Source organism: Urtica dioica, chromosome 3 (assembly GCF_054948205.1).
Source record: "Urtica dioica subsp. dioica isolate 48M chromosome 3, U.dioica_male_clone48M_v1_H2, whole genome shotgun sequence".
Taxonomy (NCBI): domain Eukaryota; kingdom Viridiplantae; phylum Streptophyta; class Magnoliopsida; order Rosales; family Urticaceae; genus Urtica; species Urtica dioica.
The window spans coordinates 32,311,122-32,375,269 of NC_142758.1; the positions used below are offsets into that span (position 1 = coordinate 32,311,122).

At 40.1% G+C, this 64,148-nt stretch overlaps 1 protein-coding gene and 1 long non-coding RNA gene across 3 annotated transcripts; both read right to left on the minus strand.

The window, feature by feature from the left end:
• Positions 1-24,805: 24,805 nt before the first annotated feature.
• On the minus strand, positions 24,806-27,449 carry LOC149402590 (uncharacterized). 2 transcript variants are annotated; one of them, XR_016296151.1, is made up of 4 exons: positions 27,348-27,449; positions 26,676-26,775; positions 26,199-26,294; positions 24,806-25,119 (listed from the first exon to the last, which is right to left on the minus strand). It is a non-coding gene; the product is annotated as an uncharacterized LOC149402590 (long non-coding RNA). The 2 variants fall into 2 exon arrangements; XR_016296150.1 differs by lacking the exon at positions 27,348-27,449 and having other exon boundaries at positions 26,676-27,151.
• A 15,511-nt stretch (positions 27,450-42,960) lies between these two features.
• On the minus strand, positions 42,961-45,006 carry LOC149402591 (uncharacterized). The gene is made up of 2 exons (XM_089609742.1): positions 44,634-45,006; positions 42,961-44,032 (listed from the first exon to the last, which is right to left on the minus strand). The coding sequence occupies exons 1-2, from the start codon at positions 44,951-44,953 to the stop codon at positions 43,180-43,182; spliced, it is 1,173 nt and encodes a 390-aa protein (XP_089465868.1). The 5' UTR covers positions 44,954-45,006; the 3' UTR covers positions 42,961-43,179.
• Positions 45,007-64,148: the final 19,142 nt, after the last annotated feature.

The following is a 64,148-nucleotide window of genomic DNA, read 5'->3' on the forward strand; positions in this document are numbered from 1 at the left end:
TGTTTTGGGACCCTAAGGGGGTCCTTTGGCGTCCATGTGGGACTAGGAACGCGTACCTTTCCAAGGGGAGGCGCACAAAGGGGATGCGGCGCACAATGCGCGGCGCGCGACCCGCGGCGCGCAACCCGCGGCGCGCGGTGTGGCGGGCGCGGCGCGCGCTGGGCAGCGCCTTCGTGGGTTTTTCGCGACCGTCGTCCTTCCGGGCCCGTTAAGCTATTGTGGGCTTTGCATTTTGGGTTTGTGACATGAATGTAGTTATTTGACGGGTAGAACTCGAGTCGAGGCTCGACTCGAGGAGCGAAGCTCGACTTGAGGAGACCGACTCGAGGCTCGACTCGAGGAGACTGACTCAAGGCTCAACTCGAGGAGCGAGGCTCGACTCAAGGAGCCGATTCAAATCTCGACTCGAGGGGCTAGGCTTGACTCAAGGAGTCAAGAGTTTGGGCGAGGGCTTGAAGGCTTGCCACTCTTCAGGATCTCCGGCCTGACCATCGGCCCTTTGAGCGGCGGGCCTTCTTGGCGTCTCGGGTTTTCCGAAAATGACCGACAACAAGAATTGTTTGAACTGCACCATAAGGTCTTTTACGACCTTCAAATAGGCTTCCATTCGCTCGTCCCGTGTCTCGTATTCGTTGGAGTATTGATTTTCTATGAGCTGAGAGTCGCAAAAAGCTTGTACTTGCTTTGCTCCGACGGCTCTAACCAATCTTAGTCCAGCTATTAGCGCTTTGTACTCGGCCTCGTTGTTGGATGCAACGAAGTCGAGTCTGCATGATTGCTCGATGATTTCACCGTGGGGGATGTTAGGTGTACTCCTACTCCTGCCCCTTGTTTTGACGATGCACCGTCTACTTTGAGTGTCCAAGTGCTCTCGTCTTCGGTCATGGCGGGGTCTTCTCTTGGGAATTTGACAAGGAAGTCTGCTAAAACCTGGAATTTAGCGCACGCCCTAATTCGATATTCATGTCGTATTCGTTCAGTTCTACGGCCTATTTGGTCAATCTCCCTGACTGACGAGGGTTGTAAGAAACTTCTCAGCGATTGGGTCGTCATCACTATTATGGAGTGGGATTGGAAGTACGGCCGGAGCTTTTGCGCGGCGGAAACAACGGCTAAGGCCAATTTTTCCATAATAGGATATCGAGTTTCTGGATCGACTAATGACTTACTTACATAGAATATGGTTCGTTGGTCCCTTTGCTTTTTCCTGACGAGCACTCCACTAACCATCGCTTGGGAAACGGCGACGTATAGGTAGAGTGGCTCTCCTGCCACGGGCTTTTTTAGGATTGGGGATGTCGATAGATATTCTTTTAGTTCTTTAAATGCTTCTTCACATTTCGCGTCCTATTCGAGCTTCTTATTTCCTTTGAGGAGTCGGTAGAATGGGAGACATTTATCCCTGGATCGAGGGATGAAGCGATTGAGGGCGGCGATTCGACCTGTCAGTCTCTGCACCTCGCGTCTGTTACGAGGTGAGGGCATCTCTCGTAGGGCATGTAACTGATCCGGGTTGGCTTTAATTCCTCGTCGGGTGACTAAGTACCCGAGGAATTTCTCGGATGACACTCCAAATGAACACTTGGTGGGGTTCAGTTTCATTTGATACTTATTCAGTACCTCGAAACATTCCTCCAAATGTCCTACGTGGTCATTTTCCCTTAGGGACTTTACAAGCATATCATCGATATACACCTCGCTTAGGTGGCGCCAGCGTTTTTTAGTCCAAATAGCATGACCTTGTAGCATTATGTGTCTCGGTCTGTTATGAATGCCATTTTTTCTTGATCGTTTGGATGCATCAAGATTTGGTTATATGCTGAGAATGCGTCCATAAACGAGAGTATCTTATGTCCCGCGGTTGCCTCGACCAGTTGGTCAATATGCGGCAAGGGGAAGCTGTTTTTGGGGCATGCTTTGTTCAGGTCCGTGAAGTCAATGCATACTCTCCATTTTCCATTCTTTTTCTTTATGACGACGGTGTTTGCTAACCAATCCGGATATTTAACTTCGCGGATTGAATCAGCTTTGAGGAGTCTTTCAACTTCGTCGTTGACCACTGATGCTCTTTCGGGCAACTTAATGGTCCCTAGTGATGGAGTAATTGATCCATTGAAGCCTCTTAATTGGGTATGTTCCCTCTCAATTTTGGACTCTTCAATCCCCATCCTTGTGAGGGTGTCTTTGAAAATGAGATCTACAGAGCTTCCTCCATCGATCAGGACTCGGGCGACCTCGCAGTTAGACAAGTCGATCGTTATCACGAATGCGTCATCATGCGGGTATGTTGCCTTCTTTTTCGGAGAACGAGATTTGAACATCTTGTTCTGCTCCAATCTTGGTGGTCTTATTCATCAGCTTACGCTGATGAGCTTTAATCGAGTTGACGGAGCTGTTGCAAAATTTTGAACCGCCCATTATGAAGTCCACTCGATGTTTTGCGGTGGTCGGCGGGGAACCTGGTTCCCCTTCATCAGTGGGCCTAGATCTCTTAGGGAAGGGGTTACCCATCCCTCAGTTGTTGTTGAAGACCTTCTTTTTGTTGGAATCGATCTAGGGTTTAAGAAAAAGTTTAACGCTTCGTTAAGCGGCGGAATTTTAAAAATTTTCTTTTTAAGTAAAACTAGTTTTTACTAACCTAGACAAGAGCATATGCATGTAAATAAAAACTAATATGAGCTATAAAAGTTACTAACCTTTTTGATGCTTGAACGTTGATGAGCCTTTGGAAGGTTGGCAACGTTCGTCTCCCCTCGCAGCACGTCTCTCTTTTCTTTCCTCGGGAACTCGAGCAACCACGATAGTTTCTATCACTAAATCACTCGAAAAGAAGGAATTAGTGAGTGGGCACTTTTAAACACTACGACTTGAGAACGAGTCTCGAAGTCGCAGAGCTAAAGACTAGGTCGAGTGAGGACCTAGGTGCCAAGACAAGAGAAAACCGAAAATAAACTAGAGAGAGAGAGAGGAAGGGGCGGCCAAGTCTAGAGAGAGAAGCTCTCAATCTCTAAAACTTTGCATGAATCAATTGTGAGGAAATGAGGCTCCTATTTATAGGAGAGGTCTCACCTTCAATAAGGTAGTTTCCTCTTCTATAGAATATCACATATTCATGAGCAAAAATCCTTTATTTCCCATTCTATCTTGGGCGCCCAAGGCTGCCTCCTAGAGGCTTGGATTTGTTTCCTTTTTTGTTCCTTGGCTTGCCCTTTTCTCACTTGGCCGAAATTCCCCATGCATGTGTGGGAAATTTGTTTCCTCTTTTTCTTTTGGCAAGTATCTAAATACATTTATGCACAAAATAAACTCTCCTATTTCTCTATAGGGTAGGCGCCCATAATCTTCTAGAAAAGGCTTCTAGAATTTTCTTCACTTGTTCATGACAACATAAGAAAAGGCCCATTTAGAATTTTCAATAAAATTCTTATGAAATGAAATTAATTCACAAGGCCCAATGATCAAGTCATGGCCGAGTGAAACATGTCACAAAATGACCTTGTCAAAAAAATTTATTGACATTCATTTCATCCTTTGTCTCAAAAGACAAAAATACCCTTTTAACTATTTTCGTTCTTGTTTTGGCTTAGCTTCCAGTTTAACTATTCCTATCGATGTGATTCGTGACAGTGACCTCATGGACCCAAATGAACAAAGCTTTAGCTAAACACTTGGACTCAAAAGTTCACAAACCTTTTCCAAGTTTAGCTTAATGCCAACTGACTCCACTAAAGAGCTGACACTGAAAATCTCTCGGTTCAAATGAATTTATTTTCTACTCAAGAATTCGACCTAATTATGATGAGCGGATCCACTGAATATTATCTATGTTTACCCTTCATGAATGTCATCAGCTAGTCGGGATTTACTAAATTACCATTTTACCCTTCTAGCTGTTATTTCCTCAACTCCTTTGTCGCTTGTGAATAAGTTAGAAACAATGTATTGACGAGGAGCTAACAAGTCACATTGTTTCATCCAAAAGAGTCAAGACTCAATTTGGACACTGGCCAGTTCATTTATTCACACTCCAAGGAACAAAGCATGAGGTGACATACATTGCATTTCAGCAATCTTGTACATGAATTCCATATCTATGAGAACTTCACAAAGTTACTCATGACAGACTCACAACTTAGTACTTCACCAATAGGCCTTGTTCGGAATCACATAGTGAGTCCGAACTTTGACTTTCTCAAATGAGAATACTAAGGTGTGAAATGGCATGTCTCATTTCAGGATTAAGGTAAGCATGATGCAATTCATACATAGTGACTTCGAGACATAAGAGGTTAAATGGTTTGTTCTTATCTTGTCTCTAGAAGTGCACTGGTCAATTCAGTACCTTCGGAAGATACCTAGAAGAACTATAGAGTTCCTAACTCTCAATGCCTCATAACCAGACATCATAGATTCTTCTAACAATCATACTGAGGTCAATAGTCCTTTGACCCTAAGATTGCGAATATATCGTTTTAAGCAAACTACGAAGAGTTTGTTCATGCAAATCTACATTTGTCTCTTCGTAAGTTGTTAAGTTTGTTTATGGACTAAAAGATTATGGTTTTATCATAAAGCTTCAGACAAGGAAGATTGAATGAACGTTTCAACTTTATTAATGAATGAATAGGCAATTACAAGCAAGAGTCTTCATGAGACTTTATTACATCAAATGTTCAAAATAAAGACTACAACTCTTCTTGTGGGCACCATTGACAACAAACTCCCACTTGACTCAAAGAAGGTGTGTGTAGTCCTTCATGCCTAATCCCTCACGATGTTGGTCGAAGACCTTGTTCGCTAGGGCCTTGATGAATGGATCTGCGAGGTTGTCCACCGTTGAGATCTTCTTCACTTCCACGTCTCCGCGCTGCACGATCTCTCGAATCAAATGGTATTTCCTCTCAATATGCTTAGAGCGCTTATGGCTTCTAGGTTCCTTTGAGTTAGCGACAGCCCCACTATTATCACAATAAAGGGTCATGGGCTCGTCGACGTTTGGAACAACTTCCAAATACTTAAGGAACTTTCTAAGCCATACAGCCTCTTTGGATGCTTCACAAGCAGCCACATATTCTGCTTCCATTGTGGAGTCAGCAATGCAAGATTGCTTAATACTTCTCCACACAACAGCTCCACCATTAAGGATGAACACAGATCCCGAAGTGGATTTCCTGGAATCCTTATCCGCTTGAAAATCGGAGTCGGTATATCCCGTCATAGTCAGGTCAGTACCTGAGTATGTAAGCATCAAGTTCCTAGTTCTTCGAAGATACTTAAGAACATGCTTAACAGCAATCCAGTGCTCGGGTCCAGGGTTGGATTGGAAACGACTAACTACGCCAACGGCGAAACATATATCAGGTCGGGTGCAAAGCATAGCATACATGAGGCTTCCTACGGCAGAGGCGTAAGGAATTTTCCTCATGTCTTCAATCTCTTGTGCAGTCTTGGGAGACTGGTCCTTAGAGAGTGAAACTCCATGCCTAAAGGGTGTTTGACCCCTCTTGCAGTCTTGCATCGAGAAGCGATCCATCACCTTATCAATATAAGATGCTTGAGAGAGCGACAGGGTCCGGTTTTTCCTATCTCGAAAGATTTGGATTCCCAGAATGTACGCGGCTTCTCCTAGATCCTTCATATCGAATTGCTTTGCTAGCCAGACCTTAACCTCAGATAACTTACCCACGTCATTACCAATGAGTAGTATATCATCGACATATAGTACCAGAAACACAACTCTGCCTTCGTGTATTAACTTGTAAACACAAGGCTCATCTATTGACTGTTCAAAGCCGAAGCTCTTTACAGTTTCATCGAATCTAATATTCCATGACCTAGATGCTTGCTTTAGTCCATAAATGGATTTAAGCAACTCACAAACCTTGGTCTCTTGACCTTTATCCACGAAACCGTCTGGTTGAGCCATGTAAATGCGCTCGTCAAGATTGCCATTCAGAAAAGCTGTCTTGACATCCATTTGCCAGATCTCATAGTCGAGAGCTGCAGCTATGGATAGGAGTATGCGGATGGATTTAAGCATCGCGACTGGCGAGAAGGTTTCTTCATAGTCAATCCCTTCTTGTTGGGTATAACCCTTCGCCACAAGTCGTGCTTTGAACGTCTCAACGTTCCCATCAGGACCCCTTTTCTTCTTGTATATCCACTTACACCCTACGGGTTTAATCCCTTCAGGAAGGTCTACAAGTTTCCAGACTTTGTTGACATACATCGAGTGCATCTCAACTTTCATGGCGTCAAGCCAAAGGTTTGATTCAGAACAAGCCATTGCTTGGCTATAGGAAACAGGATCATCCATGTCAGAGACGGCTACAAGAGAGTCTCCATAAGACATGTACCTGTCAGGCTTTTGAGTAGCCCTCCCACTACGTCGAAGTACTACTTGACGAGATTCTGATGAGTTAGGTTGTGTTTCAGTTGGGGTAAGAACAGTTCTTACAGATGAGGTAGAAGCTTCCTCACCCAACTTTTCTTCAAGCACAATTTTGCTTCTAGGTTTCGCATCCTTCATAAAGTCCTCCTCAAGGAAACGAGCATTCGTGCTAACGAAAGTCTTATCGTCCTCGGGACTATAGAAAATGAAACCTTTGGTTTCCTTTGGATATCCTACAAACAGGCACAATTCTGACCTACTAGCCAACTTGCTAGTCTTTTGCCTTAGCACATGTGCAGGGCAACCCCAAATTCGGATGTGGCCCAAACTTACTTTACGGCCAGTCCATCTTTCATAAGGAGTACCAGGAACCGTTTTAGACGGAACTTGGTTCAGAATGTAAGCGGCTGTTTCGAGGGCATATCCCCAAAAGGAAAGCGGGAGTGATGAGTAACTCATCATCGATCTAACCATCTCCATAAGAGTTCGGTTTCTTCTCTCTGACACTCCGTTTTGTTGAGGTGTGCCAGGTGCGGTAAGCTGAGAAGCAATACCTTCTTCTTTAAGAAAGTCGTCGAACTCTCCAGACATATACTCACCACCTCGATCAGATCGAAGGGTTTTGATCACTTTGCCAGTTTGCTTTTCCACTAAAGCCCTAAAGACCTTAAATACGTTAAAGGTCTCGGATTTGTGTTTGAGCAAATAGACAAACCCATATCGTGAGTAATCATCAGTGAAGGTAACGAAGTATTCGTATCCTCCACGTGCCTGTTGGCTGAGCGGACCACATACATCAGAATGTATTAGTTCCAGCAACTCAGTGGCTCTTCGACCTTTATCAGAGAAAGGTCGCTTAGTCATTTTTCCTTCTATGCAGGATTCACAAGTAGGTAGTGAACCTATTGCAGAGGCTTGGAGTGGACCATCCCTCACAAGTCTCTTAATCCTTTCTAGACTGATATGACCAAGTCTTAAGTGCCATAGGTGTGTTGATTTTGTTAGATCGGAGGATTCAGAAAGTTTGATCCTCTTTGGCTCCCTAATAAGATCATTATCTATTTCGGTGTCTAAAAGAGAAGGTTGAGTGGGATAGATGTAGAAAAGAGCATTCTTCATACATGCGTCAGTGACAAAAGAATTATCAGGAAACGAAATACGAATTCCATTCTTAATGAACTTTAAACAATAATCTTGCTCACGAAGACGAGCAACGGATATTAAGTTCTTCCCAAAGGTAGGAACAAAATAAACATTATTCAAGTTTAAAGTGCGGTCTTCAAAAGACAGCGTCACGGATCCCACAGCCTTTGCAGACACCAGGCTCCCATCACCCCATTTGAAACAGAACTCGCCTTCCTCTAAGCTTTTGGTTTTCTTGAAACCATTCAAGGAACAGCAAATATGGTTAGTAGCAGCGGAGTCAAGAATCCACGTTGATACATTATCAGCTACTAAGCATGCTTCGGTAACTAGTACAATACTATGTTCCTTTGCTTTGAGATAGGCGGGACAGTTCTTTTTATCGGCCTTGTAAGGTCTCTTCACAGTTTCAGAGGCGGAGGCTTTTTGCTCAGTAGCATGTGCCTCTCCTTGATTCCTCTTTCTCTTAGTGAAACCTACAGCAGTGTGAAGTTCCTCCATAAGCTTGGTAGCAGTGTACTCTAGCTTGTTTATGGAGTAGTTCATCTTGGAGGTATCAAGAGACGCGGGGAGAGTTTCTAAGATCATATCTATGAGATTCTTCCCATCAGTCTCAGATCCTAGGATTTCCATTTTATTTAGAAAACTAATGATCAGTATCATAAAGTCTCTAACAGGAGTCCTAGCCTTCATATGACAGTTCATAAACTGTCGGACTGCTTTTTGCCTTGCTTGACGCCTTTGCCCTCCAAAACTCTCAAGGAGATTGTAGAGCATGTCAGCGGCAGTCTCGATGTCACGATGTTGCTTGTTCAGCATATTGTTCATAGATGCTAAGATATAGCACCTCACAATCTCATCGGATCGAAGCCAGGCTGCTAAGGCGTCATTGTCCTCTTGAGTTGAATCATCATTCGTCAGAGGAGGACACGGGGTGGTGAGTACCCATTTGTGCTTGTTAACGGTAGGTATTATGTCGAGGTTATGTTTCGAATCTATGTAGTTTTCGTTTTCGAGTTGGTTCGAGGAAAGAAAGATAGAGAGAGGGTTGAGAGACATATTGCCTATATAAGTTGAAACAAGTTTATGATTAGTCTTTGGTTTAGGATTTAAGTTTCATTAAGACTTTTGTAAAATCCAAAGGTGTTATGAACGAAATGACACTTTACTCCTTCGAGGGAAGGCCGCAACGAGTCTCCTTTCATAAGTAAATGACTCATCATTAATGCATAGCCAAGATGTCAATACATCAATTTTGACTAGCCACCTTGTAAATTGGTTTGATCACTCACATCCTTTCGCAGGGCCTCGAGGGAGGATTACTAGGGATTGAGTCTAAGTGTGTAACCAACCACTTAGTCCAAAAGATTGACTTTGAAAAACAATCCGCCGAGGGGAGGTCTTGTCATCATCGTCTCACTCTCGAACGTAGCTCATTGAGCAATGATCAGAGCAAAGCGCCCTTGAGTACTCTCATTTAAGAGAGGGCCACGAGGGTGACTCTTAGTCCGGCGACACTTGCACTTTTCATTAGTGTTGGGGATCGTGGGTTACAAACAACAAGTATAACCCTCCCACTTAGTTTTTGGAGTTGGTTCATCGACTCTTATAAGTTCGGAAACAAATTTCCTAGTTAGAGAGCGACAGAGCGGACAACTAGAAGAGAATCCTAGATCGACATGTTCAGAGCAGTATTAGTGCATAAAGGCACAAGGGACATACTCGATCTTTTCCTATTTTCTATTTCGGGAAAGTGCGTGAGGGAAGTGTGAACTTCAACTCACTCGAACACTTGAAAGTTTGAGATTACACATCTTTTTATTTTTCGGCTTTGTCTACAAAGAGACCTCCCACTCAAAATTTCAAGAGCATATAGATTTTGAACATATGTGATATAGATATAGTTTTGAAAACATTTTGAAAACTTATTTGATTTGGATGACAAAATATTTTCAAGTTTGAAAGTGAAAACGGTTTTTCAAAATTCAAACTAGTTTTGTAAAAATTCAATTTCAATTAATCTTTCAAAAATCAAAACTTTTAATCTTTACACATCATGTTTATAATCATATGAAAAACATTTTTGCTCAAGAAAATTTTCTCATTAGAGTTCTATAACTCATGGTAGTGGGGTTTGAAAATCCGGATTTCTAAAAAACTGGAGTTTCAGACAGCCGCGCACCTCGGAGTAAAATCGCCATATCTGGCGGCTCCGATGTCCTTTTCAGCCGAAACCGGTGGCATTGGACAGAGGACAGACAGAGCTTTAATTTGATTCAAGAATCATTAAATTTCGATTTCTGAGCAGAGAGTTATGCCGCTTTTAATGCGGGTTTACATTCCAGCTCGAAGAAAAAGAAACAAATTAAAGCTTTGTCTTTTTAGGTGCGAAAAAGAATCGAGTGTAACGGAACGTTTTATGAAGTTGTTTAAAGCTTTTATTTGTGTTTTATTAGCAGGGTAATAACATAAAAATAAAAGAAATAACAACATGCATAAAACGATTCAAGTAAATAAACGAAACTAGCAAGAAAATAAAACTAGTCACAAAATTTACTCGAAAATTCTCAAACCTTTAAAACACGTTTTTCAATATAAAAAATTAAAAACTTTTAGAACTGATTCTAATGTGTTTTAACATCATCCCAAACTCATAGAAAATCAACATGGTTTTTAATTTAAAGGCATGAGCAATAAATTAAAAAAAATCTAAGATTACAATTCTAACTTGTCACAAAATTAGTAAACTTTCGAAAACGATTTTCAAGCTCATAATTTAAAAACATGCACATGCATTCCTTTGACCATAGCTCTGATACAATTTGTTGGAATCGATCTAGGGTTTAAGAAAAAGTTTAACGCTTCGTTAAGCGGCGGAATTTTAAAAATTTTCTTTTTAAGTAAAACTAGTTTTTACTAACCTAGACAAGAGCATATGCATGTAAATAAAAACTAATATGAGCTATAAAAGTTACTAACCTTTTTGATGCTTGAACGTTGATGAGCCTTTGGAAGGTTGGCAACGTTCGTCTCCCCTCGCAGCACGTCTCTCTTTTCTTTCCTCGGGAACTCGAGCAACCACGATAGTTTCTATCACTAAATCACTCGAAAAGAAGGAATTAGTGAGTGGGCACTTTTAAACACTACGACTTGAGAACGAGTCTCGAAGTCGCAGAGCTAAAGACTAGGTCGAGTGAGGACCTAGGTGCCAAGACAAGAGAAAACCGAAAATAAACTAGAGAGAGAGAGAGGAAGGGGCGGCCAAGTCTAGAGAGAGAAGCTCTCAATCTCTAAAACTTTGCATGAATCAATTGTGAGGAAATGAGGCTCCTATTTATAGGAGAGGTCTCACCTTCAATAAGGTAGTTTCCTCTTCTATAGAATATCACATATTCATGAGCAAAAATCCTTTATTTCCCATTCTATCTTGGGCGCCCAAGGCTGCCTCCTAGAGGCTTGGATTTGTTTCCTTTTTTGTTCCTTGGCTTGCCCTTTTCTCACTTGGCCGAAATTCCCCATGCATGTGTGGGAAATTTGTTTCCTCTTTTTCTTTTGGCAAGTATCTAAATACATTTATGCACAAAATAAACTCTCCTATTTCTCTATAGGGTAGGCGCCCATAATCTTCTAGAAAAGGCTTCTAGAATTTTCTTCACTTGTTCATGACAACATAAGAAAAGGCCCATTTAGAATTTTCAATAAAATTCTTATGAAATGAAATTAATTCACAAGGCCCAATGATCAAGTCATGGCCGAGTGAAACATGTCACAAAATGACCTTGTCAAAAAATTTATTGACATTCATTTCATCCTTTGTCTCAAAAGACAAAAATACCCTTTTAACTATTTTCGTTCTTGTTTTGGCTTAGCTTCCAGTTTAACTATTCCTATCGATGTGATTCGTGACAGTGACCTCATGGACCCAAATGAACAAAGCTTTAGCTAAACACTTGGACTCAAAAGTTCACAAACCTTTTCCAAGTTTAGCTTAATGCCAACTGACTCCACTAAAGAGCTGACACTGAAAATCTCTCGGTTCAAATGAATTTATTTTCTACTCAAGAATTCGACCTAATTATGATGAGCGGATCCACTGAATATTATCTATGTTTACCCTTCATGAATGTCATCAGCTAGTCGGGATTTACTAAATTACCATTTTACCCTTCTAGCTGTTATTTCCTCAACTCCTTTGTCGCTTGTGAATAAGTTAGAAACAATGTATTGACGAGGAGCTAACAAGTCACATTGTTTCATCCAAAAGAGTCAAGACTCAATTTGGACACTGGCCAGTTCATTTATTCACACTCCAAGGAACAAAGCATGAGGTGACATACATTGCATTTCAGCAATCTTGTACATGAATTCCATATCTATGAGAACTTCACAAAGTTACTCATGACAGACTCACAACTTAGTACTTCACCAATAGGCCTTGTTCGGAATCACATAGTGAGTCCGAACTTTGACTTTCTCAAATGAGAATACTAAGGTGTGAAATGGCATGTCTCATTTCAGGATTAAGGTAAGCATGATGCAATTCATACATAGTGACTTCGAGACATAAGAGGTTAAATGGTTTGTTCTTATCTTGTCTCTAGAAGTGCACTGGTCAATTCAGTACCTTCGGAAGATACCTAGAAGAACTATAGAGTTCCTAACTCTCAATGCCTCATAACCAGACATCATAGATTCTTCTAACAATCATACTGAGGTCAATAGTCCTTTGACCCTAAGATTGCGAATATATCGTTTTAAGCAAACTACGAAGAGTTTGTTCATGCAAATCTACATTTGTCTCTTCGTAAGTTGTTAAGTTTGTTTATGGACTAAAAGACTATGGTTTTATCATAAAGCTTCAGACAAGGAAGATTGAATGAACGTTTCAACTTTATTAATGAATGAATAGGCAATTACAAGCAAGAGTCTTCATGAGACTTTATTACATCAAATGTTCAAAATAAAGACTACAACTCTTCTTGTGGGCACCATTGACAACACTTTTTGGGCGGAGGACCCAAATCGACATTTTTTAGTTCAGCATTTGCATATTTTTCGGCCAAGACTTTGCGCATAGTTTCGCAATTTATTGTGGCATGGCCGTTGGTCTGATGAAAATTGCAGAACGCGTTCGGGTCCCTAGTCCACTTTTTCTCTTGGGGATCTCCTTCCTTGCTTTCATCTCCTATGTTGAAATTAAAGCCCGGAGGGACGTGCTGCTTTCTGACTTGTTGCCCGGCTTCCTGGGGGTTTGGGCCTTCGGGGGTTGCCCCCAACTCTTACGAGCCGCCCCCATGTGTTCCCATATGACTTCTTTTCGACCGTACGCTGTTTCGCTAAAGAGGCGAATTCCTCCTCGGCCTTAGCATAGTGTACGGCCTTGTGGATTGCGTCTTCCAATGTAAGGGGGGCGGTTTATAGTCATCTCCAGTTTGAATCTCGATTCATGCCACAAACCGTTCCTTAGAGAGGTTATGGCAGATTCGGGATCAATGTTAGAGATTTTTGAGAGAACCTCCTTGTAACAGACCATGTAGTCCTTCAAGGACTCGTTCTCCTTCTGCTGGATCCCTCACTGATCTGCTATCGTGAGTTCCTCCTCTACGAACATTGAATAATGGTTTAGGAATACTGCGGATAGTTTGGCAAAACTATCGATAGAGTTAGGCTCAAGTTTGGAGAACCACTCCAAAGCAGCTCCAAACAGGCTTTCAGCGAACAGTTGGCAGTACCCCGCCTCTTTTTCTCTCTATGTCAGCATAGCGCGTCCCATTTCAATTTGGAAGGACATGATATAAGCCTTCGGATTCGACGTTCCATTGTACCAAGGAAGGCGGACCTTTCCTGCGTCACCGATGAACACGTCGGTGATGTTTATAGCGAAATGAGTCCTTCCCGTTTCTGCAACGAGTCGGTCTATTTCGGGGGCCGAGCTGGTCGCACTATGAAATTTTGAGTGGACTGCTCTCAGTTCGGCCATCACCGATTCCTTGAATCTTTTGAACTCGGTCATACTGGCTTCGCCCTCTTGAGAGGGGCGAAGTCCTTTGCGCACTGGGGTGACTGTAGTGACTTCGGTCTGATTGTACTGTGTCTGGTTCTGCCCGCCAAAGTATTGGTGGGTAAACATTCGAGAGGTCGTCGAAGGGCGAGGTTCGAAACTTGCTGGGAAGGATCCAGGGGGTGCTCCTGCTGGTGGGGGCGGGGGCAGTCCGGGTGGATCGATCGTAGCTTCAGTGACGACCTCTTCTATAGTCCCTCCGAGCTAGGAGCTCGGACCCAGTGACTGATCTATCCCTTGGGAGACCTAGATCCCGACAAAGTCCGGGCGGACTCCAGGAGGAAGAACCCGGCTCGTCTGCGCGGCTAACGCCGCGTTCAGAGTAGATTCTGAGGCGGTCATTTGGGCGGATCCCGCCTGGGGATCCGGAGTATTCTGAGGGGTCGAGAGGGAATCCTGTTGGAATTGATCTAGGGTTAAGAAAAAATTTTACGCTTCGCGCAAGCGGCGAAAATTAAAAATTTTCTTTAAAACAAGTAAAACAATTTTACTAACCTAGACAAAGAGCAAGTACATATAATTTAAAATTATAAACGAGCATTATAAGTTTACTATCCTTTGAGAAGCTTGAACGTTGAGAAGCCTTTGGATGGTTGAAACGTTCGTCTCCCCTCGCAGCACGTCTCTCTTCTTTCCTCGGGAACTCGAGCAACAACGAAAGTTTCTATCACTAAAATCACTCGAGAAAGAAAGGAATTAGTGTGTGGGCACTTTTAAACACGACGACTCAAGAACAAGTCTTAAAGTCGAAGAGCTAAAACACTAGGTCAAATGTGGACCTAGGTGCCAAACCAAAAACGAAAAGAAAACTAGAGAGAGAGAGAGGGAAGGGGGCGACCAAGCTAGAGAGATAAGCTCTCAATCTCTAAAACTTGGGATGAATGAAATGTGAAGAATGAGGGCTCTATTTATAGGGGAGGTTTTACCTTCAATAAGGTAGTTTTCTCTTCTATAGAATATCACATATTCATGAGCAAAATTTGCTCTCCTTCCCTTTATTCCACACGGCCAAGAGAGCTTCTAGAAGCCCTTGGATTTGTTTCTTTTTTTGTTCCTTCCCTTGCCTTGGCCGAATTTCCTCTTGCCTTATAGATGAAATTTGTTTCCTCTTTTTCTTTTGGCAAGTATCTTCATGCATTAATGCACAAAAACTCTCTCTTTTTCTCCTTGGGTTGGGCGGCCAAGAAGGCCTTCTAGAAGGTGTTTCTAGATTTTCTTCACTTGTTCATGACAACATAAGAAAAACCAATTAAGAATTTTCAAGTAAAATTCTAAGGAATGAAATTAATCCACAAGGCCCAATGAACTCATCATGGCTGAGTGATATAAGTAATCATATGACCATGTCAGAAAATTTATTGACATTCATTTCATCCTATGTCTAAAAAGACAACAATACCCTTTTGACAATTTTCGTAAAACTTGTCTCGTTCTTGTATTGACTTAGCTTCTAGTTTAACTATTCCTACTCGATATGATTTGTGACATTGACCTCATGGATCCAAATGAACAAAGCTTGAGCTAAAATACTTGGACTCAAAAGTTCACAAACCTTTTCCAAGTTTAGCTTAATGTCAACTGACTCCACTAAAGAGTTGACATTGAGAATCTCTCGGTTCAAATGAATTTATTTTCTACTCAAGAATTCATCTAATTGTGATGAGTGGATCCACTGAATATTATCTATGTTTACCCTTCATGAATATCATCAGCTAGTCGGGATTTACACAATTACCATTTTACCCTTCTAGCTATTATTTCCTCAACTCCTTTGTCGCTTGTGAATAATTTAGAAACAATGTATTGACGAGGAGCTAACAAGTCACATTGTTTCATCCAAAAGAGTCAAGACTCAATTTGGACACTGGCTAGTTCATTTATTCACATTCCAAGGAACAAAGCATGAGGTGATATACATTGCATTTCAGCAATCTTGTACATGAATTCCATATCTATGAGAACTTCACAAAGTTACTCATGACATCTTCACAACTTAGCACTTTACCAATAGGTCCTTTTCAGAATCACATAGTGAGTCCGAACTCCGACTTTCTCAAATGAGAATACGTAAGCTGTGAAATAGCATGTCTCATTTCAAGATTAAGTTAAGCATGATGCAATTCATACGTAGTGACTTCGAGACATAAGAGGTTAAATGGTTTGTTCTTATTTTGTCTCTAGAAGTGCACTGGTCAATTCAGTACCTTCAGAAGATACCTAGAAGAACTATAGAGTCTCCAACTCTCAATGTCCCATAACCAGACATCATAGATTCTCCTAACAATCGTACTGAGGTCAATAGTCCTTTGACCCTTAGATTGCGAATATATCGTTTTAAGCAAACCATGAAGAGTTTGTTCATGCAAATCTACATTTGTCTCTTCAAGTGTTGTTAGGTTTATTTATGGACTAAAGACTAAGGTTTTATCATAAAGCTTCACACAAGGAATAATGAATGAACGTTTCAACTTTTTATTAATGAATAAACAATTACAAGCAAGAGTCTTCGTGAGACTTTATTACATCAAATGTACAAAAGAAAAGACTACAACTCTTCTTGTGGGCACCATTGAGAATAAATCCAACCGAGCATTAAGAATCCGGTTGGTTTCTTTCTGACTTTCTATTTATTTTGTTCAGCATATCCAGGATTGTCCTGATCCTCGGAGGGATTTCCTCTCCTGATTCATAATGAGTCGGAGTGAAAGACATGGTGTTTCTCTTCTAGTGAACTTGCTTCTTTCGAGGTTGGTCTTTCTGAAGTTTTCCACAGATGGCACCAAATTGTTGATGTCGATTTCGGGATCGCCAACAATCACAAATTATAATACGATATAGATTTGATTTATTTAGATATGGGTCTCAGAAGACTTCATATAAGAAACAAAAGTGGTATAAAAAGAAATGAACGAAGACGAATAAAAGAATTTAATATCTTTATTGATGATCATTTGTGTTACAAAGAGGGGCGAAGTGTCGAACTCTAGCAGGCGAGCTCAACAATAAAAAATAACAGAGAAAATACCGAGAATAATTGCGTAGGCTTGTGTTTGAGAAAATCAGCATATCAGCTTCTATTTATAGCAGAAGAGAATTCGTCGAAGAGGACACGTGTTGATCAGCTCGGTTCCGCCACGTCGCTGGTCGAAGTCGTCTCAGATCCGGTCTTCGCGGTGAGGTCTTCTATCTGACGAAGACTGGTTCCTTCGACTAAGTCAACAGGGTCGACTTATCCTTCTTTGGCGATCTGGGTTGCTGACTGGGTATGGGCCGACCTTTAAGAGTCGATCTGGGCTGGTTGTTGGGCTTTGGTCGAACTAAAGCCCAATTAAAATGATTTTATTTTTAGAAAATTGATTTTTAACCCCACAAGGATAAACTAAATTCAAGCCCAATGAGGGTGGATTCGTATGTATAAAACGCACTCATCAAATACCCTTAAACTTGAACCATTGCTTGTCATTAAAAACAAGTGTCATTCACAAACTTGGCATCAGTGTCAAGTGTAGTCGAAAGCCTCAACCTAAGAAAATGAGTAAATTTCCGAACCGAGTCAATTTGCGTATGAGATACAAAAAAGTAAATTTTACTTAGCGACCATCGCAATACATTCCCAATCAAGATCCCCTGAGTGAGTGAAATATATCCCGAAATAGAGATGAGTTCATTCAAAAGTTATTTTACACCTTCTAATGTCAAATGCTCGAAGTAGTTGAGAAATGCCTGACTTCTCCACTAATGCAAGACACTTACCTGAGAACTCATTAGAGCTTTGTCGGCTTGTGATGTTCGGCTATGATCAATGATAAGATAAGGTAAACTTAATGGCTAAAGGTCCACCTAGCGACTCAAATCTCACCAACTCTCGCACGAAATTTTCACTCACCTATTTCCCATGTTCATGGCATAGAATTTCTCCTTTCGAGAACGTTTCCTCTTCCGAAGTTTTTTATTTCTCAAAAGAGGAAAAATGTGCCTGAGGGTCATGTGGTGCTATCTTCTTTGGTGGCGACGAAGAAGAAGACTGATGAGAAAAGGGAAATGGAAAGTGGAAGAGAATAAGAAGAAGTAAAAGAAAGAAAATGTGGGTTTGAATACGATGAAGTTCATGAAGAAGAAACCTGCGAAGAAGATTGTTGAAGAAGATCTTGCAGCATGCGAGGCAACATCTGGGAAGAAGAAGAAGAGGATGAGCTTTCTAGAAAGCTTCCAAAGTCTTGGAAGCATTCTATTGCAAGGTAGAAGCTTCCAAAGAAAATCCCTCCTGCTCCTCTTGACAATGTGTTTTTTCATGCTGAAGAAAATGTGGTGAAGAGGAAGTTTGTGTGCTACATGAGAATTGTCCCTGAAAGAGAGCTGTCTCAGAAGGCTCAGAAGATAAGTTAAGTCATGGATTTGCTAGGAGATGCCCAGTTGCTAAAGACAGTTGCTGGGATTGGACCAAACTATCCCAAACTTGTCAAGGAGTTCATTTGTAACCTGCCATCTAAACTCAATGATCCTGACAGTCCCGACTTCATGAGTTTGTGAGAGGTCATTGCTTCACTCTCTCACCGACCGTGATCAATGATTACCTAGGTCGTGGTAGGAATAAAACTAAGGATCGTTTGCCGCATGTGAAGATCATTGTGGATGAGCTTTCTGGTCGTGATGACAAGGAATGGCTGGATAAGGGATTGATTTCCCTCTGTGTACCTAAGTACTAAGTACTCACTCTTCTATAGGATTGGGATTGCCAATGGGACTCTTTTGTGTCATGGATGTGGTGTCACCCCTGCTCTCGCCAATAGGTACTTGCTCCTCTTTCGACTTTGGGGAATTTATTTTTAATCAGATGGTGAAGCATGCAGAGTCATATGTTGTGAAACTCCTTATTGGATTTCCCTCATTGATCACCAAAGTCCTTCTCTCCCAGAAGAAGGATGTTTTTACATTGGTTGGCATTTTGGTTCAGGCAACTCTATTATTCCTAGTGTTGTTTCTTGCATCGCATAGAACATCCTTCATCACTTTATGCTAGGATACGACGTGGCCTCCCTGACAGCTTTTTGTCTGTCCTCATCTTGATGTGTGCCATCTGTCCTAGTGTCTGATCATAGGACATTCTCGTCTCTTGTCTCTTATAAAAAAGAATGTCATACCCTAGGAAGGGCAATACACTTTACACGCCGAAATCATCTCTTCAAGAGAAAAAAGTGTGGATTTTTATTCTCTAGGATTTGATCCTTATCGGCGAAGACAAACCTAGCTTTTTACAGTTGTTGTTATTATTGTTATTTATATTCATTGATACACTGGGAGAGTGTAAGAGTGAAAAGTGAGGGGAGCTCAAATCTAGGGGGAGCCTAGGTTAGTGACTCCATATGATAGTTTGGAGTATGAATAGTGAAAGGTGATCATCCATTGTATTCCCGCATGTACTCATTCTATTGTCTAGTGGAGTTACTCTTTTTACTGGGATTCAAATCCCCCCAGAGTAGGCAGTTGAGTCCGAACTGGGTTACCACTCTTAGTGTCATTTACTTGCTTTTATTACTTGTGCTTTGTTGCTCTTTCAGTTGTTCCTAACAACATCTAAGAAGACAGGTTACACAGTAGATCTGGACTTTCAAGTGGTATCAGAGCAGGCACCCTAAGTTTATGGGTGAGATTTATACTGATCTTGCTGTTGTTGCTGGAAATGGACACATTTAGGGAAGGAGACTCTATTTCTCGAGCTCCTCCTCTCGATACGCCTACTGGAAGACTATGATGAGAGCTTTTATCAGGTCCATCGATCACAAAACATGGAAGTCCATTATTACAGGCTGGGAAGCTCCCAAGAAGGTGTTGAAGGATGATGTTACCCATGTGAAGAAGCTTGAGATCGAGTGGAGTCCCACAGAAGATGAAGCCGCTCTCTCTAACTCCAAAGCTCTTAATGCCATCTACAATGGTATTGACAGAAATGTGTTCAGGTTGATTAATACTTGTGAGAGTGCCAATGAGGCTTGGGATATCCTTGAAACAGCTTTTAAGGGGACTGATAAAGTAAAAAAAATTCTCAGTTACAACTTGTCACCACCAAGTTTGAGAACATGAGAATGCATGAGGATGAAACCACAAGCGAGTTCTATGTGAGAGTTAGAGATCTTTCTAATGAGTCTCACTCTCTCGGGGAACCCATGTCGGATGTCAAGCTCGTCAAGAAAATCTTGAGATCTCTTCCTTAGAGGTTCAAGATCAAAGTGACCACCATTGATGAAGTGCATGACACATCTGCAATGAAGGTGGATGAACTCATTGGGTCCTTACTCACCTACAAGATGTCATTCTTACGGTCCTCGGAGAAGAAATCAAGGGCTCTTGCTCTCAAGTCCTCTGCCCCCGACTCTTCGTCTCCTCAAGCTGAGACATCATCAGAATCTTACGAGGAGTCTCTGGCCTTGATGGTCAAGAACTATGGGAAACTTATGAAAAAGTTCGACGCTCAGTGATGAAGAAAGCGAATCTGGTAGTGATGCAGGAGAGGATGGAGGCAATAACTTTCTTGCCTTCATGGAAGGAAGTTCTGACCTGCATGAGGATCCATCAGAGGAGAATAAAGGGAAAGTTGCCCTGGCTCCTTCTGAGTGTTCAAATGATTTTAAGTTAGCTGGAATTGGGGAACTCAATGAAGAACTTCTTCTGCATGCCTATGAAGTCATCATGTCTCAGACAGGATCATCTGAAAGTGTTAATTCTTGTTCTAGAGAAGTGGAGGAAGAATTAAGTGATGAGGTCTTACTGGAGGCATACAAGACTCTATTTGTCAAGTGGGCAGACGAGTCTAACATCTTCCTCAAGAAAAAATTGAAGATAGAGGACTTGGAATGCAAGCAAACCAGCTTGCTTAAGTAGATTGAAGAACTGAAGAAAGACTCTCCTGAGATGCTGAAGAGGGAATCGCTTCTGGGTGAAAAAATTTCATCTTCTCAAGGTCATTGGGAGTCTGAAGAAGAAAATCTCCAAACTCAATGCTGACTTGGGGAATATGACCAAGGCAGTTCAAATGTTAAAATTAGGAACCTCTAACTTGAATGAAATTTTGAAAAATGGTCATCCCTCCTCTAGTCATAGAGGTCTTGGGTATCACTCTGGTTCCTCTTCTTCTCGAAAAATAGTCTTTGTGTTTCCATCCCAAGTACCAGTTGTCAATGTGTGAAAGGTGTCTCCAACATCTCAAAAGACTTCAAGTCATGTGTTACCAAGGTCAGCTCCTAAAACTTACTGGAGATGTCATTTTTGTGGAAAATGGGGACATATCCGCCCATTCTGTTACTCATTGTATGGCAGATTTCTAGAGCGGAAAAACACCGGTCAAAATGTTCTCTTTGCCTAGAGCAGATTTCCCAGGTTGAAGGTAGACCTGAGGGAACGATCTAAGAGGAAGTCCTCTCACTCTTTGGCTCACCAAGTTTGGAGGATCAAGCAAGATCATAGAGCTCTTGTTGCGTACACCTTTCTCAAGGCTACTGCTAGAAATGACTGGTATTTTGACAGTGGGTGTTCAAGACACATGATAAGAAACGGCTCGTTTCTCAACAACATAACGAGTTGCTCTAAGGGACATGTCACTTTTGGAGGTGGCTCTACAGGTACTATGATTGGAAAAGGAAAGCTAAATTTTTTCGGTCCTCTAGTCCTTGACAATATCCTTCTTGTTGATGGCCTCAAAGCCAATCTGATCAGCATTGGTCAGTTGTGCGACCAAGATTCAACGGTCACATTCACCAAAAATGACTGTTCTATCACCCGCAAGGACAACTCAATGTACATGAAGGGATTGAGATCCCCTGACAATTGCTATTTATGGTCGGCTCCTTCGACTCCTCCTTCTACTTGCTTGTAAGCAAAACTGTTATCACTGATCTCTAGCACAAGAGACTTGGGCATCTGAATATGAGGAGCTTGGGCAACCTTGTGTCCAAAGAGGTTGTTCGAGGTCTACTTGAGCTCAAGATCAAAGAAGGAATGGTTTGTGGTCAATGACAAGTTAGGAAACAAGTTCGTACATAACACAAGAAAGTTGACTTTCTCACCACCTCTCGTGTTTTGGAGCTCCTTCACATGGACCTCATGGGTCCCATGCAGGTTGAGAGTCTCGGTGGCAGAAGATATATCCTTGTAGTTGTTGATGACTACTCAAGGTACATCTGGGTTGAGTTCCTCAGAGAAAATTCTGATGCCTTTGACGCATTCCACACTCTGAGTTTGAGGTTGCAGCGAGAGAAGGAGAACTCTTCAGGGAAGATTATGAAGATTCGCAGTGACCATGGAAGAGAGTTTGAGAACAACAAATTTCTTGAGTTCTGCAATTTTCAAGGGATCATGCATGAGTTCTCAGCTCCAATCAGTCCTCAGCAGAATGGCATTGTGGAAAGGAAAAACATGACAATTCAGGAGATGGCTCGAGTTATGCTTCCTGCGAAATCTCTACCTTATCGCTTCTGGGTAGAAGTGGTTAACACTGCTTGCCATATTCACAACCCCGTGTCTATTCATCCCGGCATGTCATGCACCAACTATGAAATTTGGCGCGGGAGGAAGCCCAATGTTAAATATTTTCACATCTTTGGCAGTAAATGTTTTGTCCTTGCTGACAGGGAACCCGAGAAGAAGTTAGATGCCAAGAGTGATGAAGCCGTCTTCTTACGGTATACTTCTAGTGGTGCTCCTTTCAGAGTCTTCAACAAGACGACTCAGTGTATTATGGAATCAAGAAATGTGGTGGTGGATGATGAAGACAGGGTCTCTGAGGAAGATGAAGTTAGCAACTCTCCTGATATTCTTACCAGTGTCCCAGAGGATGTCTTAGACACTGATGATGCTTCCGTTGTCTCAGAGGAAAGGGCTACATCTGACTCTCATGTGAAGAAAGTTTCTAGCAGAGTAAAGAAGAATCATCCTGCAGAGGCTATCATCGGCAACCTACACGATAGAGTCACCACAAGGAGAAAGAAACCAGTGAACCACGGAGAGATGATAAGAAATGTGTGCTTCACATCCAGGATTGAGCCAAATAATGTCACTGAGGCTGTCAGTGACGAGTTCTGGATGATTGCTATGCAAGAAGAACTGGTCCAATTTGAGAGGAACGAAGTCTGAAAGCTTGTGCCTAGACCACATGAGGTAAATGTTATTGGTACCAAATGGATCTTCAAGAACAAGTCTGATGCTCTAGGCAATGTCACAAGGAATAAAGCTAGGCTGGTTGCTCAGGGTTACTCTCAGATCGAGGGCCTGGACTTTGATGAGACGTTTTCTCATGTGGCAAGATACGAAGCCATTCGCCTCCTTCTTGGTATTTCTTGCCTCAAAAAGTTCAAATTGATCCAGATGGACGTCAAGAATGCTTTCTTGAATGGTATACTCAATGAAGAGGTCTACGTCGAACAGCCTAAGGGGTTTGTAGACCCTAAGTTTCCTGATCATGTCTACAAACTTCATAAAGCCTTGTATGGTCTGAAGCAAGCTCCTCGTGCTTGGTATGAGCGTCTGGCAGAATACCTCACTCAGAAGGGGTATGTCAGAGGTGTGAAGGATCAAACTCTATTCATTAAATGATCTGGTTCATAGATGATGTTTGCTCAGATCTATGTGGATGATATAGTCTTTGGAGGGATGTCCCAGACTATGGTAGACCACTTTGTAGATCAAATGCAGTCTGAGTTTGAGATGAGTATGGTTGGAGAGCTCTCATACTTCCTGGGATTTCAGATCAAGCAATTTGAAGAAGGAATTTTCTTATCCTATAGCAAGTATGCCAAGGAACTCGTGAAGAAATTCGGTATCGAGTATGGGAAACCAAAGAGGACTCCTGCCTTTGCCACAGTCAAACTCTCTAAAGAAGATGGAGTTGAGCCGGTTGACACCAAACTGTACAGAAGCATGATTGGGAGCCTCATGTACTTGACAGCAAGCAGGCCTGGCATTTCTTATTCAGTGGGTGTATGCGCTAGATTTTAGGCTCAACCCACCTCAACTCATCTGAGCTATGTCGAAAGGATCATCAGGTACATCTATGGCACCGCAGATTATGGTATTCTCTATTCCTTTGACACCAACTCTTGCCTTATTGGGTATTCTAATGCAGACTGGGGAGGTAATTCTGATGATAGAAAGAGCACCTCAGGGGGATGCTTCTTTCTTGGAAATAACCTGATCTTCTGGTTTAGCAAGAAGCAGAACTGTGTCTCCCTTTCAACTGCGGAGGCCGAGTATATAGCTGCTGGTGCTTCATGCACAGAGCTTGTTTATCTCAAATCTATGTTGGAAGAGTACGATGTCCCTCAGGATGTTGTAACCTTCTATTGTGACAACAAAAGTGCTATCAACATTGCCAAGAACCATGTACAGCACATTAAGACCAAGCACATTGAGATTAGGCATCACTACATCAGAGGCCTGGTAAATTACAAAATTCTGTCATTGGAACATGTAAGCACAGAAAATCAGTTGGCTGATATCTTCACCAAGCCCTTAGATATGGTAAAATTTGAGAAGCTGCGTTCTGCATTGGGAGTTTGTATTCTTGACTTGTAGCAATTAATGGACTGGTCAAGACATGGTTGGGCTTTTGTCTAGGTCAATAAAAGGCTCATTTGGGGAGGTTCTTTGCTGGTTTGTCAAAATGCATCGTTTCGTCTGTTAAGTGTGAAGCTCACTGTGATTGTTTATTTCCCTAGGAAGGTCATGAATCTCTCAACTGCTATTATTACTCACTCTGAACATAACTATGTAAGCAGTTACATTTCAAATTTTCTGCCTTTACCTTGCTATCGTCCTCTTTAGTATAGCATTTTGGCCGTGTTTGCAAAAATGGTGCATACCAGGACAGGAGAAGATTCCATCAAAAGGGTTGGTAAGGAAAGTACTGGGAAGATTCAACTATCTGCCTTAAAGAAGATAATTTCTGAGGTCAACCGTCATGGAGTGAAGATCATCAAAGGAAAGTCGAGCGGGGTCAATGGTTCAGCCGGAGATCCCTTCTCAATGACTCTGTCACGACCCGCAGGACACCCGTCGCCCTCGGATCGCGACCTTTCTCGTAACATTTTCATAACCATTTATATTTTCAAACGAAATGAATATAAAACATTTTCAAACGTCATTTACAAAACGTTTATTGAACAACAGCGGAAATAAACTTAATTTACATATAAGGAATAACAAAGGTTTCTAGAGCTAGTCCGCTAAAAACTGGTAAAATTTTTCGCTTTTAAAAGGGTTACAAAAATGCGGACTACCCTAGCTTGCTATCCATAAGCACAAGCCCATAATCGTGCTAACCGAGTTTCAAAACGTAAAAAGAGGTTCGGGCCGATTATCTAAACGTTATGATATAATAAAACTTCTTTCAAAGCTATATAAAACTTTCACGAGCATATAAGCTCGGTTTTCAAAAACCTGATACCCATTTCCCAAAAAGACATTTCCTATGCCACAGGTCGTCATGAGATCTACCTTGACTAGCACTCCTGCTTCGCCTGAGCTTTTCCTTTATCTACAAGGAGAGGGATTTAAGGGGTGAGTCACACCGACTCAGTAAGCAGGATATCTAACCTAGCACTACATGAGATGCATGGTTGCAGATGATAAAATGCAGATAACAGCAGGTGATAGATTCAGAAGAATAAAGAAGTTCCATCATACAATCAGGATAACAAAAATATCATTCAAACAACATAGACATATTCAGTTTTAGAACCCCGTTCTAAAACAATCAAACACATAATCATATAGGAATCCAGCTAACAACCGTCTTCCTAGAAACTCATCCATCTCGCTCATACCGGCGCCTTACATCAGTGGACTGGCCAATCAACACCTCAGTCCGCAGCCGTTCATGAGAGATGAGTAAACCATTCTGAGAACTTGAGCCTAGCCCTCAGAAGGCCGAAGTTTTAACGTCTGGGATCCACTAGCACATGTAGGAGGGCCTTGACGCGCGTATGGTAGAGGGGAGCAAACCCTCACCAATCCCTGGTTAGTCCAGGGTTCATATTTCCCTCCGGACAGGTAAGCCACCCATCGACTTACCTGAAGCCACCCATCGACTTCCCATTAAAGGGCCTTCGGGAATGCCACTCGCTACATTGCCGACAAGAGTTCGTTATGTTTCACAGGAGCTGTCTACAGCCTACCTGTCTATCTTATTACAGGAGGAGATCTTATCGGGATAAAGCCCGACATTAACATTATTAATTTCACTGTATGGCTCTTTAAGTATTTTAGAAGGAGTTGTCGACAGCTGTGAGGCTGGACCTTCTCCTAGAACAGTTCCTCTCGGGATTGAATCCGAAGGACACCGTCTTTCCTCCTCCTGTTGTCCTCTCATCAGGACGAAGGGGTAAAACCTATAACAGAAGCTTAACATAGCTTAAAAGGCTTCAAGGTTCTTAACCCGCTAACCGTTTAACCCTATCATTTTATTATCTTATTAGTTAGTGGCCGAAGCCTTATTCGGTCATCTTGTCTAACTGAGGGTTTCTCTTTGTTTTAGGATTAAACGAAGAAACATAAACAATTATTCTACTAGGCACCATTCCCCTTTTTGGCGCCTCAAACTTAAATCCCACTTACCCGGAATAGTTCGTCGGAGAACTCGATGAATTCCGGAGGACACTTTGCTTTACACGCTTCCTGAGACCTTTAGCACGTCCTGGAGCGTCGAGAGAACTAGAATCCGAAGTTGGAACTTCGTTAGTTACTGGATTTGAAACTACTTGAAAAGATAAGGTTCGTTGTCGGGATTAGATTCGAGTCGGTTCGGAATTCGAGAATTTAATTCATTATTCTCCGGTTTTTCGGAAGTCAAACTTATTCAAGACTCGCGTATTTTCGTATCGAGAACAATACGAAATAAAATCCAATAACATGCTTATGAGTCTCAAATAAATTGATCCGAATAAAAAGTAACCGAGAATTCCAAAGCGAATCAAATCAAACTCTTAAACGTTATTAAATAAATAAACATCAATTATTTATTTAAATACGCGAAATACATCACATAATCAAATCCAAGAGTATTTAAACGCGAGACGCGATTAAAAGACTCACGAGTTAATCGAGCTTTAACTACGATAACTCTTTTCTTGAAAATTCCAAATTCCGGCTTCGTTGCCTTCGACTCTGCCGGTTCCCGCTCGTCCTTCTGAATCTGCGAGCAAGTCATCGAATCCGATAACGAGTCAATTTCACAATTTCAAACTCGTATCAATTCCAAAATCCAAAACCCGACATCTCAAACCCGAACCAAATCAAGTAAACGTAACCCGAATCCGAGTAACTAAACGCTAACACACAAAAACGTTCACACACAAATACCAATCCGAGACTCAGATTCAACCTCACGAAGCATAACGGCCAAGACACATCACACGGCCAAAACAACCATTTAATCCAAATTATCCAGAATCTTATACCATCATCACCGTCTCATAACAATACTCAAAAATTTGTTCACAAGCGACTCAAGCTCATCAATCAAAACGCAGAATCAAAAGAAACCCCAAAAATCAAAAACCTAGTTCATGAAATTCGGCAAAAACATACCAAAACCAACAAAATACGAGATCAATCCTCCAATACAAGTCATAAACACCATCGATTGAGCTCAATGAATACTTAAAACCGATGAATTCCTCAAAAATCCATCACGAGAACCAAAACCCCAATTATTGAGCATGAACCCTAATTTGAAAATCAATTCGAGGAAAGAAGACTTCTCACCTTGATTCGTGGAAATCAACGTCCTTTATGGGTTCTCACTCATTCCTCAACGTCTTTCCCGGTCCGGCGTCACCGTGGCTCGCGGCGGTGCCTTGTTCTCCTCAGCCTGAAGCGCGCGGTGGAGAGAGCTCGGTTGGTGGCGCGCGAAGAGAAGAGAGGAAGAAAAAGGGAGCGAGGTCGGGTGGCGATGGTGAGGCTCGGCGATGATGATGATTGAGCTAACAAATTTTTTTTTCCTTTGTTGCAGGTGTGGCTGTGCGCGCGGGACCAGAAGAACGAGAAGAGAGAAAGAAGAAGAAGAAAGAAAAGAAAGAGAGTGAGAGGGTGAGGTGGCCGAAAATGAGAGGAGAAGAAGAAAGAAATGCCACACGGCAGCTCCTCCTCATGCCACGCGTGTACAAGTGGCCCAACAAAAACTTGACACGTCTCTCTTAAAACAACCCATCTTTACTCTTTTCTTTCAATCTCGTCCTTCATTTTGTTGCACATAAGTCCCTCCAGAAAAAAACTCACAACTTCGTCCTTGATTAATCGGAAATATTCTTGAGAAATGACCGAGAAAATTCTCATTAATTTCCGTCATCTTGAATATATTTAAGGGATTTCAGAATTTATTTTCACTCTTGAGATTTTTAATCTCCGAGTACATTCCGAGTAATTTTATTCAGAAAATAATATCCGGTTTACTCGAATTTCCTTATTCCGAAATTTCGTCACCCTCAAATATTATTTCCTTCATTTTCAAGCACTTAACTTTATTCCAACATTCAAGTGCTTTCAAAAATCCTTTTCCTTATATTCGGATTATCGAAACTCATCATTTCCTTATGGTGAATTCTTATAATTCATTCACATAAAGAGAGAAGAAAATTTCCTTTATTTATTAATGAGAGGAAATTTTTACAGATGCTGACGTGTACAAAAGTCGGGTCTCACAGACTAAACCTCTGAATCTTCACGAAAATCAGCCTCATTTCCCTCTGGTAAAGGCTACTGTTCTCCCTCACTCTATCCCTGCTTCTAGGGATATTCCTAGAGACATGCAACAGAATGTCAACTCTGGGTCCGGTGCTACTAAGAGAGAAACAATCTCGTCCGCCGCTGATGCGATGCTGGATCTTGGAAGGCCTGAAAAGGCTAATGTCAGTAACACAACTTCTGACAACCCTAGATCGCCCCAGGGTGAGAAAGAGTTTGATAATCCTACTCTGGCGGAGATGGCCAGGGAATTGAAGGGCTGTGGCTACACCTCTGATGAGGTTGAAGAGGTTTTGACTGCAAAGACATGGATCACTCCAGAAGAATTTGAGAGAGTAATGAGCACTGGTCTCCCCCCGAGCGCGAAGAAGAATCTTCTCATGTTCCATCCTCCAAAAGGAAAGAGAAACTGATGAAGAAGAAATGGAAGAAGGTGATGAAGTCTAAGAAGAGAAAGAGGAAATCTGAGACGAAGACCAACGATGAAGCTCTAGAGGAAGAAGGTCAAGAGGAGGATGTGACTCATCATGTCACGAATATCATTGAAGAAGAAGAGGTTGAAGAGGAAAGACCCTCTAAGAAGAAGAAGAAGACTTCAAGGCAAGAATTCCATGACATTCCTATCACTGGCATATCCTTTCACACGATCTAGAATGCCAGCCGATGGAAATATGTCATTCTTCCCAGCATTGCTCCAGAGCATGTGATGTCTGATTAGGCCCTTACATGCATATATATTGTTGATGTTCTCAAGATGTTGGGTTGTTCTCATCAGTAGCCTTTGTGGGATCCTACCATGCCCAACTTGTGAGAGAATTCATTGTGAATTTGCCTTATCAAATCGATGATGCCACATCTCCAAACTTTCAAAAGGTGTTTGTAAGAAACAAATGCGTCGAGTTCTCTCCTAAGGTGATTCATGAGTTCTTGGGGTCTCAAGCCCCTGCTGCTAAAGAACAGATGCCTACCAGAATAGAGTTAGTCAAGGAACTCTCTGGTGGTAAAGATGAGAAGGGCTGGCCTGAAACCGGTCTGTATCGTGCATCGCTATTCAGCTCCAAGTACTCTGTCCTTCACAAGATTGGGATAAAAGACTGGCTTCCTTCTGCATATTCTATAGGTGTATCTCTTGCTCTTGCCCAGTTTTTGTACATGATAGGTACTGGAAGGTCCTTAGATTTTGGGAAGTTCTTCTACTCCCAGATTCTCAAGCATGCAGGTTCTGAGGCCATCAAGCTTCCCATCGCCTATCCGGCGATGATCACTGGAATTCTCCCCCGTCAGCGTGCTGATTTACTCTCTCCTGAGGAGTTGAAGGCATGTAGCTCTTCCCCGGGCAAAATTACCTTCAGCTACAAGCTTTTTCAGAAGCGCCATGTTGCTGACATAAGGAAGCCGCCCCAGTCAAGTCTCCCTCATGCCAAGTTCTTCTCCCCTGACAATCCTGTTGTGCCTCCCATGTCATCTGACACCAGGAAGCTGATCGTACTCTCTATCATGGACGAGATCAAGCACCTGGAGACGGTGATTGCCACATCTTATGAGCGCAAGAAGGACTTGGAGGAGGCTCTCGCAAAAATGTTGTCGGGTGCATCTTCTTCTACTTCTCACTGATTCACCTGGTTTAATGTTTGTCTTTGTTTAGTCTTTGTGATTTCCTGTTCTTCCCCATCTTTTTTCTTGAACTTCTGGTCTGTAATATTTTTTTTGTTTCTTGTATTTCCTACTTTGCTTTTGCTTGGCAAAAAGGGGGAGTCAATTGATACTTTGATACTCTGAAAAACTATCTTAAAAATGATAATATGCTATGTTAGCTGTTATGTTATATGCTTTCCTCCGTCATTCACTGTGACGTGAGTGATCGTGCAGTTTGGCATATATTGTTTGCTCAGTTTTACAGGTATAGAGTTTTGTCTTCTCAAAGCCAAAGGGGGAGATTGTTGTTACATTGAGGTTGACGTTTTGGTTCAGGCAACTCTATTGCTCCTAGTGTTGTTTCTTGCATCGCATAGAACATCCTTCGTCACTTTATGCCAGGATAAAACGTGGCCTCCCTGACAGCTTTTTGTCTGTCCTCGTCCTGATGTGTGCCATCTGTCCTGGTGTCTGATCATAGGACATTCTCGTCTCCTGTCTCTAATAAAAGAGAATGCCATACCCTAGGAGAGGCAACACACTTTACACGCCGAAATCATCTCTTCAAGAGAAAAGTGTGTGGTTTTTTGTTCTCTAGGTTTTGATCCTTATCGGCAAAGACAAACCTAGCTTTTTTTTACAGTTGTTGTTGTTATTGTTATTCATTGATACACCGGGAAAGTGTAAGAGTGAAAAGTGAGGGGAGCATAAATCTAGGGGGATCCTAGGTTAGTGACTCCATATGATAGTTTGGAGTAGGAATAGTAGAAGGTGATCATCCATTGTATTCCCGTGTGTACTATTTCTATTGTCTAGTGGGGTTACTCTTTTTATTGGGATTCAAATCCCCCCAAAGTAGGTAGTTGAGGCCGAACTGAGTTACCACTCTTAGTGTCATTTACTTGCTTTTATTACTTGTGGTTTTTTGCTCTTTCAGTTGTTCCTAACAACATCTAACAAGACAGGTTACACAATAGATGTGGACTTTCAAAGGATATCTTGAGAGATTATGATATTATTGGAGCTGTTCCAAGTGAGCTGAGTTTCAGTCACAAACTGTTTGAACATAAACATGCTCGTGACATCATCAGACCATCTATTGCGACATCTATTGGTTGTAGTGAAACTCTGAATGTTGCTCCTATGTTTGGGTCTGTTCCTAGTGATATTTTGAGAGCTCTCATCCAAGATTTCTCTGCTCTCGAGGAGATTATCGACACCTATACTTGTCGCAAGGATGTCTGTGAAGGATTGGTCAAGGTTACGATACCTGTTGTACGCACTGATGATGCTTCTTCCTCCCAAGATGCCCTCCTACTAAGGACACCACAGATGCTCACGCTGCAGACGGCGGAGCTGAAGAAGAAGATGCTCAAGAAGTTGAAACTGAAGGTAAAGATGTAGAAGATGAAGAGGAAGATGATGATAAGGATGGCTTTGTTTCTCCTCCTTCTTCTTGATTTGATCTATTTCTGGTCTGTACTATCTGGATATTATGATAGTTGGTTGTGTTGTTTTGTTTTTGCTTCTGGTTTTTTTTGTTAAGACTCTGTTCGTGGTTGTTGTAAGTTGATCAGCCTTTCGTCCTCTAGTATGTGTGTTCAGACTTGTCTTGTTATGGATAATAGTTTTTTCTGCTGCTTATATTCAGTTCACTTGTGTTTATTAGACTTGTGCCTCTGTTGATCCTTGTTTTTTTTTGTATGTTTTTTAAACAATTAGGGAGGGAGGTAGTTAATTTAGTCATTTATCTTCTTGTTGATTGCTAATCTCTGTTTGAAGTGTCAATTTATTTTTGACAAGTGAGACTTTTTCTATAGAGTACAGCTCTGGAAGTGCTTGCCTAAAAAATGTCCAAAATGAGAGTTTATTGTTACGTGTGTTGTTGACTTATTTTTCTACTGCAAGTTTTGTAGCAAGATGTCTGGTAACATGCTCCGGAATATGTTGAGACATCTTAGCTCTCTGTGTAGAACTATATTTTTGACAAGTTTCCTAAAATACCAAAATGATTCGCGGAAGACCTTCTATTATTAATCTTTCCATGTGAATGGGTAAGGAAACCCTAGGACGACTTCCAGAGTTTTGGGCTACTATAAAAACAAAATTTCTATCCTTATTAGCCCACTGACGCATTCATTCATACAATTAGAGTTCTTAGACGTGCAAGATTGGCGGACTGAGAATCTAATCGTATGATGTGTGTGGCTTGGTTCTCTATACACTATTACAGACATGATGATTGTTAGATAGTTTTTGGGTTTTTGTGTTTACGTTATTGAAGCTTCCACGTGCATTGATATAGAAGATTACCAAACATTGGGAGATGTTTGAGAGTGAAATTGAGGGGATCCCCGATTCAGGGGGAGCCTGATTTGGAATTGACAGACAGTAATAGGAAAAGACCCTTGAAGCAGGGATCATTCATGTTGGAATTGACAGACAGTAATAGGAAAAGACCCTTGAAGCAGGGATCATTCATGTTGGAAAAGACAGTAATAGGAAAAGACCCTAAACACGAACAATCGCTCTGATACCACTTGCTGGTGATTATTCACCTCATCATAACCATGTGGAATAAATTAATTACACTACTTAGCTAATTAATTAAGGTAATTTTTAAAGATCAAGAATTATTTAACCACGAGAGCAATTATCAAGCAACCGAATTAAATAGACGAGTTGTCAGAAAACTTACGGGTTTCTCCTCAAGCTTCTAAATCGGGTTCTGTTTCTTCTTCTCGTCTAACTCTCCAATCTTTGAGATCCGATCTGATCTCCGAGATATCTCTAAATCTCTTGGATCTCCTTGGATGACACCGTAGTCTTCCGAAATGTAATCTCCGGATGAACAAGAATACAGTGTGGGCACACTCTATTAATCTCACGAGATCAGATTATGGAGTTTCAGATCTACTCTTATTTTTCTAAGAATGGAATCACAAAATTCCGAGGGAGAGGGAGAGAGAAGAAAATTCGTCGGCTTCTATGATGTTGGGAGAATTTTTGACTCTTCTATTGTGTTCTCCTTGACCCCTTTTCATAGTGGTAAAAAGAAGATATTCTAGGAAACTCCTAGAGATATTTTATTCTTTCCTATTTTGTAGTTAAACATGAATTGTTGGATCTTGACTATAAATCCTACTTTTTGTCTCATACATCAGATCGAAATTTAGGATATTATATTTCTTTATTTTTCTCTTGTATTTATGGAATCATGAGAATTATGATGACAATATCTTATTTCCTTGTTTAATGGAGAGAATATCTCTATCATTATTATTCTCATAGATATTGGGAAATTAATTATGAGAGAGAATAAAAGACAATATATTATTTCCTTATTTAATGGAGAGAGAATATCTTAACCATTATTATTCTCTCTCTTATTTAATTAGTTACATGATTTATTTTCCACAAATCTAACAACTAATTAAAGAGAGAATATTGGGTAATTAATACTTATAGTAGGCGCCCAACTTTATGGTTATGGGCCGAGGAATTTCGAATTTTACAGTATCCATAAGGCCCAACTTAAAATTCAATTAATTATTTACTTGATCTAACAATAAATAATTACAATAAATGTTTAATTCGGCAAATTGACAAATTTCCGAATGAATGATGCTAAATAATTTACAACTGTGAGATTGTAATATTAAAAAATAATATTTATCTTTATTATTAGTAGATAGTTCTTGTCCGCCCTTAGTCAGAGCTGAATCGGAGACTATGGACCTAGTAATGATAGCTCATACAAATCCGATTAAAAGACGAAATAGTCCTTTTCTCTTTTCAATTGATTCGTTCAATCTTGTTCAGTACTCCACAAAGTAATCCAAGACTGCACTCTCTTTACTACTAGAATTGTATTTACTCATCGTGGCGAGTGTCCACTAATCTAGTGAGTTCGTAATCAAGATCCTCTAGGTTCAACCCGTATCGAGTAAGGTCAATTATTCGTTATACATTTCTCGATACATATATACCCTAAGCATCATTGCTTCCCCAGCGAAAGATTCTTCCGTACGTTACTTACTACGAAAGTGCTAGCAATCTATCGGTTCTGGAATCAACCTTAAGTGAGTGAACATTTACCTCATTCAAGAAGGTTGGATTCCATATCTGCAACCGCTTTCTTCTCAGATCACATTCAGATTCCCAAGACATAAGTATCCTAGCGTCTTTGTAGCCTTTAACGAATGAGTCAAAGAACCCGATATTGTTAGTGATTATTGCACCTTAAATAACCAATTAAATGCGGATAATAATAATTACACTAACAAGAGCTAATTATTAATATGGTTATTAAACAAGATCTAGATTACTTAATTAATCAAACATAAGAAACTTCATTAAGCAACCATATTAGATAAAAGACGACTCTTTTGTTAAAAAATAAATCCAAAAATGAAAGTAATAAAACTAGCGGGAAATTTTAGATCTTGAGCTGGAGCATGAGCTTCTCAATAATTCGGGCTTGAATCCGACATTGCTCAGCAAGCTCACCAACACCGTCGTGTTCCTCTAGATCTATTCTGCAACAAGAATAGAAGTATGCTCATGAATAATTATCATAAAAAACAATTTTAGGATATCATGAATTTTTCGGTACATTACCAGCATTTTTCTTGTTCTTTTCAAGCTCAGCTATGTACAAAGGACAGTCCTATTCCAATGGCCTTCAATGTTACAATGGTGGCATTTTCCCACCATTTCACGCTTCTTCTCTTTTCCTTTTCCACTTCTCTTGAAGTTTCTCCTTTCCTTGTTAGCGGGCTTTCCCCTTCGAAGTACTAGGACGTGCCTTTGATGACCCAGCTCCAGAAGACATGTTATTCTTGGATTTAGGCAAAGAACTTTTGTCAACATATAGAGCCGATCTTTTGTTCTTTCCTTGATGAGTGATAGACTCCAAAGTCTGTAACTCATTCAATAGATAAGGCTGTCCATACGTCAACTTATTCATGATATAGTTCGATGTGAACTGTATGAAATCACTCAAAAGGGAATTCAGGATAATTCTCACCTGAGTGACCTCATCCATCAAAGCCCCATGGAGTTTAGCTTCTGTGAAGTAATTAGTCATTTTCATGACATGATCCCTCACATGAGTTCCCGCAATCATCCTAGTGCATGTGCACTTACGGGTGAGTTCAATACTGGCTTGCTCGCTCTACATTCCAAATATTTCTTGCAACGAGTCAAGGATCTCCACATCAGTCTCGTTACCTTCCAAATTTTTTCACAATGCATCAGATATGCTCTCGAGCATGTAGACTATGGCTTTGTTGTTAGCCACAGTCCACCTGTCAAAATCATCCTTCTGCGAGCGAGATGAATTTGATGTCGGAAAAGGAGGTCTCTCTTCAATGAGGATAAAGCGAATGCTTTCACTCACCAACACAATATTCAGGTTAGACTTATATTTCGGGAAGTTCTCACAAGTCAGGACGTCTTTCGACAATAGGGCCATAATAAGGTTCATCATGATTACTAAAATATAAAAGCACATATATATTAGCAATATGAAAAGAAACAAGCTATCAATAAGATTTAGGAAATTAGAAACATAATGCAACCAAGTACGGGATAAATACTAAAGAAAAGAACCCAGTTTTTATATTCCATGGTACTCCACCAATAGCCACAGTCCGTCCCACTATGGTGACGTAACGGAGTGCCCTTAGTGAAAATCGAGAACCATCTCAGATTAGTGAACAAATTTGGTTCATGACACTTCATAACTATGTTTGCTCACTACCAATTGATTAGGAATCTTTGACCACGTGAGCAACCATCGGTTGGATTCACGCATGAGTCAACCCAACATTTCAGCAGAAAGAGTATCACCCGAACGCACTGACTTAGCCAGTATACGCTGAACTCAACTCCACCACCTATCGCTAGAGACATAACTTTGTTATTGGAATCAGAAAAGCCTGTCCTTAGGAGAAGATCACCATGTCTAAAAGACCGCCGATCAAGCATTGATCTTTCATCCTCACGGTGTTATGACAATATTTAAAGTCTACGACTCAATATACTTTCAGTATTATTATTTTTTTTTATCTCCTAGCATTAACTTTAATCTAGGTGATCCACTCGAATTATCTAATCATATTAAAAACTAGAGTGTTTCTAAGCTACCCTTAAAAACAATTAAGTTTTGATATAGCTTAGTGATTAGGAGTATCGTGATATGTAGTCTTGATTTTCCTAATAGCATTCCTTCACAGAAAAAGCTTCCAGTAAGGAGGGAAGACATAGTCTTTTAATAACCCCCAAGCTTAGCCTCTTATTGGCTTGTTGACAAAGCTTCTCTGATCCGTTCAACTCATTTATTAAAAACTATCCTAATCATATTAGATAAGTTACATACAATAAATGAAAGCCCATGATAACCCACAAAACAATTTTTCAAGATATATCATATATGGAAAGCAATTAATTAAATAAGCATGACAAAGCATATATGGTTTTGATTCGAATTGATCGTATCCTAATTGATTCTTATAAATCTAACTTGATGAACTCAATCACTATAGTTCACGGATTCTTGTTGAGCACATTCTATGTCTAAAGTGAAAAATAAATCAATGTCAAAGATTATTTATTTTTCCATAGTTGTCACAAAAAAATTTAATGATTAAGGCCCAATACAATTGGCCTTTGAAAAATAAATCGATGTCCTTGATCATTTATTTTTCATGTTTTAAATCAAATTTATTAAGGCCCAATCCATATAATTAATTTAAATAAAAAATCAAAAAATTATTTTTTATTTTTTATTTTTATAAAAATCGGTTTGGGCCTCTTGGGCCCAACCGGGCTAACGGGCTTTGACCCGGTCGAATCCTTAAGTCCACTTGCCAAGGTAGGGCTCAACAAGTTAGCTCGGATCAAGAGCCAAGGGGAAAAAATCCGAGACTCCTATCTAAGGGGTAAGGGGGTCACAAAATTTGTCTTCTTCGTCAGAGGTGGATCTCAGGAACTCCGATGGGGATGTGCTTCGGACTGTCATCTTATCGCGCAGTGGGTAGTCTGCCCTCCGAATTTCACGACGATCGGATTACAGCAAGTATTAGGAATATTGCCCACTAGAAGATGATGATTACTTAATAAGATAAGAAGTTACTTTATTAGCATCATGTGATTAGTGGATTGAGGTATGATAACATTCAAAATCAATAACAACTACCATCCATAGTCTCCATATCAAACTGAATCGGATGCTGGGCATCCGAGATCGGGCAGTGAACTAAAACTTGGTCGATGACTGATATGCGCCCGGAAAGCCTTATCTAAAGTCATATATGTGGAACATGAGTGAGGGTTGATCAGTCAGTGGGAGCATTATACACTTGCAGAAGGTGTACGACCTGGACAGGCTTAGGTTTGAATAGATGCGTCGTTTAAGGACCGTTACGATGCACTAGCCGATGCCGTTTATGATGGTCACAGTGACGCTTGATCTAATATCCTAAAGTATTCATGGACTTTTAGATCATGTTACCGACTTATTTGACTTACCACGTTAAAGGCTAGTTAGACGCTGATCAAATAGGTGTCTTGGGAAGTCGGGACATTATTGTAGAAGAAAGTGTTTTACAGATACGGAATCCAGCCTTCCTAAAAGAAGGTTAATGTTCTCTCACCTAAGGGTTGATTCCATAACCGATTGATTGTGCACACTTCCGAAGTTGGCTTACTTTCAGTTGAATCTTTCGCTGGGGAAGCAACGATGCTTAGGGCTTATATGTAACGAGAAAGGTATAGCGGAACAAATTGACCTATCTCGATACAAGTAGAACTTGGAGGGTCATGATCACGTACTGACTAAATCAGTGGACACTCGTTACGATGAGTAAATATAATTCTAGTATCAAAGTTGGGTTCAGTCCTGGATTACACGGTGGAGTATTGTAAGGGACTAAACAATTTGATTAGAAAAAAGCAAAAGGAATATTTTGTCTTTTATCGAGATTGTTAAGCTTCTACTACTAGGTCCATCGTCCCCGATTCGGCTTCGATAAAGGCGGGTAAGAACGTTAATATAATAGTATGTTTTATTATTATAATCTCACTTGTGTAATAGGTGATTGACAGCATTAAATTCCAAAAAATGTATTTTGGGAATTAAATAAATATTTATGGTGATGTTATTTATTTGTTGCTAGATCAAGTAAATAAACTTTATATTTATTGTTGGACAAGTAAATATGTGTTTTATGTGTTTAAATCTATTGGGCCTTTAAAAAGCAAAAATTTGGGCCTCCCTACACTGTAGTGGATGATTTTTGTAGCTGGCTAACAACCAGTATTTTTTTTGTTCCTAAAATATAGGAGAATAAATAGGAGATATGATTGTCCTATATTCTCTCATAATATTTAGGCTAAATATAAAGAGAATATTTAGGAGAATATATTTTCCTAAATTTTCTCAACAACAAATATTTTATAGTGGTGTATAAAATAAAATCCTAGATATTGATCTGACAGATGAGAGAAAAAATAGTACTCACTTGTCGAAATCCAAGGGCTGAGATTTAATTCACTAGTGTGAACACAATAAAAGGAAATCATATCGTTTAGAATATTTTGGAATATTATATAAAGATACCTTTTAAACTGCTATAAATAGATGGCTAATGAGAAGCAAATTTTAACCGAATTGCCAAGGAATTCTGTGGTCTCTCTCCCTTGAGTGTGCCGACCTAATTCCTCTACTCCTTCCCCTCGGAATTGCTTCAATTCCATTCTTAGAAATAAGAGAGAAAGATCGGAAACACACCGTTTCCAGATCTAGTGAGATATAACAAAGCCTACTCTTTTGTCTTATCTTCCTCGAATATTACGTTTCAGAAGACTTTGGCGTCATCACATCGAGTTCTTGAAGGAGGAGTTCCAGATCTGATCGTGTGGAGGCTTGTACGTTTAAGACGAAGACGGATTGTGAAAGCTTTCGGTTCGTGAGCCAAAAATTGTAAGTTTTCTTAAAACTCGTCTTTTATCTGATATGGTTGCTTGATGAAGTTTCTTATGTTTAATTAATTAAGTAATATAGATCTTGTTTAATAACCATATTAATAATTAGCTCTTGTTAATGTAATTGTTATCATCCGCATTTGATTGGTTATTTAAGGTGCAATAATGACCAACAAGTGGTGTTAGAGCTAGATGATTACTTAATTAATCGATTCATTCTAGTAATTAATTTTAATATGGTTTTTATGAATTTATATTATGATATGTTATTCATTCAATTCAGTATGATATGATATGTGAATTGTGGTTGATCGTAGATTTTTTATTCTCGTTTTTCTAGAATTGTTGTTAAACCCAAACTTCAAAGGGTAAAGGATTTTTGTAATTTTATACCTAGAAGTCCATGATCAATTTAGGATTTATATCAAGTCTCACTATGACCATCATAGCGACCATGGCTAGTGTGTCGTAACGGTACTTAAGTGACACATCAACTACCAAAGTCAGTCCAGACCCTACCTTACCACAAGTGCAGAATACTCCCACAAAGTGATCAACCTTCACTTGTGTTGCACATATATGATTTTAATACAGTTATCTAGGCATGTATCAATCATTGATCATGTTTTAGCTCACCGCCCGAACTCAGATGCCCAGAATGTGATTCAGTTTAATGCGGAGGCTATGGATGATAGTTGTTATTGATTCTGATTTAGAAAACAACCCACTAATGATATGATGCTAATAAAGTAAACTTCTTATCCAATTCCATAATCATTCATGTTTATTAATTATCTTCAGTGGATAATATTCCTAATAATCTCCCACTTTGACCAGAGAAGATAAGGCAGTTTCCTTCGGCCATTTAATTCTTAGCCATCGTACAACAGACGGCTTTAGATGTTTGACCCGGACTGAGATTCCCATCTTATGGATCCTCACCTTAATCTATATCTCTATCAATTATGTCGATTGACGTATGTCTTATTTAATATTCTTCTAGTTCATGCTTCTTTGCAAGTGATCTTTGACTTACCTCATAAGGTCAAGTCAAATTGTTCATAGTAAATTAGTTTACTACAGAATACATTAACACTTCGCATATCTTTTAGATCATACACCAGACTTTATATCATTAAGATAATAAGTCTCCTTATTCCAGGTGTACATCTCTTTGGTGCCAAAGGTAGTTGCACCATAGCATGTTTCAATCTCATCACCACTAACCATAGTTTGATTTTATTGAACATCTTTATAAGAACTTCTATTGACATATTTCCATTACTTAGCTATTTATAGTTGGTCTGTATCAGTCGTGTTCATATTCTATATACACATGACTGGATGTACTATATTTTAATAAATAAGTATCTCACTATTTCTTGAAAATCTTAGTGTTACAACACTTCACTATTTCTCGAAAATTTACCATTGTCAAAAGTCTAATTATTAGGCCTTTTTAATGACAATGTCTTTAGCCTCGACAATCGAGCTATATACCTTATATCAATAAGTATATCCGAGACTACATGGAACGAGTTTTTCGTTTCTATACATCAAGTTATAGAAACAGTCAGTTCTGTCAATTTACCGATGTCATAATTTGGTCAATTATTCAAACGGTAATGACACATGTTTTTGAGTCATAATCATCGATCATTCTCAAAATATCGATTTCTTTTAACAAACCTTCATGTACAGTTTGTCCATCATTTGGATCAACTTTTCATATTTCAAAAAGTTTTAGTAGTTAAACTACTATGTTCCATGTCATAACTTTTTCAGAACTTCATCCGGACAGTTCATTTGGTGAAGACTCTATTGGCAGTGATAAATGAATTGTTAAAGCGATTCAACAAAAAGATCAAGACACATGCTATAAATTAAGTGAAAACTTTGTAATTTCAGATGCAAATGATGATGATGGGTTGGACTCATTTCTTGCGCAAGTCTTTGTCTTTTGTAGAAAACATGGTATGTGTGCACCAGTTATGAAGGAAGTCTTTTTAAAGATCACATCGTAAAGCTTGTGGAATTATAAACTTACACTCTTTTAAAGGGGAATTGTTATATTCAATACATGTAACTCCAAGAGCTTAACGATTGCTTTAATGATGTAAACACAAATTTGCTTCTATGTGTTTCTTGTTTGTAGCCAAGTGGTTCGTTTTTAGCCATCGACAAGAAAGTATTGATTCCGTTGGCAAGGTACTGCGCATTTTTTAGGTTTAGAGCCTAATTGATCGCCGGGCTAACGAGTTGAACACGTTGTCGAGTTGACGAGTTAGAATGCTGAAGATCTAGGTCGATCACCGAGCTGGGATTGATCACCTAGCAGACCACGTCGAGCTGAAGAATAGATGACAATGTGTATGTCATTTTTGATCAGGAATTAGGTCAAGGATATTTAGGGTATTTTAGGCATGTGTGTTGCCCTAGTTGTTTCTCTATAAATATGTTATAGCCGTCACTTTTGTATGCATAAAAAAAAGAGAGAAAATTCAGTACAGAGAAACAGAAGGAGAGAAAGATTGTAAACACCTTTTCCATTGGGTTTATAGTGATATTTGCAGCGGTAAAGTTGATGTAGATCTCACGTTGAGATTGAATCACTATAATCTAGTGTCTTGTTCTTCGTATTTGTTTATTTTGTTTTATGATATGAGAGGATTTCGGCGTTGAAATTATCCCAAGAATTGGTATCAGAGCTTCTCATGTTGAATCGCGGCGAAGAAGACGATGGGAGGTGAAGGAGGCATGGCGCACGGGATCCGAAAGTTAGATGGGTCGGACTATGCATACTGAAGAATGCAGATAGACTATTATCTGTATGGGAGAAAGCTTCATAAACCTCTAAGCGCGAAGCCGGAGAAGATGGATGATGCATAGTGGACTCTCCTTGATAGACAGGTGCTTGGAGTCATCCGGCTGACGATGTCGAAAAAACGCCGCGCACAACGTAGCAAAGGAGAAAAGCATCGCGGGCATGATCGAAGGTTCTTCGTATTTGTTAATTTCATTTTCTGATTTGAGAGGACGACAGCATTGAAATCCCAACACACATAAGATTTTTCTAAAATTCAGTTTAAGGTACTTGATGACCAACTTGAGTCTCATATAATGGGGTATGCAAAGCAGTGAAAAGATTTAGTGTTGAAATGTATCTGGGAGCTTTTGGTGAAAATGGTTAAAATGAAAAAAAAAATCTTGTATATCCTCTTGTTTATCAACTGTTACATTGACTTTAATTTTACTGGTTGCTAGAGCTAATGTGGAACAAGTGTTTTCAGCTATGAAGATTGTGAATAATCGGCTACAGAATTGAGTAGAAGGTCAGCGGATGAATGAGAATTTATTTGAATACATATTTGACAAGCTTGATAACGAGCTTATTATGCAATGATTTCAAAGCATGAGCACTCAGAGAGGTCAATTATAGTACCATGCATTGTATTTGTTTTTTTAAATAGTTATTTGTTTTTTGTATGGACAAAAGAAAATTATTTACTAGATTCTAATGTATTAAACCCCTGAATGAGATTTCGTGTTTCGTCCACTATTTTCTTAATATAATATAATTATTGTAATGTAAAAGATTTAAAGTGGTCCTACTCCAATTAATGATTATCTACATACAATTAAACTCCCATTATATAATTTTTTATATGTTAATCATTGTTATAAATTCATCAATTTAATGTTACTGTTATTTTTCCATTTTCATTAAATAGTATTCATTTTTAATTCAAGTATTTAATAATATTGTTATATATGAATCCATATTTAAAAATTTCCATACATAAAGCGAGATCACAACTTACGAAGTTGTATACGTTAGATTTTTTTTTAAGCGCCTGTCATACGTTCATAATCATCCACTGTATCCTACTCCTACCGATCTATCTACACTCTCACCTCATCCATTTTTTTGTAAAAGAAATATCACTAATAAGTTAATACAATACAATATCACGAATTGTTTGATATTGAATTATTGACAAAGAACCTGGAGTAAATAAAAAGAAGGCCACGTCCCATTTCCAAAACAGAAATTATTGATACAGAAGTTCATGAGTTTAACTTATAATGTGCTGCAGCCTGGAAATTTCATACATATGTATATTGGAGGAAAAATCAAACAAACAAATATAGAGAACACTATTATACTACATTAATAACGCTCTATTAAATTAATAATATCATACACCCCAAATATTTATCTCCATCACTCTTACCCCCATTTGCACGTGATGTGATTAGTGTGCTTGAAATCATGTACCAACAAAACACTCTCGTCCATTTTCTTTAACACAAACCTCTCCACCAAAACATAACACTCAAATTTAGACCACTCATGACCACCTTTCCCCTTAATCCCTTCACTCCTCTTCACCCTCACACTCTTCTCATCCCCACCAAATAAAAACCCGACCCTCTCTTGCTCCCATTTCATCCTCTCTGCAACCAAAACACTCAACCCCAAAAGCCGCAACGACTCTCCTCCTTTGCCGCTCTTAAACCATGTCACTCCGTCCTCAACACCACCCCAATCAAACACAACCTTCCTCTCGCCAACAAACGCCTCTTCTTTCTCCACAACCACGTCCACGTCCACGTCCACAACGCCATCACCGAAATCCATGATGTCTTTTTCGAATATCTTGTCCCATCTCTGCTCGAGCGTCATCTCGTAAAACATTGACGATTTCATTTGTTCCTTGAGATCGACGTTCTGTTGCTTGACGAACATGAAAGGGACGTACCACTTCCCAACGACGACCGGACCGGCCCACCCGAGCTCGGGGAACGATGCCCTGAGCTCAGGGTCGAGCCCCGGGGCATGGTCCAGAAGGTAGTGCCGGGGGGTACTCATGCAGAGAGTCCAATATTTCCTCCTTAGGAAGCGGGGAGGGAATCCATCAAGGACCGTGGAGACGGCCGTGAATCCGCGATATCTTTTTTTGATGATCTCGACTTGTTGATATGGATCCGAGGGATCCAACGGCCGTGGCTTCGTGTCTCTGATGTACAAACAACATAAAAACCTACCCATGTCTGCCTCCGACGAGTTAGCAATGGCTTTCCTACGGAACCAAACACGAGTTTTCAGTAATAAAGCGTTAAATAAATTATGGATAAGAAGGAAACAAAATAATGAACTCTCCATTAGCATAAATAAGATAGAAGAAGGCTAATACTGCTCACACTTTAAGCCGTATAATAATTTCGTCTCTAGTGAATAAAACCAGTACTAATTCTCAATTTATTTTCTTAAAAAAAAATGTAAAACAAACAAAAAAAATACGTTTTAACAGGTTAATATTTATTCTTTTGAAATAAACTGATTAAAATTATGTGATAAAACGTTGCTTTGTTACTGATGACTCCGTAATCAACTGAAATTTTATATTATTTTCTTTATTTTATATATATTCTTTATTATATCTCTCTTTTGCGAAATTGATACATACACATCCTCCACTCTGTTTCTTGAATTCCTCTTTTCACCTCCGCACAAAACATGGACAAAACCAAGAAAACCATGGCTACATTTTTATTTTTATTTATTTTCACGTTAAATTCTGTCATGAAAGCAAACAAATGCTAGTTAATCAATGCATACCCTTATAAAGAAAACGCCATGGGAGTTCACACTAGAAAAAGACTAGCTAGGAATAAACTAACCCCTTGTGCTTTCCTTTGCGCCGTATCACATAGTAGCGGTTGGAAGACAAAGGCTCTCCGAGCACCGGAACAAAAGCCGAGGCATCGCAGTAAGTTCTGCGGTGCTCTCCGACCCTGCTCGTGTACACCACAGTGAGGTCCTTGTTCTGAGGGAATGGAAGGCCTCGGACCGCCTTGTCCTTGCAAAGCCCAAAACACACCGTGGACTCGCTATCCTCATCCAATATCACCAGATACCCCGAATTCGGGCCCTCTATGGGCCTCAAATCCAGCAACTCTGGCGACCTTCTCAGCTCTGACAATCTCCTTGTTGTGTACATTTTTTTTTAATTTCTTATCTCTAGTTTAATCTCGGTTGAATATATTTATAAAGAGAGACGTTGAGTAATTTCTTGTATTACACGGCAAATTTTAGAGATAAGATTTTTTTTAGTTGTTTTTGTAATTTAAAATTTTAGTCTCATGTCAAACACGCGGTTTTGTGAGGTGGGTTGATGAAATGAAACTTCCGACATAACCTGAACTCTGTAAATAATTATACGTGTCCGTTTTTTTATTATTATTTATTGAAATTAAAAACGGTTTAAGGAAGTTTCTGATGTTGCAGGCGGAGATTATCTCGTTACGGTTAAGCTCAGTCAACTTATTCTGATAAAAAAAAAAAAAAAAAAAGCTCAGTCAGCTTATATTGCGTTGACTTCATCTCTTATTGGTGTTCAGATTCAATGGAGTGTTGTAGTTAATATGAGCGACTTTCCTCTTTGGATTTAAGTTGTATTTAATTTTCCTTTTAGCCACTTAAATATTTATTTACTTTAATTATGATTTTTTAAAGCATATTCGAAGAGGAAAATCCAATGGAATTCTTCATGCACACCGGTAAAGTTACATAAACTCATTGAGTTTACATTAAAAGCGATTACTGGCCAACGGTGATAAAGTTTTTGTTGAGATTAAATGCTAATTTTCAGTTAGTGACTTCCACACACACAGATCTCTAAAACTGAAAACAGACAAAAACAATCAATGAAGCACGAGCAGCATTTAACAATAAAGAGACAATACGATTTTCTTACTTGGTGAGGTCATTTTAGATGAGATATTTAATATTATAGACTCCCGTCGTTTTTTTTTCTTCCTTCTTTTATTTTAAGAAAATAGATCCTAATTCAACTTAACTTCATATTTGATATTTCTCAACTTTATCTCTACTCACAATATCCTTCATTTTTCTTATTTTGTTTCTATTTCACTTTGTAAGAGTCTGTCCGATCATTACTTAAGTCACATATCATCTCGAGGGAATTGAACTAAAAATATTCTCTTTTTTAGTTCCGAGATTTATGAAGAGATATGATCGAAATTGACTTTCAATTATACACATATTCGCGGAAAAATTAGTTGCAAACCTAATATATAACTCTCCTAAGATTTTCATTCGGTTGTTACTTATTATTTTAGTAAATACACGCTGACTTATTCTTGAGCCAATCTTTCTGCCTTAGAAATCTTCAACGACAATTGGTTCAAGGAATTTCTTGCTCACACTACTACAAATAGTACTTTTATATGCGATGTTGACTTTTAGAAGCGACATTTTGCTTTTAGAAGCGACATATGTCGCTTCTAAATGTTTCTCATTATTTAGAAGCAACATGTCGATTTAAGCTTTTAAATTTGGTTAAATTTAAGCGGTGCGTTTTACTTGTTTCTTATTGGAAGAACGACCCTACAAGTTTTGGGAGCATTTACATAAGTGCAATATCTAACAATCATATTTTTAACAAAACTAAGAATCGGTATGGGAGAAGGAGACCAGCCATATCTAGAAGTTGTTACTCAGACTATTTAAAAGGGAAAGGACAAATGTAGGCACTCAATAATGATAGTGCACGAAGACCTAGACCCGCAACTTCCGAGCAAAGGTTATATCGGTCATGGCGACAATATAGAAATGGTGGCCCTAGATCCATAACAACCCAAAATTAAGCTACAAATCAGTAAACATTCAAACCAAGGTATTAAAACACAACTACTTTCTTTACTTTCTAGAAGTTTAGAGGTTTTTACTTGGAAACATGCGTATATGATAGGGATAAGAGGTTTTGTTTGGAGGTCTCCTTACTTTCACTCCATTCTCATCACAATCACAATCACACACAATCTTCCTCTCGCCAACAAACGCCTCTTCTCCCTCCACAACCACATCCAAAAGCCATCACCAAAATCCATGATGTCTTTTTCGTGCCCCAAAATCTTGTCCCATCTATGTTCGAGCATCATATCGTAAAACTAGACGAATTCATTTGTTCCTTAAGCTCGGCATCATATTCGCTGACGAGCATGACAGGGACGTACCACTTCCCAACGGCCATCGGGCTAGCCTGCCCTAGCTCGGGATGTGATTCACTGAGCGGGGGATCGAGGCCCGGGACATGGTCGAGCTGGTAGTGCCGAGGAGTTTTCATGCTTAGGTTAAGCTCGGGTCAGATCAAGGAAGGAAAGCTGTTTAATGTATAGGTATCGAAGCGAGATACCGGAAAAGAGTCAGTATTTTCTCCTTAGGAAATCGAGAGCGAATCCATCAAGAGCGGTCGAGACGACCGTGAGCTCACGACGCCTTTTTTGGATGATATCGACTTGCTGAAAAGCATATGACAATTTCAACGGCCGAAACTTCACATCTTTGATGTATGTGCAGCTGCAAAACTTACCAATGTTTTCTTCTGAGGAGTTGGCTATGGATTTCTTATCAAATCAAACAAAAGTTTTCACTATCATATCAGTTCATCCGAAATATCACAAGTATCGCCTCGTCTGGGACTATTGTAAGGAAAGCTATGACTAAAATCCTTTTTATCTGGCATTAACTTAGAACCACGCGAATCTAAATCTCCATTTACTAAGATCAATAATGAAGCTGTATGTAAACCTAGAGCAATAGCATCATATGCCAAAAAATAGTCGTGTCGCAAAGAATAACGTATTACTATTTTTTTAATTTATAGCATCTAACCAACCCGCCAACCATATGCTTCGAACAACATTGAGCGCATGACCATTCGTTGAAGATAAAAGTACATCGAACCCATATGAAGTTTTACGATGAGTGGATTGTACCCATTGGGCAAATATAGGTTCAATCAAAATTTGTTTTCTTGGAGTAAAAAAAAAGCAAGCATTACATCATTATGAACATAAATTCCCAAAGTATGGAAAAAAATGCCTCCATTTGATGGTTTCCATATCGGATTGGGTTTCTAAAGCTATGAACTTATTAATGGAGAGCAAAATCAAGAAATGACCTTAAATCTTTGTGCATTGGCTCTGAATTGAATTGCTTGGGATTCAGAAGTCAAAGAAATAATTTTATCGACTAATAGTGGACAAATTGGTATATTACCCAATCATGCACCTATTCCACATCTGTAGATATAGGTATATTGAAAAGACGACTTAACGACAAATGATTAACGATGGCTCTCATGGGAGGTTTCGCAAGAATAAGGAATGATGAGATCACTATTTTAGTAAATGATGCGGAGAAGAGTAGTGACATTAATCCACAAGAAGCTCAACAAACTCTTGAAATGGCGGAAGCTAACTTGAGTAAAGCTGAAGGCAAGAGACAAACAATTCAGGGAAATCTAGCTCTCAGAAGGGCAAGGACACGAGTAGAGACTATCATTATGATGTCGTAACTAATTGGTTTGTCCGAATAAGAAAAATAAGTGTATACATGGAAGTTGTGTTTATATATATATTTTGCTTCTTTTGATTAAATTGAAAATTAAGAATTCAATCAAGTAGAATCGACTTTTCATGCAATCAAAGAATTTGAAGTTGAAAAATTCAATAGAGCAACATAATATAATAATAAAAAAAAAATAAAGCGAATGAATAAAAAAAGTCATTATATTATCAGAAAATTAGGAAAATAGCCAATTTAAACGTTTAACATTGCTAAATAGCCAACTTTTAGTAAATCTTAGGTAAATAGCCGTAAATAATGACGTGGCCTAATATGTGGAGGTAACTATTTATCTAAGATTTACGTCTGTAAGTACATAAAAATGGCTATTTACCTAAAATTTACCAAACGTTGGCTATTTAGTAATGTCAAACATTTAAGTTTGCTATTTTTCTAATGGACCCTTATATTGTTATAAGTTGCTATCTTATATAATAATATATACCTAATATTGAATTTGAACCAATGACTCCAGCCGTATGCAAGCAATACTCTAACCACTGAGTTAAGTATGTCATGTATCATCACAAAGAAAAAAAATTGAGGTCTATCATAATAATAAATTCTAAATTGCTTATTACTTATACGCAAATACCAGTAAAAGAGATGATCTTATACCATGTGATATTCATCTTGACAAGAAATTGTCTATATGATAAAATGTGTTTCTCAAAAGTTAGGTAGAGCACCTCGTTTTTACGCGTGCCAATGTTTTTCAAAGGAATCCATCGATGAATTGATGTCTTATTCTATGCTTTTTGGGAATAAAAGAAGAGAACAACAGTCTGACAAAAGGTTTGGTCCTACGATGAACGCTGGCTAGACCAGATTCATCCGACGGGCGAAGGCCTTTGAAACCCATATGTGACTCGCTGCCTATCGGTGCACGAGCTGGGCGGCAAGCGTGATTATGTTTTTCGTGGACGCTCGCTAGACCAGATTCGTCCGGCGGACGCATGCCTTTGGAACCCATATATAACTCGCTGCCTATCGGTGCACGAGCTGGGCGGCGAGCACAATTATGTTTTCCGTGGACGCTGGCTAGACCAGGTACGTTCGGCGGACGCAAGCTTTTGAAACCCATTTGTGACTCGCTGCCTATCGGCGTACGAGCTGGGCGGCGAGCGCGGTGCCACATTTGTGTGGCCAGGTTTCCTATGGACGCTGGCTAGACCAGGTACGTCCGGCGGACGCAAGCCTTTGAAACCCATTTGTGACTCGCTGCCTATCGGCGTACGAGCTGGGCGGCGAGTGCGGTGCCACACTTGTGTGGCCAGGTTTCCCGTGGACGCTAGCTAGACCAGGTACGTCCGGCGGACGCAAGCCTTTGAAACCCATTTGTGACTCGCTGCTTATCGGCGTACGAGCTGGGCGGCGAGCGCGGTGCCACACTTGTGTGGCCAGGTTTCCCGTGGACGCTGGCTAGACCAGGTACGTCCGGCGGATGCAAGCCTTTGAAACCCATTTGTGACTCGCTGCCTATCGGCGTACGAGCTGGGCGGCGAGCGCGGTGCCACACTTGTTTGGCCAGGTTTCTCGTGGACGCTGGCTAGACCAGGTACGTCCGGCGGACGCAAGCCTTTGAAACCGATTTGTGACTCACTGCCTATCGGCGTAGGAGCAGGGCGGTGAGCGCGGTGCCACACCTGTGTGGCCAGGTTCGCTCCTCGACTCGAGTACTGAGTCCACGAGTCGACAAGCTACTCCTCGTGCCGACTCTACATTTCTCCTCGAGTTGAGTTCGCTCCTCGAGTCGAGTGCCGAGTCCACGAGTCGACAAGCTACTCCTCGTGACGACTCTACATTTCTCCTCGAGTTGAGTTCACTACTCGAGTCGAGTACCGAATCCACGAGTCGACTAGCTACTCCTCGTGCCGAATCTACGTTTCTCCTCAAGTTGAGTTCATTCCTCGAGTCGAGTACCGAGTCCACGAGTCGACAAGCTGCTCCTCGTGCCGACTCTACATGTCTCCTCGAGTTGAGTTCGCTCTTCGAGCCGAGTACCGAGTCCACGAGTCGACAAGCTACTCCTCGTGCTGACTCTACATTTCTCCTCGAGTTGAGTTCGCTCCTCGAGTCGACTACCGAGTCCACGAGTTGACAAGCTACACCTCGTGCCGACTCTACATTTCTCCTCGAGTTGAGTTCACTCCTCGAGTCGAGTACCGAATCCACGCGTCGACTAGCTACTCCTCGTGCCGACTCTACATTTCTCCTCGAGTTGAGTTCGCTCCTCGAGTCAAGTACCGAGTCCACGAGTCGACAAGCTACTCCTCGTGCCGACTCTATGTTTCTCCTCGAGTTGAGTTCGCTCCTCGAGTCGAGTACCGAGTCCACGAGTCGACAAGCTACTCCTCGTGACGACTCTACATGTCTCCTCGAGTTGAGTTCTTTCCTCGAGTCGAGTACCGAGTCCACGAGTCGACAAGCTACTCCTCGTGCCGACTCTACGTTTGTCCTCGAGTTGAGTTCATTCCTCGAGTCGAGTACCGAGTCCACAAGTCGACAAGCTACTCCTCATGCGGACTCTACATGTCTCCTCGAGTTGAGTTCGCTCCTCGAGTCGAGTACCGAGTCCATGGGTCGACAAGCTACTCCTCGTGCCGACTCTACATTTCTCCTCGAGTTGAGTTCGCTCCTCGAGTCGAGTACCGAGTCCACGAGTCGACAAGCTACTCCTCGTGCCGACTCTACGTTTCTCCTCGAGTTGAGTTCATTCCTCGAGTGGAGTACCGAGTCCACGAGTCGACAAGCTGCTCCTCATGCCGACTCTACATGTCTCCTCGAGTTGAGTTCGCTCCTCGAGTCAAGTACCGAGTCCACGAGTCGACAAGCTACTCCTCGTGCCGACTCTACATTTCTCCTCGAGTTGAGTTCGCTCCTTGAGTCAAGTACCGAGTCCACGAGTCGACAAGCTACTCCTCATGCGGACTCTACATTTCTCCTTGAGTTGAGTTCACTCCTCGAGTCGAGTACCGAATCCACGAGTCGACTAGCTACTCCTCGTGCCGACTCTACATGTCTCCTCGAGTTGAGTTCATTCCTCGAGTCGAGTACCGAGTCCACGAGTCGACAAGTTGCTCCTCGTGCCGACTCTACATTTCTCCTCGAGTTGAGTTCACTCCTCGAGTCAAGTACCGAATCCACGAGTCGACTAGCTACTCCTCGTGCCGACTCTACATGTCTCCTCGAGTTGAGTTCATTCCTCGAGTCGAGTACCGAGTCCACGAATCGCGAGCTGCTCCACGTGCCGAATCTACATGTCTCTTCGAGTTGAGTTCATTCCTCGAGTCGAGTACCGAGTCCACGAGTCGACAAGCTACTCCTCGTGCCGACTCTACATGTCTCCTCGAGTTGAGTTCATTCCTCGAGTCGAGTACCGAGTCCACGAGTCGACAAGCTACTCCTCGTGCCGACTCTACATGTCTCCTCAAGTCAAGATTCACTCATCGAGTCGAGTACCGAGTAAGAATGAGCCACCTGAGTCCCCAAATGTGAAACACACAAATGTGGCACCGCGCTCGCCGCCCAGCTCGTACGCCGATAGGCAGCGAGTCACAAATGGGTTTCAAAGGCTTGCGTCCGCCGGACGTACCTGGTCTAGCCAGTGTCCACGGGAAACCTGGCCACACAAGTGTGGCACCGCGCTCGCCGCCCAGCTCGTACGCCGATAGGCAGCGAGTCACAAATGGGTTTCAAAGGCTTGCGTCCGCCGGACGTACCTGGTCTAGCCAGCGTCCACGGAAAACATAATTGCGCTCGCCGCCTAGCTCATGCGCCGATAGGCAGCGAGTTACATATGGGTTCCAAAGGCCTGCGTCCGCCGGACGAATCTGGTCTAGCCAGCGTCCACGGAAAACATAATCACGCTTGCCACCCAGCTCGTGCGCCGATAGGCAGCGAGTCACATATGGGTTTTAAAGGCCTGCGCCCGCCGGACGAATCTGGTCTAGCCAGCGTTCACGGAAAACCTGGTCACGCAATATGGCACCTACGCAGCTCGAGGCCCGAGACGTGCAAATCGGTTACGCCTTCATTGGCAAGTCGAGAAAATAAGTCACGCACCCTCAAGACGTGCTAATAGATTACGCCTTCGTTGGTAAATCGAGAAAATAAGCCGCGCACCCTCAAGACGTGCTAGTCGATTACACCTTTGTTGGTAAGTCGAGAAAATAAGCCGCGCACGGTAAACCATGCGAATCGACTGCGATAGTGTGTCGAGAACATAAGACATGTAAAACGAAAAGAGAACGAAAGTCGTCCCTCGCGACGCGTAAAGGCCGTCCCTCGCGACGCACAAAAGCCGTCCCTCGCAACGCACCAAGGCCGTCCCTCGCGACGCACCAAAGCCTCCCTACGGTGCACTCACAAACCCGAGAACGGTGGTCCCATGTCCGCACGTCAGCGCAAGTTCTGAGTTTCCACTCGACCCACGCTCGACTGGAAACTCGGGGGGCTAATGTTGTCGGCCCATCCCGACCCGACAAGGACAAAGGCGCCACTTCAACCACATAACCGGCGCAACCCCTGCCTGGGCCATTGGCCGGCCCAAACCCTTGGCCGGCCCAGGGTTCACTCGACCATTGGCTGGGCCAAGCCTCAGCCGACCATTGGCCGGACCTCAGTCGGCCATTGGCCGAGGCAAGTCACAGCCGGGCCAGGCCTCAGTCGGCCATTGGCCGAGTCAGCAGTTCACTCGGCCAATGGCCGAGTGAACCCTCCAGCCGGCCATGCAGTTCACTCGGCCATTGGCCGAGTGAACCCTCCAGACGGCCCAGCAGTTCACTCGGCCCAGCCTAAATCGTTGTCCGAAAACGAGCGACAACAAAAGCCAACCCGTAACATTGATCCTTTAGCACCTTTTCACAAAGTGCCAAATGTAATTTCCATCTCTCGTTACTTAGTTAGAAGAGCCTTTAGCCGAATGGTTTGGAAATCCCACAAAGAATCCATCAATTTAGCAACGATTGTGACTCATTGAGTGAAATTTTTGTTTATCAATTTTTCATCATCAATTAGTCTCATGTTTATCTTGATTAGTTTGAAACCATACTATGTTTTTATTTTGTCATTTATTTTGGTTGGCTTGTGTTCCAAAGAAAAGAAAAAAAAAGAAGAACAAAAAAAGAAAAGAAAAAAAGAAGAAGAAGAAGTACTTGTCCAAGTACATTACTCTATGTTTACCGAGAACATTTGTCTTTGGTTTTTTTGTATACATTTTCGTTTGTTTTTGATCTTTGAATTTTATTTATATAAGTGTGGTGTCAATATTGTTTATAGAGACTTTTGATGAGATATTGATGAAAGTAAAATTGTTGAATTTTGGGGGTGCTTGTGGGGAAATTTTGGTTGTTGGGGTGCTCTTATGAGTTTTTTAGAGTGATTTGAGTTTTGAAAGTGTTGATTTGATTGTGATTGTGCATAATTTTTGTTGGTGAGGTTTTGAGTCACAAGTGTTAGTTAGGTTGATCTTTGAGCCATTATATATCCATATCACACCCTTAACCTTAGCCTAACATTACAAGCCGAGTAAAGATCTATGGACACCTAAGAACACAAACCTTGCATTAGTAGAGAGTGAGTGGTGATAAGTGTGCCTATGGTGTTATGATTCTAAGAGAACATTGTAAATGAGCTTATATCGTTTGAGAGCTCGAGCAAACTTCTTTTCATAAAACTTGGAGACTCGAGACACATATCACATACACGGATCAATACGATTGAAGAGTCGCCAATCGTGTCTTTTACCGATCATTGTTTTTAGAAAATTATTCTTGAGTAACCTTTGGTAGAGAATTCTTTCATTTTCTTAGTTGAAACACTCAACAATTTCCATAGTGAAACTTTCACCTTGATCGCCATTCACCTTTTTAGTAAAAATTCTTTATCTTGTGTGTTTGATAGCTTTGTTAGAGTTCCTAGTTTTGTTTTGTTATTTGAGGACAAGTAATGGTTCAAGTTTGAGGATATTTGATAAGTTTGATTCATTCACACTTATCAATGCTTTTCGAGCATTAATTGAGACTTGTTCATTTGATCTTATTTTTGTACGTAGTTTCTTTTGATTTTATATATTATTAAGGAGCTACAAGTGCTATGAGGGTTATGGAGCAACCTCATGGGGATTCGAAGAATTTTCAGACAAGTTAGAGCAAAACAAGAAACAGACCGCTCTCTTCTGCACGATTTGGAGATTCATAATTGATGATTTTGGATGATTTCTTTCCAGAACTGAATAGATCTTTCTCATAGCTTTCCAACGCATATTCGTTTGCAACACTCATAGCTTGGAGCAAGGAGTTATGACAAATTCAAATTTTTTGTGCGTGTTGGATAGAGTCTCACGTGACGGTCGCATGATGGAGACGTGACACGAGCAGAATTCTAATTTTCGCATTTTGAGCTAATTTTGACCCTTGGATCACATCCACCAAACCAGAATGTTCCAAAAATACCCATATACTTTGGATTTATGTTCATTTGGGTCTAGACTTCATTTCAGAGATAAAACCTAGAGCTAAGTGAGTGCTTGAAGAGGAAGAAGATAAAGAAACCATTGAAGAAGTTTGAAGTTTTTGGAGAGAAGAAGAAGAAGGTGGACAACTTGTGACACTCCGTCCAACCTATTCCTCTACACATCTTCTCCATAGTTTTATCTTTCTATCCATTCCTCTTTCTCATTACTTTGCTTGAACTCTATTTGTTTATCTTTTCATTTTAGCTTGAATCTTGTGTAGTTGATTTGAGATAACTTTAGTTGATCTTGATTGTGACTTTGGATTTCTTGTTGATTTTTATTTGATTGTTGTTTATTGAATGAATATGTCTCTCCTGGTGTTGTTGCTTGTACTCATATATATATATATATATATATATATTGCTTTGTTTAATGATAATTATGATGGGCAAAACACATTGGAGGGGTGTGATGTAGTTGGGTGATTTGATTTGGTTAATAGATTTGTCTAGGTTTTTGCTTTAATGTGTTTTGTTTGTGGCGATCAAGAGAAATTGGGGTGTTTAATACCATTGTTTGGCTTGCCTAACTAGGTAGTGAATCTTTAGACCCATTTAGACATCGAGAGGTGGTAATCGAGTGTGTTCAACTCATTCTCTTATCCGCCTGCCTAGATCTATAGAAAGAATATGGGGTTTGTGTAGGTGTTTGAATTCCCACAAGTTCAATTGTTTATTTTAATAGGAACCAAGACAAGGTGTAAGTTCGTCAACTAATTAGGCCCGTTTCTACTCAAGAAAGAATAATGAGTATTCAAGAGGGAATTAGACTAAGTTTACCCAAACAATAACCGTTGCTAGAATTCTTAGAACCGACCGAACTGAAGAGCTAAACGAAGTCACGCCCCTTTCACTCTCTATGTCATTTGTCAAGTCTTTTTTTTATTGCATTTATTCTTTTTGTGCATTTTAGTTTCCTTTCACTTAAAAACCATAAAAAAAAATCCCCACTTTTTATATTTTCTTAACTCATAAAGATTTTCTAGTTAGTTTACATTAAAAAATAGACAAGTTTCTCCTGGGATCGATATCCGTGCTGATGCACACTTTATTACTTGACGACACATATGCTTGCGTCGTGTGAGAATATTCCACGTAAGGAAATCTTCCATAGTATTAAAGAAGGAATTAGACTAGGTTCACCCAAGCACTAATCATTGCTAGAATCCTTAGAACCGACCGAATCGAAGAACCTAACGAAGTCACGCCCCTTCACTCTTCATATCATTTATCAAGTCTTTATTTTATTGCTTTTGTTTATTTTGCATTTTAATTAGTTTCAAATCGAAAACATCAAACACCGTCACATTTTACATTTTCATACTCATTTATATTTTCTAGTTAATTAATATAGAAAAATAGACAAGTTCCTTGTGGGATCGGTATCCGTGCTAATGCACATCTATTACTTGACAACAAGTACGATTGTATCATGTGAAAATTTTCTAAGTTAAGGAAATTTTCCATCAATAAAGTGAATACTTATTTAATGCTAAGCCGAATGAGTATAAGGACCTCGAAAAGTGTCTTTTCATTCTATCACTTGAACTTTAACGTTTATAAAGTTTCATATTTGATTCAAGCATAATTATAGACTCTCTTTTTAACTTAAGTTTATATAGGCGAAAAGCACACCTACGTCAGGATAACCCTTCTTTGAAACACTTTGTTAGTTCCCCTGTGTTAGAACATGAAAATTTTGTTTAGTCAGAGATAAGATGTCGCACACAATGTAGAGTCAATGTATGCGACAATTTGCTCCGATGCAATAGACCAATAAATAAAAAGCAGTGCTTAAAAGACTAAAACTAAATGACACAAACAATGCTAACCTAGTTCGGTGCAACGTCACCTACTCTGGAGGGAAGTGTGCCCATTGGAATGGAAATTCACTATATGAAAAGTAGTCAATAGTACAACAATAGACTTATGTGAATGATCCCCGCTTCAAGGCCCTTTACTACCCGTGAATTCTAAATCAGGCTCCTTCTGAATTTGAGATCCCCTCAATTCCACTCTCAAATATTCTCCCATTGTTTGGTATTATAAGCAGGCTCCCCTTGAATCTGAGATCTCCTCAGTTCCACTCTCAAACACTCTCCCAGTGTTTGGTATTCTAATCAGGCTCCGCCTGAATCTGATATCCCCTCAGTTCCACTCTCGTGAAAACTTTAATCATGAAATCACAAAACCAAAAAAAAACTATAACGCTTAATAAGACGATGAATAGCGTACATAGTATTACACCACAACCACTACAAAATTAGTTTCCCAGTCCACCGATCTTGCACGTCTAAGAACCCTAATTGTGTGAATGAATGCGTCAAAGACCACTAAGGGCAGAGGCTCTCTTTTATAGTGTTCATACACCTTTGAAAGTCGAAAATAAGCTTTCCTTACACATTTAAGCAAAGAAAATAAATGCAGAAAGTCTTCCTTCGAAACAGGAAACTTGTCGAAATTACAGTTCTGCGCACAGTGGCCAAGATGTCTCAACATATCCTGGAGCATGTTGCAAGACATCTTGCTGAATAAACTTGCAGTAAAAAATAAGCCAACAACACACGTAACAACATAACATAATGAATCAGAGCACCTGGAGCCATATTTATTTTTTATATTAAGAAAAAAAATATAAAATATGGTAGATGTTGTTGGCCCGTATAGGGCCAACGGGAACAAGGTCATCTCTTCGACCCACATGGCTGGTACGAGATCTTGGGCGGCGAAACCCCGACTCAAACAGGAGCCGGCCCAAACCAATGGCCAAGTCAAAACCCAGCCACGGGCCGAGTCAATGGCTCACCCGGCCATTGGCTGGGTCAAATGGCTCACTCGGCCATTGGACAGTTCACTCGGCCAATGGCCGAGTGAACCCCTCAGCCACCAAGGCAGTTCACTCGGCCATTGGCCGAGTGAACCTTCCAGCAGTTCACTCGGCCAATGGCCGAGTGAACCCCTCAGCCACCAAGGCAGTTCACTCGGCCATTGGCCGAGTGAACCTTCCAGCAGTTCACTCGGCCAATGGCCGAGTGAACCCTTCAGCCGCCAAGACAGTTCACTCCGCCATTGGCCGAGTGAACCTTCCAACAGTTCACTCGGCCAATGGCCGAGTGAACCTCCCTGCTGCCTCAGCAGTTCACTCGGCCATTGGCCGAGTGAACCTCAGCCGGCCCAAGACCTTCACTCGGCCAATGGCCGAGTGAACCTCACCACCATGTTCACTCGGCCATTGGCCGACCCAACCTCCTCCAATGCCGACCCAAGCATTCTCACTCGACCAAGGGGTCTTCAAACCACCCCTTGGCTGCCTATAAATACCAAGGCACCCCCCTTGGTCCAGGTAATCCATTTTTGAGTCCCGAAACGCTGCCGAACTCGTACTTCGCTCGTTTCGCTCATCTTTGGCCTCTAAACACCCCTAAAACCTCTATACTCCACCTCAATCCCACTAATGTTGAGCGTCGGAGAGGTAAACAGGGGCACCCCCCGTGTTTCCCCTTTGTAGTTCACAATCTCTTGTTTGCTTTTCAGGTATCAAGACGAGGTGAGCTTCACCCACAGCTAAGGGACGACTTGGGATACCAAGTCCGACACGCTCGAGTCAAGACGAGACCACTTGGTCCGGCCTTGGGTCTAACCGTCTTTGGCTCCTAAATAGTTGTCCGAAAAACAGCGACAACAGTAGACTAATGATATTTATGTTGGTTAATGAAGGAGCCCAATGCAAAAAAATGCATGTGGTGACTTTGATAGAGTTCAAAGCATATTGATAATAATATGTTTGGGCTCTTTTACCGAGAAGGTCTATGGTTCGAATCCGTATAGCCCTAATATAAAGAAGAACTTTAGAAAAATAAAAATCGAAGTAAAAAGAATCTTCTTGAAACAAGACATATACCACAAGAACCAAACGAAACTAAATAATTCAATGAAAATAAAATTGTTTTTTTTTTCTAAAGAGTTATGGTTAACTTGACAATTAATTCCGATTTGGATTAACTAATTCGATATATTTTCTACATTAAAGGGCGTACGATTTTGTTTTTGCTTTACGAATATGATATTTTATGGGCGTTTTAGATAATATCAAGTTGTATTCCTATTTTAGCATTTTTAATTTCAGGAGTTTTAGCTCTGATTAGCAAAGGACCAGAAAAAATTTCTAGTTATTAGTCGGGAATAGAACCAATGGGGGATGCTTGGTTACAGTTTTGATGTTGGAACGCTTTTACTTTATCCATTTGCTACGAGTTTTAAAACGTTATTTAGTAAGATTTTATAACTTTCACATTTATAATTTAACTAGTAAAAAAAGGAAATAAAATGTTATCAATGAAAACGGAAAGAGAGGGATTCGAACCCTCGCTACCAAAAACTCAACCAACGAATTAGCAATCCAACGCTTTAGTCGACTCAACCATCTCTCCCTAATGCACAAAAAAAAGTACAATAAATTAAATAAAAATTAATATAGGGCTTCAAAAAAGACTTTTATTTAATTTATCTGTAGAAAATGTATAAAAAAAACTAATAATTAATAAATAAAATAAATCATAAAGTACTTTTTATCTTGTACAAAAAATAGGTATTTCCCTAGCCTGTCTTGTACCTAGCAAGACCAAATCTCTTTTGTTCTAATTACTAAAATTAAAAAGGGTTCTTCTTCAATTTTAAAAAACAAAAACTTATGATTGATATTGAAACATTAATAAGAGCAACTGGTTAGATTCCTTTCATATTTGATATATAATCAAAATTTCATTTGCTTTCTTAATTTCTTTACTTTTTTATTTATTAAAAAAAATATCTAGTATCATAAGATAGGAAAAGAAGGAAATTGTGAATTATTGTTCAATGCATTTTTATGTTACGACTTAAATAGTTTTTTCAAGTCATGTCCGACAATAACATCTAAGCAAAAAACTTGAGATAAAATTTGGTCATAATCTCGTTATATCTTTTTGTTTACGCTCTAATTTTCTTGATTCGTTCGTATCTTTTGATTACCAACAAATATCTTGTTCGGAAAAAAGTAGATTTATACATAATAATCGGATTGTAGCGGGTATAGTTTAGTGGTAAAAGTGTGATTTATTCTATTTTTATAAAAGCTTTAATTTTCGTACTGATACTAGTTGTTTGCATGACGAAAAAGAGCTTTGGAATTGTCTTAGCTGTTGAATATTCATCCAACAATAAAAAATTGTAGATAATTATGAATCGCATTATTGAGTATCCTTTATTTGATCGAACCCAAAATTCAGTCATTTTAACTACATCAAGTGATCTTTCAATTAGGTCAAGACAATTGTTATATCTATTTTTTTTACATTAACAAGTGCAAAACAATATCGATATATTGAAATCTTATTACGATACTAATTGATAAACCGTTTCATAATTGGTATATCGGTAAAACTAGAAACTAAATTCAATACTTTTATCCTTGATATTAAGGAAGAGGCCTATGAGCCTATAAAATCATGAAGGCAGAGTTTTGCAGAGCCAAATGAGTGGGCCTTTTATGACTTTCACTCAAGAAAGTATTTAGACTAAATATTTACAGTGCGTAAACCATTTGATGCTAGGAAATGAATAATTTTCTTATATATGCTTGATGATTAATTAGACTCAGGGTGCTTACAGTTTTATAATGTGACAATTTAAGGGTTCAGTAGATATATAGTCGTATCTACTATGGTTTGTTATTTAGTTAATTTTTACTAAATATTTAGTAAATATTCATAAGGCAATATTAATAAAATATTTACTAAAATTTATTTACGAAATTAAAAAGGCAAACCTGTGAACCGTAAATCATCCACGTGCTGTCACGTAATCATATGTGATTATTTACCAAAAAATTGCTAAAGGTTGACTATATAGCAAGATAAAAGTATAAATATGACTAATTTTCTAATTATTTGAAAATTTAATTAGTCGCAACTAATTAAGGTGTGTTCGGTTTTAGTTAAAGAAATATAATCACATTGCTGGAAATCTTGTTCAAGTAATCACGGATCAAAGTAAAAATGTATTCATTTCCCTTTAAAATAGTGTCATCTAAATCAAAGATAAAACTGATACGGTAGTTCAAAAAAATATTACGAATTCTTACAATCAAATAAGAACAGAAACGCAAAGCTCTCAAACCCATTTGCACCTAATATGGTGTGTGTGCTTAAAATCATGTGCCAACAAAACACTTGCATCCATTCTTTTCAGCTCAAACTTCTCCACCAAAATATAACATTCAAGCATAGACCACTCACCACCTTTCTCCTCAAACGCTTCGCTCCTCTTCACCCTTACACTTCTATCATCCCGACCAACTAAAAACCCAACCCTCTCTTGCTCGAATTTCATCCTATCCACAACCAATGCACTTACTCCCAATAGATTCAACGATTCGCCGCCTTTGTCACTCCTAAACCATGTAACCCCATCCTCAACACGACCCCAACCACACACAGCCTTCCTATCACCAACAAATGCCTCTTCTCTATCCACCACGACATCCACATCCACAACACCTGTTGGAATTGATCTAGGGTTTAAGAAAAAGTTTAACGCTTCGTTAAGCGGCGGAATTTTAAAAATTTTCTTTTTCAAGTAAAAACAGTTTTTACTAACCTAGACAAAGAGCAAGCACATGTAAATAAAACTAATATGACCATGATAAATTTACTAACCTCTTTAGAAGTTTAAACATTGATGAGCCTTCGGAGGATTGAAAACGTTCGTCTCCATCGCAGCACGTCTCTCTTCCTTTCCTCGTTAACTCGAGCAACCACGAAAGTTTCTATCACTAAATCACTCGAAATAAAATGAATTAGTGTGTGGGCACTTTTAAACACTACGACTTAAGAACGAGTCTTGAAGTCGCAGAGCTAAACACTAGGTCAAATGAGGACCTAGGTGCCAAAACAATAAAACGAAATTGACTAGAGAGAGAGAGAGAGGGGGGCGGCCACAAGTGGTGTCAATGGTGCCCACAAGAAGAGTTGTAGTCTTTATTTTTTACATTTGATGTAATAAAGTCTCATGAAGACTCTTGCTTGTAATTGCCTATCTATTCATTAATAAAGTTGAAACGTTCATTCATTCTTTCTTTGTTTGAAGCTTTATGATAAAACCTTAGTCTTTTAGTCCATAAACAAACTTAACAACTTACGAAGAGACAAATGTAGATTTGCATGAACAAACTCTTCGTAGTTTGCTTAAAACGATATATTCGCAATCTTAGGGTCAAAGGACTATTGACCTCAGTATGATTGTTAGAAGAATCTATGATGTCTGGTTATGAGGCATTGAGAGTTGGGGACTCTATAGTTCTTCTAGGTATCTTCCGAAGGTACTGAATTGACCAGTGCACTTCTAGAGACAATATAAGAACAAACCATTTAACCTCTTATGTCTCGAAGTCACTATGTATGAATTGCATCATGCTTACCTTAATCCTGAAATGAGACATGCCATTTCACACCTTAGTATTCTCATTTGAGAAAGTCAAAGTTCGGACTCACTATGTGATTCCGAACAAGGCCTATTGGTGAAGTACTAAGTTGTGAGTCTGTCATGAGTAACTTTGTGAAGTTCTCATAGATATGGAATTCATGTACAAGATTGCTGAAATGCAATGTATGTCACCTCATGCTTTTTTCCTTGGAGTGTGAATAAATGAACTGGCCAGTGTCCAAATTGAGTCCTGACTCTTTTGGATGAAACAATTTGACTTGTTAGCTCCTCGTCAATACATTGTTTCTAACTTATTCATAAGCGACAAAGGAGTTGAGGAAATAACAGCTAGAAGGGTAAAATGGTAATTTAGTAAATCCCGACTAGCTGATGACATTCATGAAGGGTAAACATAGATAATATTCAGTGGATCCGCTCATCATTATTAGGTCGAATTCTTGAGTAGAAAATAAATTCATTTGAACCGAGAGATTTTCAGTGTCAGCTCTTTAGTGGAGTCAGTTGGCATTAAGCTAAACTTGGAAAAGGTTTGTGAACTTTTGAGTCCAAGTGTTTAGCTCAAGCTTTGTTCATTTGGGTCCATGAGGTCACTGTCACGAATCACATCGATAGGAATAGTTAAACTGGAAGCTAAATCAGAACAAGAACGAAAATAGTTAAAAGGGTATTTTTGTCTTTTGAGACAAAGGATGAAATGAATGTCAATAAATTTTTTGACAAGTTCATTTGATGACTTAATGTCACTCGGCCATGACTTGATCATTGGGCCTTGTGAATTAATTTCATTTCATAAGAATTTTATTGAAAATTCTAAATGGGCATTTTCTTATGTTGTCATGAACAAGTGAAGAAAATTCTAGAAGCCTTTTTCTAGACATAATAGGCACCCACTACCCAAAGAGAAAGGGAAATTATTTTGTGCATAAATGTATTTAGATACTTGCCAAAAGAAAAAGAGGAAACAAATTTGCATAAGGATGCACAAGGTATTTCGGCCAAGAGAGTAATAGGCAAGCCAAGGAACAAAAAAGGAAACAAATCCTAGCCTTCTAGAAGGCTGCCTTGGGCGCCCAAATGGAATAAGAAATAAGGGTTATTTTGCTAATGAATATGTGATATTCTATAGAAGAGGAAACTACCTTATTGAAGGTAAGACCTCTCCTATAAATAGGAGCCTCATTCTTCTCATTCCATTCATTCCACACAAGTTAGAGATTGAGAGACTCTCTCTCTAGACATTGTGGCCGAAAATCCTCTCTCTCTCTCTAGTTTATTTTCAATTTTTTCTTGTCTTGGCACCTAGGTCCTCACTCGACCTAGTGTTTAGCTCTGCGACTTCAAGACTTGTTCTTAAGTCGTAGTGTTTAAAAGTGCCCACTCACTGATTCCTTTATTTCGAGTGATTTAGTGATAGAAACTTTCGTGGTTGCTCGAGGTGCCGAGGAAAGAAAGAGAGACGTGCTGCGAGGGGAGACGAGCGTTGCGAACTTTCCAAAAGCTTCTTCAAAGTTCAAGCTTCAAGAAAGGTTAGTAAACTCTTAGCTCATATTGATTTTTAATTACATGTACTTGCTTCTTTGTCTAGGTTAGTAAAAACTGTTTTTACTTGAAAAGAAATTTTTTAAAATTCCGCCGCTTCCCGAAGTGTTTAATCTTTTTCTTAAACCCTAGATCAATTCCAACAACAAGGTCTAGAGAGAGAGGCTCTCAATCTCTAACTTATGTGGAATGAATCAAATGAAGGGAATGAGGCCTCTATTTATAGG

Excerpts from the sequence above, each read along its gene's own strand:
- LOC149402591 (XM_089609742.1), bottom strand. The coding sequence starts at position 44,953 with ATGTACACAACAAGGAGATTGTCAGAGCTGAGAAGGTCGCCAGAGTTG. Across the intron at positions 44,033-44,633 it reads CGCAAAGGAAAGCACAAGGG|GAAAGCCATTGCTAACTCGT; the intron begins GTTAGTTTATTC and ends TTGGTTCCGTAG.